The 72,089-nt window shown below is 41.1% G+C and overlaps 3 protein-coding genes and 1 pseudogene across 5 annotated transcripts in view; 1 reads left to right on the top strand and 3 right to left on the bottom strand.

Moving 5' to 3' along the window:
* Positions 1-11,294, bottom strand: part of zswim8 (zinc finger, SWIM-type containing 8) — a gene marked incomplete at its 5' end in the record, with an annotated part of 106,181 nt that extends 94,887 nt beyond the window's left edge. Inside the window, one exon of the mRNA XM_084075959.1 lies at positions 11,117-11,294. Within this exon, the coding sequence (XP_083932085.1) occupies positions 11,117-11,294 (178 nt within the window). The remainder of the gene's footprint in view (positions 1-11,116) is intronic.
* A 10,992-nt stretch (positions 11,295-22,286) lies between these two features.
* LOC311058494 (glucose-6-phosphate isomerase-like) lies at positions 22,287-23,366 on the bottom strand (annotated as a pseudogene). The gene has a single exon. The product of its transcript is annotated as a glucose-6-phosphate isomerase-like (transcript).
* Positions 23,367-34,329: 10,963 nt separating this feature from the next.
* On the bottom strand, positions 34,330-35,881 carry LOC311058802 (uncharacterized protein). The gene is made up of 4 exons (XM_084076312.1): positions 35,843-35,881; positions 35,410-35,523; positions 34,770-34,895; positions 34,330-34,435 (listed from the first exon to the last, which is right to left on the bottom strand). Exons 1-4 carry the CDS (start codon positions 35,875-35,877, stop codon positions 34,381-34,383), a joined length of 330 nt encoding a protein of 109 aa, XP_083932438.1. The 5' UTR covers positions 35,878-35,881; the 3' UTR covers positions 34,330-34,380.
* A 3,488-nt stretch (positions 35,882-39,369) lies between these two features.
* LOC311059308 (uncharacterized protein) lies at positions 39,370-61,778 on the top strand. Of its 2 annotated transcripts, XM_084077110.1 has the most exons (13): positions 39,370-39,493; positions 44,503-44,847; positions 46,142-46,417; positions 47,457-47,579; positions 48,144-48,167; positions 48,876-48,920; positions 49,582-50,202; positions 53,542-54,033; positions 54,158-54,297; positions 55,865-56,079; positions 56,228-56,351; positions 56,553-56,650; positions 57,510-61,778. In XM_084077110.1, the coding sequence occupies exons 1-13, from the start codon at positions 39,376-39,378 to the stop codon at positions 57,658-57,660; spliced, it is 2,772 nt and encodes a 923-aa protein (XP_083933236.1). In that variant the 5' UTR covers positions 39,370-39,375; the 3' UTR covers positions 57,661-61,778. The 2 variants fall into 2 exon arrangements, with proteins under 2 accessions (XP_083933236.1, XP_083933237.1); XM_084077111.1 differs by lacking the exon at positions 44,503-44,847 and having other exon boundaries at positions 39,414-39,493.
* Positions 61,779-72,089: the final 10,311 nt, after the last annotated feature.

Below are 72,089 nucleotides of genomic sequence, written 5' to 3'. Positions count from 1 at the left end.
TGTTTGGTGACGACAACCACACCTTTTTTTTTGTTCTGGGCTATGATCCCATAGCATGGGAGGACGGCCGTCGTTCAGAGTATGGGGAAGTCTCGGGGAAGTCTCCCCATTGGCTTAAAGGATTGAAGGACGGCCAATGACGAAAAGGTTGCTAGAAAGTGTTTAGAAAGTGTTTAGAAAGTGTTTAGTAGTTCAGTCAGTCTCTTCCTAGACCAGGCTGCAAGAAGCAACCTGGTAAGAACGTAACGGTTCTCACTTTACAGCCCGGTTCCCTGGCCCACTACTTCTGCTGCCATATGTCCACCATATATGGAGGAAAGCCTTCGACCGTATGTGGAGGAACTTGAAGCAGTCATCATCAGCTGTGTGACTGAGTGAACCCTGGTAAAGCCATATGCACGCACGTGCGCGCGCACACATTCTGCTGTGTGATGCTAAGGAACTCGCTTTATATACAGAAAAAAATACCGGTAAGTGTCATTTTTAGATTTGAGCTAAAAAGCATTATTTTACACTTTGGCTATTCTAAAATAGCAGATATACAAGCTCGTAGCTTGTAGATCTGCTATTTTTGAAAAATCTAGAACATTTGTGCAAATCGTTGAATATAGTTTTTTTTTAAGCGAACATTTGTAACTCAAATCTTTGCTTCTGGGGGGTCCCTGGAACTTTTGAGATGGGGGGTCCGTGGCCAAATACATAAACATTTTGGGGGTCCTTGGCATGTAAAAGTTTGACCACTGACATAGCAAGTTAGGATTTAGAAGACATATTGTGGAATCGGAACCTCAGGCCTTAATGGGTTAAGTGGAAATACTTGTTTATATTTTCCCACGTGACAGTTTGACAGAGTTGTGCCCGTGTAGTCCTCAGAGCCCATGCCTGAAGACCTGAAGGCCTAATATCTCCCCTGGGGGCAAGGGGGTATTATTCCCTCTTAGGCTAGCGGGTAAGATATTTGGCTTTAGTGTCCTTTCTGCTCCTTCTCTCGCTTGGTAGAGCCGGGTTCAAACCCTAAGGCGTTATACAGTCACTTGTCCCTCTGCCTATCACATTGCTTGGGCCTCCCTACCTGCCCGCTCGCCTCTCACTGGAAAACAAATTACTAGGGTGCCGTCAATCCCTCCCTGACGAGTCAAAAGAACCTTTAGGCGTAAGTCTACTTTCAGCAAAGAAGGGGGAAAAAGGCATCAGTCCTGGGACCTGAGCACAAGACAGAGCCCAGATAATCTGCACATCACATTAACTTACATGGGTTTTATTTTATATTACATTCTCAGGAGGAATAGGGCCATATTATTACGTCTTGTCCTTGTGGCCACTGGCCAGGTTAATGTATGTTACAGCTGCACATACACAGAAGAAAAATCACGTTTAAAATGTTGGTTTTCACATGTGTTTGGGGGCGTAGGTACTAGGCCTTGGTGTAATTGTGGGAATAAAAAGTTCACAAGGTGCGTTTTGAGCGTTGTGGCATTCCGCTGTGGCATCATCAATACTCACGCCCAATATCAAGGTGATTGGTTGGACGGTTCTCGAGATACGCAGAAAAAATAGGTGCTAGGGGGGTGAGGTGGTCTTCAGACTACAGCGGAAACACGGTTCATGTTGAGAGAGATTAAAGGCGCTCGGAAGCGGCGCAGTGTTAAAAGTATCTGCCCACCACCACGGAGGTTGTGGGTTCAAATCCACCGTGGTGCATCCGGCTTTGTCGGGCGTCTGTGCGAACACAATTGGCCCGTGTTCGGGGGAGGGGAACCGGGCGGGGAAGAGTTTGTCACTGCATGTATTCCTATGGGCTGGGGCGGCACCTGTCAGCAGGGAGTGTTGGGCGGGAGGAGTAGGACGAAGGCTCTTCTACGTCCTCCCGGTGGGGACTCCTCACTGGCAGGTGACAACAGCAGTGATAACACAGAAATGTGTGTGGGAAGGAATTAATTGGCATACGAGATTAACATAATATGTCACAAAAAAGAAACAGAGCAATGACAGAGAGAGGAGATGAGAGAGAAAGAGAGACAGGAAGACAGAAAGGAAGAGAGCGAGAGGAGAGAAAGAGAGAGGAAGACAGAAAGGAAGAGAGAAAGAGAGGAGAGAGAAAGAGAGAGGAAGACAGAAAGGAAGAGAGAAAGATAGGAGAGAGAAAGAGAGAGGAAGACAGAAAGGAAGAGAGCGAGAGAGAGGAGAGAGAAAGAGAGAGGAAGACAGAAAGGAAGAGAGCGAGAGAGAGGAGAGAGGAAGAGAGAGGAAGACAGAAAGGAAGAGAGCAAGAGAGAGGAGAGAAGACAGAAAGGAAGAAAGCGAGAGAGTGAGAGAGAGAGAGAGCGTGAGAGAGAGAGAGCGAGAGAGAGAGAGAGAGAAAGAGAGAGAGAGAAGACGACAAAGTCTTTCGAGATTTAAAAGAGAAAGAGGGAGGGGGAGAGACGGCAATGTAAACGTATGTTTTCTCATGCCAATAAAGCTCCTTTGAATTGAGAGAGAGAGAGAGAGAGAGTGAGAGAGACAGATAAGAGATATTGGGTGGGGGTGGGTAGAGACAGGGTGCTGCAGAGTTCATGTTGCCAGCCAGTCACTGGCAGTTGCCCGGTGACTAACTGCTCGTCGTCCACCAATCAGGACGCAGCACAGAGGGGGGACACGACACACACACACACACACACTCAAACAGCTGTTCCATTGTAGAGCCTGCCCTGCATGGGCAGTGAAAAGGTACAACCTCACTCACTCACTCGCTCGCTGTGCTGTTGTCAGGCAGAAACCTCATATCTCCATATTTAATTTTTTTTTTATGTTTATGTTTCGTTTTAGTAAATGAACGCCCTACGTCGTCATACAGCGCTACAAAGAAACAGCAAAAATAGTCGATCTGCAAGCTCACACAACGCGCTGTGACCTTGTAGATCTGCTATTTTAGCATTTATTTTTTAAGTGAAAGTAAAAGCGGTTATGCGTGTCTGTGGGTTTTAAAAATATTAAACCAATGAAAAGTACCTGGAACGTGTCTGTGTCAATTTTGATTTGAGCTAAAAAAAAGCATTATTTTACACTTTGGCTATTCAAAAATAGCAGATCTACAAGCTCGTAGCGCGGCACTCGGTGCCGCGCTACGAGCTTGTAGATCTGCTATTTTTGAAAAATCAAGAAAATGTGTGCAAATCTTTGAATATACATATCTTTTAAAGCGAATAATCTTTGCTTCTGGGGGTCTCTGGACCAAAATATTTTGAGATGGGGGTCCGCAGCCAAATACATATACATTGGGGTCCTTGACATGAAGAAGTTTGAGAACCATTGACATAGCAACTCAAGTTTTTTTTTTTAAACTGTTTAGGATTTAGAAGACATTTTGTAGAATCGGAACCTCAGGCCTTAATGGATTAACTAAGAGCCAGCTTTTGTCTAAAATAATAACTACTCTGGATCCATTAGAACACTTTCCTGGAAAGTAACATCTTCACACATACAAGGTTTTCCGCCCGCCAACAGTAGATTAGCTCACTCACTCACTCACTCCCTTGTTCCCTTCACTGTTTCCTCCCTTAGGGCCTCTCTCTCTCTCTCTCACCACCTACTCCCTTCCCCTCACACATGCTGAGTGCTAGCGGGGTTTGTGGCTTCTCTCTGTGGCCTTTGTAAAGCCATGAAAGAAAGGCACGCTACGAGAAAGACAATCGCCACAAACCTCGTCTTTGTCTTAAGAGATAGACGGCAGCTTAGAACACGGCGCAAGATACAGAAGAAAAGTGGATAAAGCTACGGCTAGCGACAAGATAACTAAAAAAACAATAACAATATCAATACACACTATCAACAATATACAACAAGATCAGGTATCTGGGGAAATATATTGATAACATTATCTGCACAGTCTTGTCGCCATTTAAAAGCATGTTAGGACAATGCATGCATCAATACATACATATTTTGTTCCTATGTAGATTTACCATGCAGATTATCATGTACCTATGGATTCTACCTCAGACAGACACAGTTTTTACTTGACAGCAGTGTTGATTTCGTCGATTAAACCAGGGGTTCTCAACCTTTTCAGCCCGTGACCCCCAAAATAATGATATTATTTCCCGCGACCCCCCGCATGCACGCGTGCGGTCCCGTTCGCGCGTGCGAGCGGTCCCGTTCGCGCGCGAAGGTTATTTAATTATAATAGGTTATTTGATAATTGTTTATTATCAAAACATTTTTGCAAAAAGTGGGTAAATTGAGTAAATTAACTGATAAAACATGAATTAATGATAACATAAAAACATTTTGTTAAAAAAAAAAAAAAAAAAAAATTTTTTTTTTTTCAAATTCACCAAAAAATCTGGCGACCCCCCCAAATTATTTGGCGACCCCCCTGGGGGTCGCGACCCCCAGGTTGAGAACCACTGGATTAAACTATGGCGAAAAATATTTGTCGACTACCTTTTTTCATTGACGAAAACTAAATAAAAACTAAGCTATGATGGCTAAAACTATGACTAAATATATTGACAATTCCGTCAACAAATAAAAACTAGGTTAAAATGTTAGCGAGGGACTTTAGTGGAGAAGAGATCCAGTAGAACAACTAAAAGTCAAGTCATTTTATGTTTGGTTGCGCTCGGGTGTTGCGCTCTGAAAATAGGAGATCTACAAGCTCACAACGCGTCGCGTTGTGAGCTTGTAGATCGGCTATTTTCAGCATGCAAACAAGTGTAAAATCAGGCATTACGACGCCATCAAGGCACCGGCAAAATACATTATGGTCAACTAAATCAACTGTAGATTTAGTCGACTAAAATGTTATGACATTTAGTCGACTAAAACTAGACAAAAACGAAATAATTTCAGATGTCCAAAATATGACTAAAACTAGATGGAATTTTAATTAAAAGACTATGACTAAAACTAAATACAAATTTGGTGTCAAAATCAACACTACTAAACAGACTCTTTTTCCTGTTTGCAGACTACATTTCTATGTGGAGTACCAATGCGCTGCTACTTTCTTTGCACCTTTCGTACAGGACATACCTGCTACTTTCCGTATATAAATGTGTATCATGTTGAACTGTTTCTTCCTGTGTTCTTCTCGCTGTCCCTTTCTATGCCCCCACGTATGACGGAGCTTGCTTGCACAAAAAAATAACTTCACCCACTTCACACTACCCGTTTTGCGACAATAAAGTCTGATGATTCTGACACACACACACAAAAAAGGAAAACAGCCCCAAAGACCAAAAGCAGACAACCCACCGACACAGGAGCAACAATATCAATCTTCATCTAGCAGCACTGAACAGCGTTCTATTTTTAACAACACTGCCTTTGCTGCAGGGCTATTTTACGCAAAAGGTTCCATTTAATTGCGATGAGGCGGTTCTGTAGTGTGTTTTGTTGAGGCTTTCGTGAAGTCAGCAGCAACGTGCTGATTGATAACTGGGCTTCTCCACGGATTATGAATGCTTAGGAGAAAAGAAATAAATAAAAATTGCCAGTTTTTTGTGGGTTTGAGGTTGATGGCTGACCGTACGGTCCATTTTGGTTCCGTTTGCACCCTCTTCTGAGTTAAATGAACACTGAGGATTCTACTGTGTAGATGGTCCACATAGGACCGCTTTCAAGGCAAAGGCAGTACTGAAAGTCAAGTTATAGATTATGTTTCTTTGATTTCATGACATTTGGGGAGTTTAAATGTCAAGGTGGTCAGTAAAAAAAAGCACCTTTTAGGTTTGCCTAAGGCTCTCAAAGTCCGGGGTCCTTGGGGGGGGGGGTTCTAGAGGGTCCTGATGCAGCAAAACAGTTTAAACACTATTTTGAAATAGCAGCGCTACAGGCTCAAAATGCAACACGTTGTAGAGACGCTGTTTCGGTAGAATGACCCACAGAAAATGCCAAATCTTCTCTTGCGCACAAATAGTTTCAAATGGGGGTCCGAGGCCACAAATAAACATCAATTTGGGGGTCCTTGACATGAACAATGTTTGAGAATCACTGGCCTATATATGTCGTCAGTACTCATGGCCACTCATGGCCGTCAAACCATGGCCAAGATAACGTGGTGGGTTGTGTAAGTGAACAAACAACACAATCCCCCAGGCAGGGCAGGCAGGCCGCAACTGACCTTCAGTCACGTGTGAGACAAAGACTTCTATACAGGTCCCAGGCCATCTGACTCCACACACATACATCACTACCCCAATCACTACCAGTGGTGGAAAAAGTACTCACATTTTTTTACTGAAGTAAAAGTATCAATACGGCAATATAGAAATACTCCGTTACAAGTGAAAGTCCGGAATTCAAAATGTACTTGAGTAAAAGTACAAAGGTATTAGCATCAAAATGTACGTCAAGTACCAAAAGTAAAAGTACTCATCGTGCAGAATGTCCCATTTCAAGTTTTCAAATGCTTTTGAAAATAGCCGATCTACAAGCTCACAATGCGTCGCATCACGAAGCATTGTGAGCTTGTAGATCGGCTATTTTCAAATGGCCGAAATGTATATACTGTAGGGCTGAAGTGGTTAAAGGGGAAATCCACCCATTTTCAATATTTAACTATGTCATTAATATAGCATAAAGGAGTTGTGTGGAAATAAGAAAAAAGTTCCCCCCTTTCTTAACATTGCAAATTACAACATGATGAGTCATTATGTTGTAATTTGCAATGTTAAACCCAAAATCAATCCTCCAGTTCAAGGCAACACAGAAAGGGGGGAACTTTTTTCTTATTTCCACACAACTCCTTTATGCTATATTAATGACATAGTTAAATATTGAAAATGGGTGGATTTCCCCTTTAATGCATGTTTTGTAATAATAATCAAAATCTAAAAAGTAACTAGTGACTAAAGTTTTAAAATAATTGTACTGGAGTAAAAGCACAATATTTGCCTCTGAGATGTAGTGGAGTACAAGTAAAAGTAAAAGTAGATCTGCTTTATTTTTCGTCCAATGCTTGCCCCCAGCATAGGGAAGCTAAGGTTCAACAAGTGGCTAAGCTCCCTGTCTGGCTCATAATAAATTCTAAGTTACTCCTTCCTCACCAGTAGCCCCCACAAGGTTCTCTACTGACACAGGCCAACCCTATGCTTACAGTGCAGGGCTTCATGGACTGCCATAGGCCTACGGAGCAGGATTTATGTACTCCCATAGGCCAACAGGTTCGTATTACTGATCAATCGAGCACAATGGACCACAATGGGATTTTTGTGTTATCCTTTTAGCAGTGGTTCTCAACCAGGGGTCCGGGGACCACCAGTGATCCTTGAGGGGGTTCCAGGGGGTCCTCAGTTAAATGATAGATATTTAGGAACCAAATGGACCGTATGTGTTTCGTGTCTGTAACTCAGAGAGTGTACAAATGGAACCAAATGGACCCTAACGGGTCCATTTGGTTCCATTTGTAGACTATCTGAGTTAAACTAACATTGATTTTACAATATAAATTAGGGTCCCAGAGATAGAAATGCCATTAAATGGGGGTCCGTGGTCTAATGCATGTCAAACTGGGGGTCCTTGAAATTAAAATGGTTGAGAATCACTGCTAGAGCTGTAAAAGTCTTCTCTTATGGGGGTCCCTGGTATATCTTTTCAAATGGGGGTCCGCAGGCTAATAAGTATCAATTTGGGGGGGTCCTTGACATGAAAAGGGTTGAAAATCACTGCTTTTAGCTTAACCTTTGACTGTACTACTACATGTACTGTTAACAAACCTGCTAATAAAGTATTCAATCAATCAGTCAAACAGGCCTACATACAGTAGCAGGGTGTCAGGGACTCCCATAGGCCTTCAGGCCTGCATAGCAGGGTTGTGTATTTTCAGTACAGGGTCATAGAGATAAGAACATGATGTGACATACCGGGAGGTTCCAATTAAGTGCCTATTAAACTCTATAGTCTTTTTTTCCTTCCAACCTAAAAGATAATGTGAAATGTCGAAGGCTATAACTTGTGCAGCTTTTTGCCTCATAAAATGGATTTTAATGAATTTCACCAAGTACCTCGCACCAAAGTCTCTTTCCTGCCTTAAGGCTCCTCCTGAAATGATTCCCATTAGCCTTTGGTTTCTTGTTAAACCGTGTTGGGTTTCTCTCAGGTAAAAACCCTGATCAAACTCAAATTGAACTCATCCCACATGACCACCTGTTCTCCTTTCTAAAACACATGGGACACTGCCATGCCCTGCACACTACTAGTGTACCACAAAACTCTCAAAACGTTGACTAAATGATAGATATTTAGCCAGTAAATCAATGGGAATCATATTAATCAAACGATACAATCAGGGTTAAATCATAAGAGGTAATCAATGTCAATCACCAGCACTGGATGATCTCCACACATCACGCACAGCGCTGTCTGGTTGCTGTTAAGTTTAAAACGACAACGTAAGGCTAGGTTGATATGCCTTCAAATCAATATCACAAGTATTAAGAAATATCTCTTACAGCACGTTTAACCACTCATATTATATAGTATATAAACTGACATTCACTGGTCATTAAAGGTGTGTATGAAATGAACAAAACTCCTTCCGAGCATCACACAACAACACGGCGAGATAAATGATTCATTCCTGCTGAACTTTTGTGAATATCATTGATATTTGTGACAGAGGGCGAGAAGACAGAGACAGCAGGGTTGATTTAGTGAGTTTGCCATAATACGTCACATAATAAAAACGACCGGACTCTCTGCCAGAATAGTTGTTGTTGGATGCCAGGCAACTTCCACACTTTCTACCAGCCAAACTAACACTTAAGAACCAAACCAGAAACCTGCCAAAGTAGTTAGAAAAAAACCCGGAACACTCTTCTCTACCAGTAAGGCTGAGCAATATGATTTCAAATCAGTATCTCGATTACAATTAATTAACGATTATTTACAAAAACGAATCAAATCTGATCTACAAGTTCGCAATGCGTCATCGTGGCACGTTGTGAGCTTGTAGATCTGCTATTTTCACTATTTCTGTGCCACCATTGTACAACGAAGCCCAGCCAAGCCCTACTTTCCAGCCACTCTTTGCTGAAAATAGCCGATTGTGAGCTTGTAGATCGGCTATTTTGGCAGAATGCTCGCCCCCCTGAATAGGGAGGCTAGGGTTCACGTGATTAAACAGGTTCATGGCTGGCAAGCTTTAGCTTACCTACAAGTTGGTTTCAGTGTCACTCTGTACTCTTATGGTTCAATTTAGGTTCCATGTGTACACTCTCTCAGTTCAATTAAAAAGTGATATTTTTGGGTTAAAACTAAAGATTGTTGTAAAAAGATAAATCTCTATATAGTAATAGAGTGTTTGTTCAGTAACAGGGGTCTCCGCGTCTCTCCAGCACTTAAATAGAACAGACATTTTCAGGTTGGGTTAACTTGCCAATTTCATCCAATAAGGAGACAGTTCCAATATTGTCAGCTCCTTTTTTTTTGTTTTATCACTTCCAATTTCACTTACTTATCCTTTATGAGATAGCTTTCCTGATTGGATAACATTTGTATCTAAAGAGCTGGAGAGATGGGGAGACACCTTGTAATGATTATCATCTGATTTTAACAAAAAATATATTACTTCCAGTACCTTTAAATGTCAGACCGAGCTACGGTATTCTATTTCCAAAATCATAAACTGCACCAAGACCTACAGTACATTCTAAGATAATTCCATGACACTTGTTTTAACAAAAGGAATATCACATACGCCCTCTTTAAATGTTTTTGTTAAATTTCTCTGTACAGAGCTGTGTGTTGTGTTGTAGTATACACAGGAAAATCATCATCAAATGTTATTTCAGCCTGACTCAGAGTGTCAATGTACAAATGGAACCAAATGGACAAACAATATATACATTTTTACCCGTCATTTCCCTCTATACCACCAGTCATCAGCCACTGGATATTTGGCTGTTTTCACTGTTTGTTTTTGGTCACCCAAAAACATCCCCGTCTACCAAAACAAACAGTCAAAATACAGTGAGAGGACAATGTGTTTCTGAAGGTAAACACACGACTCCAGTGGCTGATCACTGCTAGTATAGAGAGAAATGATCGGTTAAAAACATTATATATTGTTTTGTGTAGAAAGTGTAATCTTTGGAGCATAATCCAGTGTGTGGACTGGATTCTGAACTCTGGATTCTGACTGGATGTGCGGGCTTTATTGTTTGTTTTAAAAGTTACACACTATGCCTTTAACGCTGAGGATTTGACAGTGGAGTTGTAACTTGTAACAGGTTCCATTTACAGTACCCATGTTGTTTCACATTGCACTCCACATTAGCACTCAAAGATACACAATGGAAATAAGCTCACAAGCCGTTTGGTGTTTTATCCTTTTGACAGATATGTACGAACAATATGGTCATGTATATGCAAATATATGGTCATGACATGACATTTTTTGGTCAATAAAAGATCAATTAATCAATAAAAAAGACAGTGCATGTGCCTTTGATCTTGACAGTAGAGTGCACAAATAGACCCCAATATTGCCTTTATGGGCCTGTGACTGAGAGTGTACACAATTGGAACCAAATGGACCCTTACAGGTCTGTAACGCAGACAGCGTACACATGGAACCAAATGGACCCTTACGGGTCTGTTACTCAAACAGTGTACAAATGGAACCAAATGGACCCTTACAGGTCTGTAACGCAGACAGTGTACAAATGGAACCAAATGGACCCTTACAGATCTGTAACTCAGACAGTGTACAAATGGAACCAAATGGACCCTTACAGGTCTGTAACTCAGACAGTGTACAAATGGAACCAAATGGACCCTTACAGGTCTGTAACTCAGACAGTGTACAAATGGAACCAAATGGACCCTTACAGGTCTGTAACGCAGACAGTGTACAAATGGAACCAAATGGACCCTTACAGGTCTGTAACTCAGACAGTGTACAAATGGAACCAAATGGACCCTTACAGATCTGTAACTCAGACAGTGTACAAATGGAACCAAATGGACCCTTACAGGTCTGCAACTCAGACAGCGTACAAATGGAACCAAATGGACCCTTACCGGGGCCAATTTGGTTCCACGTGTACACTGTCTAGAGTTCAAATGCATACAGTAAGCACTGAGTGTTTTGTTCCAGTGTATAGTACAGTATGTGTGTGTGTCAGACTACCTTTGATTTTGACAGTAGGGGAGTTGGGTCCGGCCGACTGCTTCCTCCAGCCCCTCCAGTTCTGACACAGGCTCTCCGCCTCCGAGATGAAGCTGCACAGGGAGTCTTCCTCGAACCGGTCCGAATCCTCGAAGGAGAACCTCTCCCCGTCCTCCCACTCTGCGAACATCAGCTCCATGGCATCCACCAACACTCCACTCTTCCTTCTTTTCTTATTTTTTGTTTTCTCCCCCTTTTAATTAAACAGTGGAGTCTAAAAAAAGAAAAGGGGGGGGGTGATGATCAACAAGGAGGCACCACACACAACACAGTCTTTCTTTTCCTCAAAGTATTAAGACTGTCCAGAAGAAAAACTGACAAGAATATACAAGTGGTCTAACTGGGGGAGGGGCAGCCACACACACACACCAAAACCAACCAAAACAAAACAAAAAACTCCTAGATACTTTTAAACTCCACTAGCTACAGAAGAAATACATTCTATCCTGTATGATCTAAAAAAAAAGGAGAGCAATGTTACCTTTTGTAGCAAAATAAAGTGTAGACACTTTTAAACTCCACTACAGAATAAATACATTGTATCCCGTTTGATCCAAAAAAGGAAAGCTTAACTTTTGCAGCAAAAAGAAAAAGTGTCGCTTTTTTGTTGTACTTTATTCTGGTTCCTCCTAGGCGGAAAATACGGTTATGAATGACACCCTGGTATAGTTATGTTTTAAAGAAGCAAAACTTTAAAAAGAGTTTCAGAGTGCTGGGGGGGCTAACTTTGCTTCTTATCTTTCGCAACCAAGAGCCTTGCCATTTAGGGCGATATATACTTATCTGAAACTGAATCCATTACTGCCTGAACCCTGGCCAAACTAAAAGGATCACATTTACGAGACCATTTGTCTGAACTAAAAGAAGTTTAACTGTGTGTGTGGACCCCGGGTACTGGTCTATAGTTCAGACCCTACTGGTTTAAGTTTTTAGGACCGATCTGGGTCCAGAAAACGACCCCCACCCCGACTAACTAAAAGTCAGGGACGAGTGTCAACAAATGTCCGACGAGTTCTAAATGAAATGCAAAGAAAACGGGAAACTTAAACGATTCACACAGACTACAGTCTTGTCAACCACACCACGTTATACTTCCTTACTGACTGCTGGCTTATAGAAGTAATCAATCCGTTAAATGGATTCATACATGAACATATAAGATCGTTTTCCCCTTTCTTGTTGTCGGCTCAAATCAGCTGGTCAAAACACCGCTAGAAGCACCAGATCTCCACACATTTATTTCTTTACAATACAAAAAACCGACTAGTTTATTACCAATGACCTCGATCTGTCAGAGTCAAGTTATTCATCCTTTTTTGCCCCAACGGAGGTCATCGTAAAGTTCACATTCACACAGACTGACTTCTCTTTTAATTCATATTATCTCCCCTTTGTTCGGCTCTCTCAAGTCAATTCGGTCCCTTCCTTCCTTTGGCTAGGTTTTCAGTGGCTTAAAGCATAGCATGTTAGCATGCTAACGTGCTAGCACCGTTAAGCTGGCTGGCTGGGCTGGCTGTGAAGGAGAAGCTAAAAGGGAAGGAAGCAGATGCTAACTGTTAGCATGCTAACCTGCTAGCATGCTAACATGCTAGCACCGTTAAGCCGCTGCCTGCTGGCTGTGAAGGAGAAGCTAAAAAGGAAGGAAGGAGATGCTAACTTTTAGCATTAGCATGCTAACATGCTAGTAGCACCGTTAAGCCGCTGCTGGCTGGCTGGCTGGCTGTGAAGGGAGAAGCTAAAAGGCAAGGGTAAGAAGATGCTAACTGAAGCTAACGCTAAGCTAACAAGCTAAAACAGCCAGCCCGGGGCCGGCGGTGGTGACACCAGAAATCAAACATGCCCGATAGTGACAGCTGTCGGGGGGAGGACGGTGACAACCAGCCTCGAATGCTCTGGTTAAGGTTCTCATTTTATCTTCACCTCCTCCTTCTCCTGCCACCTCCTCCTCCTCTTGTCTGTGGAGCCGAGGAGGTGCTAGCTAGGCTAGGCTAGCTGTTAGCCCCAGCAGGCTAACTGTGCTGTATAGGTGCTGATAGCCTGTTTGTTTACATTGAAGTAACTTCTTCTTCTTGGGGGAGCCCAGGCTACATTCTTGTTGTGAGCCAAGGCTACATTCTCTCTCCTCCTGGCTTCTTTAGAGTCTTTATATGTTTATGTCTTCCCTGCAGAAGTCTTCTGAGGTGGTCCCAAAGTTCCCCCAAAAAAAGAAAAAGGATGTTTCTGTTCTGCTTTGTAAAATCCCCACTTCACATGTCTTTATTTGTCCTTTTTTCTTTGTATGTTTCAAAGAAGCCCTTTTTTTCTTCTTCCTCCTCCTCCTCCTCTTCGCAAAAAAAGCCCCCCCGCTGGGTTTTCCTCTGTGTGTGTGTGTGTGTGTGTGTGTGTGTGTGTGTGTGAAGAAGACCCCCTTCCTCTCTGATGACACCGGTGGTCCTTTAAAAAAAAAATCTAATAAAATGCTCTTTTCTTTTTAGGGTCTCCTATGTCTTCATCAGGGTCCTCCCTTCTTCTTCTTCTTCTTCTCCCCCACGGTCTCCCCCACACACAACCTCCTTCCTCCTCTCTCCTCCCTGCCACCAGACAGAGTGTACTACCGGCTCCTGTTGGGGTGAAGATGGCTCTCCCTCTCCTCCTCTTCCTCACTGGGGCTTGAGGATGATGATGATGTCGCCTCCTCCTCCTCCTCTGACTGTCAGCTGATTACTACTTCCGCCTGGCGTCAGCCGGCAGCTTGGTGACAGTGACGTGGTGACAGAAGGGACCTTATTAACCTAAGACCGGGAACTCATCTGTGTCATTTTGAGATTTCTTTGGCTATTCAAAAATAGCAGATCTACAAGCACAGAGTGCCGCGCTATGAGCTTGTAGATCTGCTATTTGTTTTTTTTTAATCATGAATATTTGTGCAAATCTTTAAAAAAAATCACACCCAGTGTGAAGTGGGCGGTGTGTGGTCATCACAACATGACTCACTTTAAAAAAAGGATTAATGACTTTTTTTAAAGTCCATACTGCTATTCATAGGGCTGCACATGTGTCATGTGTTTCGCTAGCCAATCACAGTCCTGAATTTGCAAAGTCAGCCAATCACATTACAGTTAGTGGTGATGACACTAGCTGTAATGTGATTGGCTGACTTTGCAAAAGTATCGATTTGCATTAACAATGGAAGGGTTAGGGGGTATACAATTTTTTTGGTCGGTGTCCAAAACTCACTTATAGGGGGCGGCTACACCGCCCCAAAAATCACACCCAGTGTGAAGTGGGCGGTGTGGTCACAGTGGTCATCACATTGGGTGATTCACTTAAAAAAAAACATAAATGCACAGTCCTATTTATAGGACCGCACATGTGTCATGTGTTTCACTAGCCAATCACGGTCCTGAATAGAGTCAACCAGTGTACAATGGTGGCCAATCACGGTGCAGGGTTAGGGGGTACAATGGTGGCCAATCACAGCGCAGGGTTGGGGGGGTACAATGGGTGGGGTCCAAACCTCACATATAGGGGCGGTTGCACCGCCCAAAAATATATATATACTAATTTTTAACTCAAATCTTTGCTTCATGGCGGTCCCTGTAACTAAATATTTTGAGATGGGGGTCCGCGGCCAAATACATATAATTTTGGGTGGTCCTTGACATGAAAAAGGTTTGAGAACCACTGATATTATAGCAACAACATAAGTGTTTCAGAAAAGTGTTGTAGAATCCCACAGAAGCAAAGATTTGAGTTAGAAATATTCACTTTAAAAATAATATATATAAATATAAATGAAAAGATTTGCACAGCTTTTCACGATTCTTCAAAAATAGCAGATCTACAAGCTCATAGCGCGGCACTCGGTGCCGCGCTATGAGCTTGTATATCTGCTATTTTTCAATAGCCAAAGAAATCTTAAAATGACACATGCGTTCCCGGTCTTAATGGGTTAAGTGTATACTATAAAATGACAGCCAGGGTAACTGGGCAAGGCAAGGCTATAGGTTTAGTATTTGTAAAAAAAAAACACACACATTTCAACAACAAGGCAATTAAATGTGCTTTACACCAAAACATCAAGCAATGGAAACGCATTATAAAATGACATCAGGAGGATACAATAAAACAAAAGAAGTAAAAACAAGTAAAATGTAATAAAATTACACTGGAACAGTGGGCACCAGTTTTTAAATATTTATTATTTTGATATTTGATTTCATATTTACATTTGCATAAATGGGGGCCAACTACATACTGTACACCCCTTTTTTAATGGCATTTAAGGCCTGATATTTCTCCAATTGTCACAAATTGCTACAAAACCTGTGGCTATAGCCAGTCATTAAAGGGATAGTTCACCCCCAAAATGACTTTCTATCGATTAGTCACCCCATGGAGACTTCAATTCATGGATATTTTTTTGTTTTTGTCGCATTCCTAAGCCAATAATTTTATGACCAGCGGACCGGTAAGCAGCGGTTCCGGTAGCCTACTTTACATTACATTATTTCGCATCATTTTCCACAGCATACATTTATTTTATTTTATTTTATTTTATTTTGTGTGGTCTAACATTGAGGTGCCCACTTTATTGCTGTATCCGATTAAAACCATGGTGGTGGAAGAAGGATTCCGATTTCTTTACTTACTACGATCTACAAGCTCACAACACGTCGCATCGGTTATTTCCGAATAGCCGAGGTATTAATTAGGGCCTAAGGGTACGGTCACACCAAAGTTTAATTCTACCTATGAGTAGTGCCTATGCTTTTCAATGGGAATGGAGCGGTTTGTTGCCATTGGCGGATTTCTGCAAAAAAAACGATCTGTTCCCATTGAAAAGCATTGTCAGAATCCGTCCTCATAGGTAGAATTAAACTTTAATGTGACCGTTCAGTTCAGTGCCTTGCTCAAGGGCACTTCAGCGGTGTTGGGAAGGGGTGAGTGGTGGCCATTCACCTCCCCACCCAGAGTTTGCCTGCCGGTCCAGGGAATTGAACTGGGAACCTTCTGGCAACAAGTGCGCTCCTCTAACCTGCAGGTCACTGCTGCCCCTGACGCGGTCTTTACACCAATTTTATACACAATTAAAAAATTCCTGATGAAGATCCAGCAGGATCGAAACGTTGAAGCAATAAACAAGTGGAGCTGAGAACTAACCAATATTGCAGACTTTATTTCTTTCCTCTTGCATCAATGTTTGTCCAGCAACTGGGTGTGATTGGATGTGCCTTTCTTTGTCAGTATCATGTCTGTATGACCACAGATTGAAGTCTAATCTGTATAAAAGTATAGATTGCGGCCCGGACTGCTGGCGTAGCGGTCCAGTCACCTAGGCTCTAAAGTAGCCTGACAGCGTGTCGTGGGTTCAAGTCCCGATCCAGACGGCCTTTGCTGCATGTCACCCCCCATCTCTCTCCACATTTTCTGTCAGCCTACTATCCTATCATATCAATAAAGGCATAAAAGCCAAAAAATCAATCTTTTAAAAAAAAGTATGGATTGCTTAAGTATGAGGTTTTTGATTAAATAATTACAATGTATGAAAAGTTTATTTTTGCTCTCCTGTAAAAAAAAATCTATCTGATTGTAAGTTAATAAATAGGCTAAGCTATAGATGGGCCAAACAAATGTACTATTTGTATTAATCATTGCTTCTCTTATTAGGTTGATGAGACTATAATAATAATTAATAATAGTAATAATAATTGCTCCATTATTACTAGATACAACATTAAGTGGCACAATAACATTCTTTGAACACCTCTGCTATAGACCTAGAAAAAAATAATAAAGGACTGCTGCATTTTAAAAAAAAAGTCACTCACCTGTAAACCTGTGATGTGACAGGTAAGGCTGTATCGTGATCCTGAAGTGCTTTTGAAACAGTGGTTCTCAAAGTGAGGTTCGGGTTCTTGAGGGTGTTCCAGGGGGTCCCTAGCAGAATTAGTTAATATAGCATACCAATCAGTTTAACCAATATTCAAAAATAACCCTAACCCTAAGCCTACAACGCATCGGCTATTTTTGAAAAGTCTTGAACAATTCTAAAAGATGTGGAATAATTTCGAAAAAATGTATAGTAATCTCTTTCGGGGGCCCCTGGCATAATATCTTTTCAGATGGGGGTCTATGGCCAATTACAGATCAATTTGGGGGTCCTTGACATGGAAATGTTTGAGAACCACAGCATTGAAAGCAGAATTGTTCAGCTCTCATTATTAGATCTGGTGGTGTGCATGTCTGTGGCCTGGTCCAGGTCCACCCAGCCTCTTAGAACAATACACACAAAAATGTACTTCCCTATGAAAGAATGGTGTCACATCCTGAGTTCCACACATGTTTTTGGAGTGTGTGCTGAAGGCTGACTGAAACAGAGCCTACACAGTGGAAGGTGGCTCTACACCTTATTAAGTAAACTTTATACTGACTTTATTTTGTCAGGTAACAACTATAAAACCCAGTTTAAAGATTAGTTCCAATATGAATAAATATTACGTATGTGTTAAGTGAACCACTCACAGTAAACCCTATATACCTAAGGATGGACCTTCCATAAGGAACAGAGATGGACAACTAACTACTGCATTTACTGACTTATTAGCATGACGTGTTTTGGGGCTATACAACAGGTGTGAGTGTGCCATACATATATAGTGTCATTTATAAAACAGTTCCACCCCTCCAGGCGTGCTATAAATCATTCAATTAATTAAATACAGGGAAGGGCAGGCAAAGATGCTTTGTACACAAACACCATGAAACAAACAGATCAAATAACAAGACCAGGAGACCTGCTGGTTCTGCCAAACCCAGACTTCACATGACGTGTCAGCCTGTGTCTATGCCCATGTATGGACGAAAGGGGGACAGACTTTTATGGCTGGGGCCTAAGGACAAAGGGGGCAAAACCTGTTTTTTGCCCATGTATGGGGGTGCAATGGCATATTCCATGTTACCGTTTCTGATCCCCGCTTTGTGTTCAGCTATTCGTATTTTCAGATTGCGTTTAGTTTACCAATATAGACCATCCCACATGGACACTTCAGCATTGTTAACAACATGAGTTGTGTTGCATTTGATAAAACCCTTTATTTTGTGTTCGCGTTCGGTCTGTGGATGATAGAAGACTTTAGTAGACGCCGATTTATGCTCGTGCTCACGGGTGCTAAAACCCAACCCAGCCCAGCCTAACTAACGAATAGGAGCAGATAAATATCACCTCGTAACTAATTAAATAGACCACACATTCACTTTAGGAGCCTGAACCAGTATGAAAAAAAAAACATGAACGCACACGAAGTCATTCATTAATGCCATTGCACCGACTTTATGAAAAAAGGCATTTAGTGATGATCTTCCAAAGGATAAGTGCTTGGTGGATATAGTGGACCTACTACACCATATACCAGGAAAACATACCTATTGTGAAGTGTGTTTTCTTACCAGACTTAAGTAGTAGTAGTAGTAGTAGTATTAAGTAAGTTATATAATGTTTTGTTTATATAATGTGTAATGAAAGCACTGACTCTACTGACCCAATAATTGAAATGCCAGTCTCCAGGTTTCCTTCAGAATAGTTAGGACACTGATTTAATTCATGTAGGCCTAGAAATACTACAATTTCATTGGCATAGACCAGTGTGGACCCCCAAAGTGGGGTCCGGGGACCCATTAAGAGGGTTCCAGGGGGGCGGCAAATTGACTTAATATAGCATCAGTTTAACCACTTTAACCATACATATGGAAATAGCAGATCTGCAAGCTCGCAACGTGTCACAATGCTGTCACGATCTGTGCCTTGTTCTGTCTCCCTGTTGTGTTTTCTTGTGTTCATTGTCCATTTATTAATGAAGTAATATATCCTTCTTGTTTCTTAATTTTGTGTACCTTTTGTTTTGTAGTAAGGTTCTAGTGTCTCCAGGGCCCTATTTCACGAAAGGTGATGAATCGGTTTCATGAAAGCTGAATTATCTTGCCAGATTAGTTTAGCCAGTTCACCCTGGCTAAGTTTATCCATGACTAGATTTCACGAAAGAGAATTGAAGCAAGCCTACCTTAGTTACCATGGCAATTTAGCTGTGAAGTTAGCCTGGTCAGGAGCAGGCTAACAGCCAAGCTTACTTAATCCAGTGCCTTGTTCTTCACGTTGTTCCACAGTTAATTCAACACATGTGTTTGTATATGGACTAATTTTAATGACCCTGCATTCAAATAAAATGAAATCAATACAATAAGATATAATCAAATTCATTATATTACTGAAATAGTGTGTGACCATGAATCATAATTGTTTCACAATGACTCATGTGATATGTCATTGTCACTCTGTTAACACTATAGTCAGTTTAGTCAGTTTAGTTGACCTGTGTCTAGTTAATCCTTATGTATGTATACCCCCCTGTTCTTACTGTTTTGTTGTAAGTAAGTTCTCATATCTTACATGGGTTCCCTTCCCCTGGTGTCCAGTTGTTGTTGTTCCTTGCTTATCTCCTAGTCTGTGTATCTTCTTAGTGTTCCTATGCATGTTCTGTTATTTTTTGGTTATCTAACCTTTGGTACGTAACTGGCCCAGCCTCTGCTCTGTGTTTAGGCCCTACACCTCTTGCCTCACATGTGACACAATGTGACCCATTTTGAGCTTGTGGATCTGCTATTTTCAAATATGTTTTCAACATTTTTGAAACAATATTTGAATATTAATACGCAAATCTTGTATGGGGGGCCCTTGGCCCAAAATGTTTCCAGATGGGAGTCCGCGACCAAAAACAAATGTGTGGGTTCTGTGTGGGAACCACTTAGTGAATATTAGTGCCAAATTAATAGGATTCTTTGTACACATTATGTTGTATTAATTTGTCCTTTCTCTTCAGTAACCACAACTCAAAATAAAAGACATTTAGCCTATACAATTTAATGCAACATGGCTACTTTTAAAAAGCTGTAGTAGGAAACAGCTCATGCCTGGTTTACAATGTACATGTGTAAAGGATATATAACAGAGAGGACCTTTCTGTTACAGTTGGGCAAGAAACAAGCTTCAGCTTGTATACTGTCAATTTAAAAAATCTCTCACTATGGTTAATTATGTAAACAACAAGAAAGTTGCTTTTTACTCTAAGCATCTTGATCTTAGCATAGTATGTAAAAAAGCAACTAGATTAACAGATGAGATTGGACGTGATGAAACCGAAATGGGAACTGAACACTATAAAATTGAAGCTGATAAATTTGACTCTCTTTCCAGATTGGCTCACACACAACAACAACCATGATCCAGCTTTGCAAATTGATGGCTTTTCACTCTATCTAAATACTATCGGACCTGGCAGTGTCTACAAAAGCAAAGGAAATACAGCCTAGATCCAGAATTTGACATAGTTAATAAACCCACTTAAAACAACTCTGGTCTGCGGTGACTTCAATGCTTTGCTGAAAACCGCAACAATCACGTTTCACAATATTTTCAGCAACTAGGCTTCACTCAACTCATACAAGAAGCAACCCACTTTGAGGGAGGACACATAGACAACGCCTACTTCCGAACACATCACTGCACATCCCTCTATGCGCAGAGGAATACTCTAGGTATGGCTTACAAAAGGTATGAATTATTTCATAACACATACATTGGTATATCTTTCACTTTAAGGATCCTGCAACACTGAGGTTGAGAATTACTTCATACTCAAGCTATGTATATGCATACTCTAACATAATATCATACCGTCTCATTGAACTGCTCCCGGCCTCCACCAGGCCTCACACTAACAGCACCAGTGTTGCCAGATTCTGTGAGAGAAACAAGCAGCCAGGCCTAGGAAAACCAGCCCAAAATAAGCGACTATGGGCCACATATGAGCACTTTAACATACATCAGCTATTTGAAAATAGCAGATCTACAAGCTTACAACGCGTCGCGTTGTGAGCTTGTAGATCGGCTATTTTCAAATAAATATTGCGGAGAAATTATAATAAGCAGATCTGGCAACCCTTAACAGCACCCAAATATTTATTAAAGAAAACCATTGTTTTCCATGACTTCCCTGTCTCTATGTCTGCTTTTGGGTACCCTGCCAGCTATGACAGATCACTTTAAACTTAAACTTACCTTGGATTGCATCTGGCCCACTGCTATACCTGACCACTTTACTTTAACACCTGGGTGTGACTTGCTTCGAGTGGTGCTGTTCAGCAGTCTTGAAATTAACTTACAGGGTGCGTTTGGAAATACAGCACTGAGTGCACTGGCCAATACAAACTAGCACTCCGGTGCGCAATTTCCGAACGCACCCATTGTTTCTCTAGCTCATATATAGCTTAATTAAATAACCTCAACAAAGGCGCCGCTTACTTCACACTGGGTGTGATTATATCTATGTTTTGACAAATACATTTCTTTTGCAAGTCAGTGCTGACAAAATTATAAGTGGGGGGGTGCATTGTCAGCCTACAGTAATATGTACACATTAATATGAATGATTGATTGAATACTTTATTGGTCAGAAATGTAAACAGCATGAGGAACAGTCAGACGTTAAGGCTAAAAGGATAACACAAAAAAGTCCTGGGGACTTGTTTCCATTGTGGTCCATATGTGAACCTAAATGCAGGCAACAGAAGGCAGAGCTAGTTCCATGAAGATCTGAAGTCAGAGGTCTTAGAATCCAAAACACTGCCAGTTCACTTCGTAAAAAGACAAGTTCAGTCAGACAACTCTTGGATTGGATTAGATTATATATTTATTGAGCATACTTGAGCATAGATATACGAAGCATATGTGAAGCATAGTTTGGCGTCAGGGCTCTGAATCTATTCACTCCCTGTGAGCATGAACATTTTAACAAATGTTACATGCCAAATAGCATTTACAGGCAATGAATAAAGACCCCCATGGGGGATCTAGAAACAGAGCCTACAGGTGGATGCCGGGGAGGCGGTGGGCAGGTAGGCGAGACTGACACGGAACTGCATATTTGGACGACATGGTACAATGATGACGTAACCAGGAGATTGGAGAGACAGTACACATATAAAGGCTATATGGTAGTCAAGGGGTAAGATGAAGTAATTTAGCCAATGGAAGAGACAATACTGTGGAATTATTCAGCCAATGGGATTCAGTTACAAATTGCTCGAGGCAGGTTATCTAGGCAAAGTTTTTCTTTAGGAAATTGATAAGTCCGTTTGTGGAGGAATCGTGGGAGGTGATGTCAGAGTTGTCTTTAAGCTCAGGTTCGATTTTCTTGGCCAGCTGCTTGCCCAGCTCGACCCCCCACTGGTCATAGCTGTTGATGTCCCACACGACACCCTGCACAAAGATCTTGTGCTCGTACATGGCAACCAGAGCTCCAAGAGTAAAGGGAGTCAGTTTCTTGAAAACGATAGAGTTGCTTGGTTTGTTCCCTTGGAAAACTTTGTGAGGCAGCAGGTTCTCCAAGGCCTGTCCCCCCAGGCCACTGGCCTGCAGTTCTTTGCAGGCCTCGTCTGGTGTCTTCCCCTTCATCAGCGCTTCTGTCTGGGCCAGAAAGTTGGCCACCAGGATCTTGTGATGAACGTTGTCCCTGATTGGGTTCTGAGACTGAGACTCTCTTGGGTGGTGAATGTCTTTGAAGCAATGATGAAGAGTGCGGTCTCTGCATTGAGCTGGGCCAGGGTCTTGGCCATGTGAGTGCCATCAATGTTGGACACAAACCACACATTAGGTCCACCTGCTGAGTAGAGCTTCAGAGCCTCTGTCACCATCAGTGGACCTAGGTCAGAGCCACCGATATTGACCACATCAGTGATAGTCTTTCCAGTAAATCCCTTCCATTCTCCACTGCGTACTCTGTGACAGAAGGCCTTCATCTTGTTGAGCACCATATTAACCTTTGGCATGACATCATTGCCATCGACATGGATGGGCGTGTTGGAGCGGTTACGTAGCAACATGGAGCACGGCACGACCTTCTGTGAAGTTGATCTTTTCTCCAGAGAACATCTTCTCTCTGGCATCCTCAACTCCTCTGGACTTGGCCACGGCCAACAGCATGGTCAGGACTTCCTCATTAATGAGATTCTTAGAGTAGTCCAACAGGATGTCTCCATCATCTGTCTCAAGGGTTGTGCTGAATTTGCTGAATCTTTCCTTGTCTGCATCAAACATGGCTCTCATGTTGAGACTTCCAGCATTGGCATTGTACCATTGTTCAAGTTTCTGATAGTTTGGATCACTTGTAAGTCCCATGGTGAAGGTTGCCTCGGTATCTGGTCGATGGTCGATATACCTTGTATACCTCAAGGTGTGATGGCCAGCCTTTATACAGTGCTTGGCTGGATGCTTGTGACATCGGGCAGGAAGGCTGATTATTTGAGCTACTGGGCGCATGTAGCCTATGTCCGGTCTCCAACTTTAACTTATACCGTTCTAACCCTGTTGTCGGCACCTGGAATGGTCTAGGAAATACTTCCAGTAGGCCAGAGTGCTCGAGGTAATTGTGGGTCCACAGTCATAACCGGGACGCTGATCTGGATATTAGATGTCTCTGTCTGCCATTTTAGGCGTACCTGAAGGTTAGGCAGAGAGTACCTCAAGAAATATTTCCAGATATGATCAGCGAGTAATTGACTGTTTTTCCATCTTCTAACCAACATGTCTGACTGACCATACCTTACTTGCGGTAGTGGCGTGTCTCGCTCGCAAATCAGTATTGTTAGGCACTGTCACATACCTACATATGGAGATCCTTGATATCAGCGCAAAACCACCACAATGTTTGTTTCTGTTGTAACGTCAGACCAGAGCTCGATCAACAAGAGAGACAGAGGGAGAGATGAAGAGGGAGATGGAGTGGGGAACGGAGAGGGAAAGAGAGACAGAGAGAGTACTACCTATCTCCTTTGGTTCTGTTAAAAAGGTGTTCACACACTGGTAAATATTCTGTCTGCAACTGCAAAGCTGGCTATCTGGCTGAGCCGTAGGAATCATGCTCTGGAGGTGGGCTGTGGGTGTGGACCATCTTCTCATACTGACTGAACTATTAAAGGTACGACTCAGCGTAAAACATTCCTACTACAAGATGGTGGACAGATGGGGGACTATTGTGTTCAGTGGGAGACAATAAACTGGGTTTTGAGGCTGGTTGTGTTTATTCTTTTTTCGACCCTAACCCTAACGGTTAGGGACAGAATTCTGTCTTTAGGGTTAGGGCCTATAACCCTAAAGACAGAATTCTGTCTTTGGTTTTTGCAGGTCAGGCGTGTAGTTGAGGTCCTGGTTATGGTCTGTATTACCAAGGCAGTGTGTAATAAAGGACTTTTCAAAATCAAATCTCTCTCTCTCCATGAATAATGAATTAATGAATTAATAGTATACTATTTAGTATACATAAAGGATAAATGCAGGAACATAGCAAAACAGACCAATTTGGCAGAACAACGCCTATTTATCTGTTTAAACTCGACTCCTATCTCAGCCCTTACGAACCCTTGGTCCACCACCTCCATACCAGGCGCTCCTCCCATGCCTCTCCTTCCGACCCATTGTTTACCACAGACACCGGTTCCGTTGCGACCCGTCACTGGTTCCTCTACCATCTCCGGCAAGTTCTGACTAAGGCCGGATACCCTGCAGGTAACTTCTCTGGCCATCAGGAAAAGAGGGGAAGTAAGCTCAACCGTTTAAGCTCCCAGTAGACAAGTTTTATTTAAGGTTAGGCAACTTTTGACCGAAACATTGCCTAACCTTAAATAAACGTTTCTACTGGGAGCTTAAACGGTGTGCGGACTTCCCCTCTTTTCCTGATGTACGTATTGTTGTCCAGCACCCGATTAATTGTTTTAGGATGTGCGTGCGTGCTTACCCCTCGTTCCAACTTCTCTGGCCATTCATTTCGAATCGGTGCTGCTTCTACTGCCTCTAGAAGAGGCATCACCGATCACACTGTCCAACTCCTAGGGCGACGGACATCACAAGCATACCACCACACTTACATTAGAACTAATGTCCAAGACCTAAGAAACGCCCACAGATCTATGGTCCAGTAACTGTTCTATTTATGCATACCTTTTTGAGGTCTCAGACGACTGCCAAGATGGATGCCTCTCTCTCCAGACCCCAGGCCAAATACTCAGGTTCTCCTACCCCCCGTGGAGCCCACACGGTTATGCCCTTCTTTCCCACCTCCTCTCCTCTTCCTCCCCCTCAGGGCTACGCCCTTCGCCCCTCTCACTCATTCGCCCCCCCCCTCATCCTCACCTCCCCATCCCGCCATCCTCATCGCCCCTTCATCCTCACACCCTCATCCTCACTCCTCCCTCCTTCACCTCCCCCTCCTCACTTAATCATCCGTGCTCCTCGTCATCACTCACTCCCTCACTACACCATCGCCCCTTCATCCTCACCACTACATCCCCACCCACCCCTCCCTCATCCCCCTCACCCCCATCCCTTCCTCCCCACCCCTCTTCCCCCCTTCCTCTCCATCCATCCATAACCAATTCCTTATCCTTAAAGATGTTAATCTCTGTCTTTTCTAAATATAAAATCTTAAACAATGTATGGTTTGAAGGCGTGGTCTGTACTAGTGAACTAAGGTTCCTTACCTACTAACAATGTCACAACAGGAGAAACAAACAAACGATCAAAGGGCATTTCTGAGCATGCATTTTCTCAATCAACCTACTGTAATTACATCCTGCTCTCTGGAGTTGTCATGTGACCACCCCACAGCAACAGAGAACAGTGTTTGAATAAAGGAATGGTAGAACCCACATGCTCATAAAGTAATTCAGAAAAGTGTGCCTGTGTTCATACAGATGTCTTTTTTGCAACATTAGTTGATTTTTGATTGAACATAAAAGTTCTTACAGTGCTCAGGTAGCTCACCTGGTAGAGTTCATGCCGTAGCAGGCCCAGTCTTTTTTTCGCAGCCCGCCAGGGCTCGAATCTGACCAGAGGCTCTTTGCCTCATTTCCATGTACTCTCTCCTGGCATTCCGTTCTCTCCACTCACTGTCACTGGCAATTGAAGAAGACTGGCTCTAATCTCTCAATGAAGAGCACCACGACAATGAACAACCAACACAGCCTTCACTGTGGTAGAATGGTACGGTATATGTACTTCTTACAGCAGAGGTTGAGAGTTCAAAACCTCAGACTATGTGTGTGAACCAGCATTAGGGTTAAATTCTTACCCCCTGGTAGCAGGTTGTGGTGTTAGGGTGGTAGCAGGGTGTGGTCTAGAGAAGGTGGAGTTCTGCATCAGGATCCTGACAAAGAGATTCCAGAACAAGAGACGACACTCAATTGGTCGTCCCATACAACAACCAGCGCCCAGTAGCAGAGCTCTGCCTCCGCCATGTTGGTGTGATAGTGACTTCCGGCTGCTTAATAAAACATTAAAAAGTCAAGCATTACAAACAAAAACTTTTACGAATTACGTTTTTTTCTGTTCTACTATCATATATTTAATCCTTCTACAGAAGTGGTCTGTGTTAAACAGAGAAAAAGTATTATAAATATGCATACTACTATATTATTTACTCATTTATTTATCATATTTATGAATGGATCAAAGCAGAAATGTGTAACATTCATTCAGAATTTCAGGTTGCATGTGTGCGCATGCATGTGTGCGCACACGACCACGCATGTTCATGTGTGTGTATGAGGTGCTACATACATTAACATTAATTCAGAATGTTAGTATGTGCACGTGCGTGGCTTGTGTGCGCGTGCACATGCGTCTCATGTGCACATGTAACATTCATTCAGATTTTAATTAATGAAAAAACTAATCTTGAAACTCATGGTTTCATAATTACAAATAATGTACCAAATAGAAATAAATGGCATTAATGTCCATGTTGATGATGATGGTTTCTGTATTTGTAGCCTACTGATCCTGCTCTGTACAGCACTTTGCATGTGCTTTCTAAATATATTTGACTTGACAACAATGACAAACCACCAACTGTTACAAAGGACTCAGCGACTGCACCAATATAAATCTACACGTGAGACTGCATATCAGACAATGCTGTAAGCCACAGTATGCCAACTGACAGGCAGACTACAGTTTGAGATACTTTCATTGAGTTTGATTTGATTTGATGTAATGTTTAAGAAAATCAACAACTTGAACAATATAACAGGTTTATTTTCACATCACACGTGTAAAGGAATCCTGCCCAACTTCTCAACTTTTTGTAGTTACAAAATAGTCATAAGAAAGAGGAGCAGGAATATCAAATAGGCCTATCCATAAGGTGTGTGTTCAAAGGGCATTAAGGCTAAAAGGATAACACAAAAAGGCCTGGGGACTTGTTTCCATTGTGGACCTATTATATAATAATATCCATGTTTGGAACAAACTTTTTCAACAGCAGTAATTTTAACTTGAAATAAGGAAAACACAGGTGCCATCAATGGCACTAATGGTACTTGATCTATCAGTTGATCAGATCGGGCTATCAATATTGTTGATCAATACAATTCCAGTAAACATTAGTGTTTGTAACAGCACTGGTGGTTTCCACTGTCTGGCACTTATTTTGATGATCAAGTGATCATGTGCCCGAAAACGTTGCTCACGCCCAATTAAATTGTTTTGATTCATTTAGAACAGAGCCTATCAGATAGACCCTTAAATTATTTTTTTCAAGGGACAAACATCTTGTTTTATTTGATGGCCTTCCTGCCCTGGCATTTGCGCCCTCAAAAAATAGACAACACCAAAGACCAAGTGACGAAATTCCAGGGCTGCTTTCCAGTTATATGCAGCTATGTGCAGAAAAGAAGGGTCCTGACGGCGATTACACTCCAAGATGGCGGCAGCGCTGCCCCAGAGCTACCCCTGACTCCCTCAACAATGGAACCACACAGAGGTCAAACACAAAGGTCACAAACCGATGGACATAGTTTAACAAGCACAGTAAAAACTACAACTCGCTCATGTGTATGAGGTGTGTAGCGTGCGTGCTTGATGTACTTTATTTAGTAAGACATAAGAACAGTACATGGAAGTACAAATTCACAATACAAGGTCTAAACTGAAAGACTCATAGAGCACTAAGCTTGTTTAAAATGAGATCTCCACGCACACAAATCATGATGACATATTGCAGACAGATATACACACACTATACAGAACGTCATACAATCAGCTTACTGCTATGAAAAGTAAAAAATATGTACAAGAGAAGAAAAGTTTGGGGGGGGGGGGGGGGGTTAGGTTAAGACTTTGACAGGGGCCATTTTTGAATTGCAGCCTCCTGAAGGCGTTTCTTTAGGGCAGTTTTGAAAGTGAGTAGGGTTTTATACTCCTTTACGTAGGGCATTCCACATTTTTGTTGAATAGCATGAGAACGAGTTCATTCCACGCGTGTGTGTGTGTGTGTGTCACACCCCAGGTTGGGTGAAGGTAGTATGTAACCCTAGTACTTTCAAGTACTATCAGACATGTTCAATAAGGATGGCGAAGCACGCAGAAGTGCAAGTTTATTTCCCACAAAGTGTCAAGTTTACAATGAATTGGCAAAACAAGGAGACCAGTCGTCTGTAACATAGAAAATAAAGAAATATTCAAAAACATATAACTGCAAATAATCCAAATATAAACCAAAGTAAATTCAATTCCAGTATTATTATAATAATAAAATACAATAAATGATCTAATTAATTATATAATAATTATATATAAGAACAAATAACAAATAAACAACAAATGCATTTAAACACAAAAATAACACACCTCCTTAGACACAGCTGACCACCTATCTCCGTAGACAGCAGACTGCCAGAAAACAACCAGCTCACCACTATATAGCCCCATGGCCCCTCCCACCAGAACAAACCAAATAGTCAGGGGGATTTCTGATACTGTCACCAGTGTTCCTCTTCAACACCTCTTTTACAAAACCTTGTCCTCAGACAAGATGGTTTGGCCAAAAGTGGCATGATCAGTGGTTACAGGTGTGTTTCCTGACAACCCTATAAATTGGCTTGAACCCCACCCTGACACTTTTAGGATCCAGTGAAGAGCCACAGTGAGAGAGAGAATGATTTGTTTGTGTTTGAATAAAGAACCTTAAACTCTGCTTTTGGTGGTTTCTGTTTGTCCATAAGACCTTACAATTGTGTGTGTGTGTGTGTGTGTGTGTGTGTGTGTGTGTGTGTGTGTGTGTGTGTGTGTGTGTGTGTGTGTGTGTGTGTGTGTGTGTGTGTGTGTGTGTGTGTGTGTGTGTGTGTGTGTGTGTGTGTGTGTGTGTGTGTGTGTGTGTGTGTGTGTGTGTGTGTGTGTGTGTGTGTGTGTGTGTGTGTGTGTGTGTGTGTGTTTGTTTCCCACCACCTCAAAATGCTGAACAACGACGACAAGGATGTTACGGCGCTGGCTCGATCCTCCCTTTTTCTGGACCTAAGGAGGGGTAAGGTCCCACTGGCCAGGGAGTCAGAGCCACACTTTCTTGGATTTAGGAGGAAACCCAGTGGGAAACTTGACACCCGTTCTGCTGGTTTTGGGGTCTGGTCAGATTGGCCAGATCTGAACGACCTCTGTACCCGCACTGGAGTGTCCTTAAATTGGGTGAGGTCTGACTCTGGGACTGTGAGGGTCTCAGAGGACATTATAACTGACCCCCTCCTCATTGCATGCACCACACCACAGAACAGATCACTGAAACACTGTCGCACATCTTGAATGGCTGTTATGCATACAAAGGGATGTACTGTAGCACGTCACGATAGAATAGTGAAGGACATATCAAAATATCATGCATCTACAGTGAGAATGTACAAACATTCCTGTGTCATTTCATCCATGTTCCATCTCTGTGATAACCCAGACATCTTTACATCTTTGACAGCTAATACACCAGATGTTGTGGTGAATGAAGAGTCCAGGGAAGTGTCTGTGTTAGAGATAGCATGCACCTTTGACCTTAGCCTAGAGGAGGCCTTTTTGACCAAGGTCATTAAATACCAACCACTCCTACATACCATCTCAGAGCTAGGTTATAGGTGCAGACTATTTGTTTTCATATTCGGCAGCCTGGGACATACCCACAGACTAGTTGTTAGAGGGCTTCAACAACTTGCCCAAAAAGGCTGGCAAAGTATTGTGCTATCTCTGCTATAATTGGCAGTCGCCATATATGGCGGAGACGCTTTTACTTATACCTAAGTAAATACTGAGTGACATGCCTATTGTAGCTATCATGAAAACATATGCCATGATTTTGTGAATGTAACCCTACTGTACCGATAATATTTGTGTCCCTGTATGTATTATCCTTTATGTGGACATAAATAAATGGTTTGTGTGTGTGTGTGTGTGTGTGTGTGTGTGTGTGTGTGTGTGTGTGTGTGTGTGTGTGTGTGTGTGTGTGTGTGTGTGTGTGTGTGTGTGTGTGTGTGTGTGTGTGTGTGTGTGTGTGTGTGTGTGTGTGTGTGTGTGTGTGTGTGTGTGCACACAGTGAACTCAGTGATAGCCAGACTCTCCACAGAAGTGGCAAGGAGCTCCTGGTCAGGCAGCTCCCTCTGCAGGCTTATGGATGCAGCGCATGCTTGAGCACACAGGAAGAAAACATTGTACAGATCCATTTAAACATACTGTACACAGTTACATTTCTACAAGCAGTTGGACATTGGTTGTGAACATCTCTCACCTCTCAGCAGTGCACATGCCCCAGCCTACACATCGTGGAAATGTTTTACCCTGGTAGTAGGCTACTAGCCCTAGCCAAGTCAAAACCCTTGGCATAGTCATGGACTCAGAGCTGCATTTAAACAGCCACATTAATACAAGTCAGCCTACTATAACCTCAGAAATATATCACAGATTAATGTCTCAGCAGGATTTAGTACTGTAATGGTGTCTTTACATACGTATATCACATTCATCTTTCGGTAGACTGGACTACAGTAACAGTGTATTTATATATCTATACATTCATCTTCAGTAGACTTGACTACTGTAACGGTGTCTTTACATACGTCTTTACGGGTCTCCCCCCAAAAATAGGGGAAAAAAATCTCTTAAGTATTGAAAATAGCATATCTACAAGCTCAACGCGGTGTTAGCTTGTAGATCGGCTATTTTCACTAGTTTGGGTCCCGGAGAGACATCAAATTTCTCTTTTGGGTCTTGAGCTAAAAAGTTTGGATCCAACGTGATGGAGAACCCAGTACTGTCTGTCTGTCTGTGTGCTGGAGAACCCAGCACCCCACCTGTCTGTCTGTGTGCTAGAAAACACAGCACCCCACCTGTCTGTCTGTGTGCTAGAAAACCCAGCACCCCACCTGTTTGTCTGTGTGCTGAAGCATAATATCCAAAACACCACAACACTATTAAACATTCTATCCTTCAACTATAAATGTCTGTCATTACAGTTCTCTGATAGCTTCCATACTCACTCAGAAACTTGTTGAAATGTCTCACACACTCTCTTCTACTCCAGGCTAGTGTGTTAGTTGACCAGCAGCCACAGCCCACCTTGTAGTTATTAATGTCAGCTGTTTATGGTAGAAATACTGAGTGAAAAACCGCCCAGCTCCAAACACACCAACTGTCCTGTTTTTAACAGGACAGTTAGTTTGTTTGGAGCTTATATATTCTCACTGATCACTGGCTCTTAATTTGGTGACATTTGCCAGATTATAACAAACACTTAAAAAAACTCACCCGTTTCTCTGACTCAGACTGTTTTCCTTCCTCCTTTTTTAGTCCCACCCCTCACAGAACCTGGTAGGTAGACTAGAATTGATAGACACCTGGCTCCCCAACAGGGACGGAGTAAGACTCACAGGGGTCCCTGGGCCAATTATCTTTGAGGGCCCCCCACTATACCCAGAATGAGCAGTCAGTTGCCCCAAGGCTCCAAGAACAGACAGAATACAGGAATGCAAGTTTTGTACATTTATTTACCTCCAAAAATCACAAACAAATGAACCGTAATTGCCATGAATTAATTCAAACAAGGTTAACTACGACCCATGAATTATCTACACAATTACCATGCTTAATAAACAGTTCCAAGTTAAAATTCCAGAGATCCATTCCTTCACAAAACCCATCAATGTAAGACAAACATGATACATAAGAACAAACACCCCTCCTCCTCTACAGTTACAGCACCTTACTCCCAATTAACAGGATTGCGAGCACTGCAGAGGAGACAGGTGACCACAATCAACAGATAAAAACAGATGTTTGGAAAACCATTTAGTCCCTTGTTATTTTACAATGCATTGAGGTACAGGTACAGATTATGAAACCCTAAACGGACACTTCCATAACGGCCGGTGACGTTAATTGATTAAAGGAAGCAGCTAAGTAGATCGTAGATGTAGTCCATGTCCCTGTTAATGTCTATAGGGCACGGGCTGCCTCGTGACAGTATACATTTGTGGTTGAATTTGTTCTGAGCCCCTGGGCTTTGTCTAAAAAACCTAATAAAAAGATTTTGAAAAAAGAAAATGTGTTCTGAGAGTCAATCAGAGGCGGAGTAGAAGTGACATCTCACATTGTGTTTTTACAGTTTAAACCTTCATGTGTAAATGTTTAAAATGTGTACATTTGAGAATTAAATTAAATTAAAACAAATGTATGTATGTTATATACTAAAAATGTTGAAAATACAAGATCTGAAAATATCTTGATACAAATTATACAGGGTACAGCTAATATTTTCTGTCTCAGCCAAACACAAATGACAAAATACGAAAAATATTTGAAATATGTATTTCATATATTCAATATTATTTATTTTTAGTATGTTGAAATACTGCCCATCTCCGGCAATACAATTAGGCTACTAATGCGCAGGTGCCAATGGGTTTCAGCTCGCTCTCATTGATGAGAGAGAGAACGAGCATGTGTGTGTGTGCTTGTGTGTGTGCCTGTGTCTGTGTGTGTGTGCGTGTGTGTGTGTGTGTGTGTGTGTGTGTGTGCGTGTGTATGTGTGTGTGCATGCGTGCACACACACATACAGCACACACACATACAACACACACACAGCACATGATGAGAGAACCATCGGTAGAAAGGCCGCTTGGGAAACAGAAGGTCTCAGGTTCTATTCCCGGCCCTGGCAATGTGTTGAGGTGTCCGTCCCTGAGCTGAGTGGGCTCGTATCCTAACGCCAAACTGCAAGAACTTGTGCCTGTTCTTGAAAAAACTGCCAGAACTAAAGGCATAGCACAGCATAACACACATATCATTTTCACCCACATTTTCAGTGTGTCTAGTGTGTGAGTGTTGGTCAGGTCGTAGGATGCCATCGTGTGGTCCCTGATGGCACTGTAGACATCCCAGTCCACAGCAGGAGGTTCGATCATCTCATCCTTTTCAACAGCCATCTTCTTCCTCCTCTTCTTCCTCCTCTTACCAGCAATTTCCTGATGCTCTTCAGACTCACTGTCCACAATCGGTTCCTTTTAAGAATGATCACAAGTTTATTTAGTTTGATGACATTTGATCTAAACTTGACAGACATGATTATGATAAAAAAAAAAAAAGATAGACTAAGAGCACATATCCATAGTTTAGTGTTATTTCAATGGAAAACATAAAAGCTATTTCACAGCAGACATTAATGCCCCAATAGCCACAGATCTGCACAAACATTGCTCTCACCTCTTTGATCTCCTCCATTCCGTTCCAGAGTCTTGTGTCTTCATTGACCTGGACCAGGGTATGTTTCTGCATTGCTGGGACAGTGTAATGGTGCCCAAGATGATTCTCACAGTAGGACACATTACAGGTGCGACAGGTCTTCATGGCTGGTCGTGTGATGCTGAAGCAAATATCACAAGCTACATCTACTGGACTAAAGCCTGTCTGATGATGAGCCTGTAGCATCCCGTTCAATGCTACGTTAACAGAGAGTTCAGGACGGACTGGGTAGCTCATCTCACACAGGAGACACACATAGTCTCCTGTAGGGCCTGGCTGGGACCAGAATGTATTGATGCAGAGCTTGCAGTAACTGTGTCCACAGGGGATGGACACAGGGTCCCTCAGGATGGAAGAACACACAGAGCATCTGACATGGTCTGCAGTCAGAACACTGGAGCTGAACTCATTGGGGAGAGGAGGGTGAAGAGAGATAGTGTTAGAGTGAGAACAAGAGATGGGGTTAGAGGGAAAGACAGAAACATTACAGTCTACAATAACATTCTAAACTCTGATGATCAAGCTTCCTCACCTCAGCTCAGGAGACCTAGTCTGTCTTTTGAAGTTGAAGAGTCGATCCATGGACTTGTCACTCTTCATGGACAGACAGCTGGGAGAGGGACAGTCTGCTCTCCTTCTGGATCCTGAAAACCATGGAGCTGCACGTTAACATATCTGGTCTCAATACAGTGCAATCTACAAATCCGATCAACATCATACAGTATTTTGTTGTGCTTGCTCGCTACCAGCAGGCTAAAGGCCTCAATTCCTGTATATCTTTCAAATCGGTCAATGACAATTGACTAAGGGTTCCTGAGCCTGAAAAAGACCCCTTCCTTATACAAATACATTATAGGACAAAAATACAATCATCAACAATAATGAACTACTATTATTATCAATATTGTCATTATTCATTGTTGAAATCACATCAACCGTCTAGTTTGTACAACCTGAGGTACTTCTTTATTTTCTCACCATGATGAGTGTGGATAAGGGACATCTCCTTTGAAGTTGTAAGGTTGACCCATGGACCGTTCACTTTTCATGGACACGTAGCTATGTGCAGGAGACCTGTGCATAGCTGAACCACTCTGATGCAAACTGAAACCAAACACAGATTTATACTGACAACCAAAGCATCACCATCATCATCATCAATAACAACAACAACAACAATGTACATACCTGCTGCTATGTGGACCTATACCGAAGTGTTACCACCTTTGTGTCTAACCTTATGTATACTGTACCAGCTGGATTATGCTATATGTATGTGTACATATATCTTAGATTTTTGCCTCTCATACACATGTTATTCTTTACTGTTTGATTTCTTTCCTCCTAGCTCTCCCCACCCCTTTTATTTTATTTTCTCTTCCTGAAAATAACAAAAAATTATGGAGCTTTCCCAAAAACAAACTTCAACCACTTATTGTCGTTATTGATACCTGTAAACCTGCGATACAATGTTATTATTAGTACTAATAATGTATTATGACTTATATGATTATTATGATCATGATTACTATTATTATTATGTGATTAACATATGAATATGTAATAGTGTAAGTAACTGTCGAGTTTCTACAACCTGAGGCATTTTTTGTATTCTTACCATGTTGAGTGTGGATAAGGGACATCTTTAAAGTTATGAGGCAGTTCCATGGACCAGTCACTTTTCATGGACTCACAGCTAGGTGCAGGAGACACCACTCTATCCTGCTCCTCCCTGTAAACCACACAGAAGTCAAATGCAACTCAGAGGTCAAATTCCATACTTTTATTGCACCGACCGAACTGCTTTGATACTATCAAGTACCAAAAATGCCTTGTCATTCGATACAATAAATAAAATACTATAAAGTACGCTAAAAAAACAGCAACACGCTGAGTTTGAGCAAATAATAGAATGCTATAACAGTCATATAAGTTCAATTTACTCTAATGCAGCTCATTTAAAACCAGGAAAAGACAACACAATTCACAATATTACAATATCAAAAATCACAATAGTATTGGTTTCCCATGCACCCCTAATTGTGACCAACCTGCCATTGTTGAGGTGAGAGTTACCAGGATCCATGTCTTCCTATAGCCTATTACAGACTGTCTTTGTCTTGAATCCTTCAACCAATGAGGAATATGACCTGCTGTTTTTGCACACACACACACACACACACACACACACACACACGCACACACGCACACACGCACACACGCACACAAGCACACACGCACACACACACACACACACACACACACACACACACACACACACACACACACACAGTTAACCAGACTAATCAATCTGATTAATTATTTGAAGTTGTCTTTCTGAATGCATCAGTCTACTAAAGTGTGTCATCTCAATAGTAAAGTAGCCTATTGGCCTAAATCCAACTAGTCGGGTATACGCGTGTGCTTCAAATATATGTGCAAAAATAACATTATAAAACAGGTGCTTGATTCTGACAGGCCAGAGGGTCAAAGTCGTTGTAAAATAAATCAAATGTTCATGTATCAGTAATTCAATATGTATCAATATGTATCTGGCTTTCCAAGCCAGGTGATTTGAGGTCACCAAAACATTACATAATCCTAAATCACTGTTCTTCCTGATTGCTGAGATCCCACAGACCGTCCGCTGATTGGTTGACAACAATAAAACTGCGACATAGCCGCTCCGGGCTATGGGACCATGACTACAAATTTATAAATCAACTTTATACGCCGCTGGTTATGCCAAAGTTCAGTTCAGACTGATTGCTGCAACCCAACAGCAGAAAATGGATGCAGACAGACAGACGGCATGCATTCTGCTTTATGTATTCAATTAAATTCTGCTTATAAACATCAGATGTAGTCGCTGGAATATAAATACAAGTTTAAATTACTGTATGAAACGGTCTCCCTTTTTTAGGGCCTTGTGTCGTCATTGGGTTTAACACATTTCCTGTTGTCCCGGCCGGATTGGGTCATAATATATATATATATATATATATATATATATATATATATATATATATTTAAAAGGAGTTATGCCTTTAAAACACTAGAATGTATAGGGTTCTGTAGTCAAAAGGTTTCAGAAATTAACTCACAAAATCAATATATAAATAGAATATGCACTACCATGGGCATGGGCATGGGCATGCACAATGCATGCCCATGGGCATGCATTGTGAAATACATTCTACTGCGCAGTAGAATAACTTATAATAAGTCAGATTTTACCTTGGTTATAGCATCTGCTACCACCACTACTACTACTACTACTATTATTATTATTATTATTATTATTATTATTATTGTTATTATTATTATTATTATTATTATTATTATTATTATTATTATTATTATTATTATTATTATTATTATTACCCTTATTATTATTATTGTTATTATTATTATTATTATTATGAACATTGACATAGTACACTGACATGTCATGTAGTTTTCAGCCAGCAGAGGGCATCAGAGGACAGTGTGAATGTGACTGATCACTAAACACACTGAGGATGATGATGGTGATAAACATCAGGATGAAGGTTATTCATAACAGAGACACATTTAGAATCATGGAGGTTCTGGACCTGCTGGAGTTTATTTAGTTTACTTTAGTTTAGTAGTTCAGTTTAGATTAGTGTATTGTATTGTATTATATTTTATTATATTTTAGTTTAGTTTATTTTATTAACAGTGAGGAAGTTCAAAAGCTCCATAATGTTATAATGTTGATGTATTTATATTTTATAACAGACACGTTCAGACTCATGGAGGTTCCTGGAACACTTCCTGTCCCTGAGCCCTATAGACTGTGATCACGTCGCGTCACCAAAAGTTAGCCACGCCCCCTTTTCCGACGGTCCAGCCCCTTGGGAGGAAAACTGTACATAGAGACGCGCTTAAGACTAGAGAGTGACGGTGGTTTGTGTTTGTAAACATTAACTTCTTTGCCGACTACATAGTGATCAGTACACACTGTACATGTGTGGCTGGTCTATGAGAAAGCTGTTCACATGTCGCAGCTCTCCTCTTCAAGATTGAATACAGTGTGAGGCTAACAATGTATTCAAGAGAAGAGACTAGTATGGCTTGGATCTCAGCTGTACCACACAAAGATTTAACGTTCAACAACCTGCCCAAATACAGCCGTGTTTGTTCACGTAATTTTCTCAAAGATACATTTTTACCAAAAACATGAAACTGCTATTTTGTCTCTGCTAACTAAAAGTAACTAGGTAATGTAACTAGACTAGGATAGCCTGTGGCGGTCCAGAGTGTTAGTGACTTTTTTCTCTCTCTAACGTTCTGACAGGCGCGCTGCTACTACCGTGTGAGGTCTCCAACTTTAATAAAAAAAAGAAACAAAACTAATTCACTATTCACCGAAACAAAGGCAGTTTTGTGTTATTGAAAGTTGTGGTGAGTAGCAAAATAGCTTTGTTTATTTTTATTAAAGTTGGAGACCTCGCACGGTAGTGGAATGTTCGGTCTGTGAGCAGAGCAGCGCTCCTGTCAGTGCTTAACATCGTAGTTACATTATTACCTAGTTACTTTCAGTTAGCAGAGACAAAATAGCAGTTTCATATTTTTGGTAAAAAAACAAAACCTTTGAGAAAGTGAAGTGAACAAACACGGCTGTACTTGGGCAGGTTGTTGAACGTTAATTCTGTGCGTCGTACAGCTGAGATCCAATACTACATCTATTTGAGCTCCGTGATGTTCCATGCTGGAAAGCTGACAAATTGTACTGCTTTATCTACCACGCGTTACCTCGACCCGACCTGCTATGGCACTTATGAACTGAGCAAGTCCTCACCATAGTGAATGTGAGTTTAAAAAACAAACACGGTCGGGTCACTGTTTACAAGCTGTTCATGTACCCTCAACCCTAAGACCAATCATCCCAACATGGCCGCCGCTACCAAAAGACACTTGTTGACGCCCCCTTCAGGATTTTTGGGTACTCTCTATAGGGTTATTATGGGTTATGTGTTCCCCATGGTTCACATGACGGGGCCGTCATGGTCATGGATGAACTTCAACCTGGTGTTTGCACTTTTGCCATTTACATCTCTACATCTACATAAACGTTCACGTTTAAAATATAAAGTGCTGACCTTATGGCCACAGATGTTACAATCTTACTCGGTCCCACAGAAGTACCCGTATCTTTTGTATTGTTGAATAAAAAGCATTTTAATCCGATTGGTGGCCATTTTCTCATAGAGTTATGAAGTATCAGAGTGCTATACTCCTCCCAACCAATAGGGTCATGTCGTTGAAAAAACTGAAAAAATGGCCAGCGATCGAATTAAAATGCTTTTTATTCAACATTACGGAAGATACGGGTATTTCTGCGGGGCCGAGTAGTATTATAATATCCATGGCCATGAGGTAAGAACTTTATATTGTTATATCTGAAGGTTTATGTAGATGTACGGACTGTAAATGGAGAAAGTAAAAACACCAGGTTGATGTTAATCCATGACTCAGTTCAGGGCTGCTGTGACACAAACTCAGATGAAACCGAAAGTAATAAGAACTTCATATGATTCTTTGTGAAGGAGCAGAAAACATGGCGGATCATTCCGTCTCACATTTATCTGTAAAAGTCAGTGTTTTAACAGTAAAACCATGTATTTATTTCTACACGTTGCTGATGTGGAGCAGCTGTTACAACACAGCTGTCACAGGTATGTTAATACTTATTTATAGTATTTATAGTGGAGTTATCATGGACAATATTTATACACTGTACTGACTGTACACACACACACACACACACACACACACACACACACACACACACACACACACACACACACACACACACACACACACACACACACACACACCCCATCAAACATGTCTCATATAACTACTACTATACATCCTGACATCATGGCCAGACTAACATTGTCTTGTTTCCAGGTAGCTCCATAAAGAACCTCTCACTCCGCTATACAGCTCCGAGATGAGCTTCTATGTGGTTCTCATCCGGGATCGGTCGAACGTCCGCCAAGCTCCGCTGTTTACCCTTTTGTATACATCGTATCCCAAAACTAATGGTAGATTCCAAACCTCATGGATGTTTAAGGTTTGGACCGGAGCATAATATTTTAGGTCTGGAGCGAAACTACCCGTTTAAATCGCTTATTTAGTCCGCCGGTGGCCATGTTTCCCATTGTAGCCAAACCAGGAGCAGTACTGGCAGCGGACGTAGGGGGGTTTTCCGGGTTGAATGGGAAACATGGCCACAGGCTGACTAAATAAGCGATTTAAACGGGTAGTTTTGCTCCAGACCTAAAATATTATGCTCCGGTCCAAACCTTAAACATCCGTGAGGTTTGGAATCTACCATTAGTTTTGGGATACGATGTATACAAAAGGGTAAACAGCGGAGCCTTGGCGGACGTTCGACCGATCCCGGATGAGAACCACATAGAGCCTCATCTCGGAGCTGTATAGCGGAGTGAGAGGTTCTTTATGGAGCTAGTTTCCAGGTTAAAACTAAACTAACTATATAGTTTTAGTGGAGTTTCAGCCTGTTTGATGTTTGTGTCTGACTGACTCTCTAGACCAGCTTTACCGTTACGTTTACTAGGCTATTGTTGTGCACGCCCGAACCGGTCGCACGCACGAAGGAATGCACGCGCAGGAGAACTGTCATGTTGAATAATGTGGTTTATTAGCTTGTTGTTGCTTCCAGAATAGCTTTGATCCAGAGCGTTTAGTGAGTTCTCTCTAATTAACGCTCTGGATCAGGGCTACCAGACTAGCTCAGGTCTGTAGAATATAACTCTCATAGACGTATTTGTGATTCTGATGTTTTCAATCTACGAGAGTTGTAGGGTAGATCCCCCATGGACACAGGGACTTTCTGCACTATACCCCGTAGACACTCCAAACATGTACACAATGAAAATAAAGGTGCTTACCCCCACACCCCAAATGTTAACTGTCTCTACGCGGTAGTAGTTTAATGTAATAATCCATATCTTTCAATAAAGAAGTGTTTTAATGCCGTCTGTGGCCGAACGGCATTTTTTCACCCTCGTTTACCTACTGTTTACATTTAGTGTAATTCCGGGTTTCACCAGATGCGCCCCGTCACTACCAGTCACTGCCGCCCATTGGGAACTTCCGACAGAATCGGCCACAGACGGCATTAAAACACTTATTTATTGAAAGATATGGATTGTTAGGGTTAATTAGAGTTAACATTAGGGGCGTGGGGGTAAGCACTTTTTTGTTGCATTTGTACATGTTTGGAGATCTACGGGCTAGGCGATGAAAGTCCCTGTGTCCATGGGGGGTGAACCCTACAACTCTCGTAGATTGAAAACGTCAGAATCATAAATACGTCTACGAGAGTTGTATTCTACAGCTAGCAGCGTCTAGGTCCTTTAGTAAAAAGATAAAATACACTTTTGCTACTGAACAAAACAAAGACCGTTTTAAGATGTTTAAAGCCTACTTTCCTCACTGGGAACACTCTGAGCCCCCCACCTCATCTCTAAAATACACTTTTGGGCCAGAAAGAAAATATTCCACCGGATGGAAAACATTTTTAGTTACTTACTTTAGTTACACTGCATGCGCCCCCTACAGACCTTGTGTGTGTGTGTGTGTGTGTGTGTGTGTGTGTGTGTGTGTGTGTGTGTGTGTGTGTGGTAACAGCCCAACTCACTCCAAAACCAACTCACTCCAAATCGAGCCCAACTCACTCCACACACTTGGCCAACTCCCTCCACAGCAGAGCCCAACTCCCTCCACACACTTGGCCAACTCCCTCCACAGCAGAGGACAACTCACTCCACAAATTTAATTTGCACAACTCACTCCAAAAATTATTATTGAGGAAGACATTTGTGCTTAAGTACAATATTGAGGAATTAAGTACAATATTGAGGAATTTGTTACTTGAGGAATTTGTTACTTGTGGAAGACATTTGTACTCACTCTAACTCTATTCTGTTTTAGGCTTCACTCTAACTCTATTCTGTTTTAGGCTTGGTTAAAGTTTTAAATACTGTCTCTACTCGCTGGCCCCCGTCTTGTTAGGCTATTATTGAGCCTTAACAGTATGGCCCTGGACTGTTAACACTTTGGCACTTGGAGTCCAGTGTTTGTTAGATGTCTTATTCTATTGTTGGTCAAATCAAGAGGTGTTGTTATATTCCTCGTTAAAGTTTTGTTTTTTGACCTAAACCACCATGTTTAGTCCCAGTGGATAAAGTTATACCTAAATAATTAGATGTTATTTTACAAGGTGAGGCACATTGCTCTACACAACTTTTGTTTTTTACTTTAACCTCCCGGTGTTCAAAATGTCCCTCATTTTATTCATTTTTTAAATAAAATGAGACATACATTTTGAAAGTAGCCGATCTACAAGCTCACTTTATAGGAAGATGAGCACTTACTCCTATGCAATGAAACATCCATTACAATGACGTGTTGATTAATGGGTCATGTGCCTGCATTATGCAATGACCAGGTGATAGGCTATATGCAGATAAGGTGTTGATGTGAATGGGTCATTTGTATGAAGTCAATGAATTATTCCAAGAATAATGTAAATGGCATGAAATGGGGGAAAAACACACACACACACACACACACACACACACACACACACACACACACACACACACACACACACACACACACACACACACACACACACACACACTATAATATTATAATTTATAGCTGCAAAGTAACTAGTAAAACAAATACATTTAGTGGAGTAAAAAAACCAATATTTGGATCCAATATGTAGTGGAGTAGAGGTAAAAGCATTGGAAGTTGGGAATACTCAAATAACGCACAAATACCCAACATTGTACTTATAAGTACAGTCAGTGGTGAGCTGTGGATTTTTGAACTATGGGTACTCTATTTTATGACGTCACGTGCGCGCGCACACGCGCGGGCACGTGCGTGCGCAAGCATGTGCACATAGCCACTCAGCTCAGTGCTAGTTGAAATACTGTATACACCATGTGACTATTAATGTATTTATATTTCTTATTATTTTGTTGCATTGTTAATTTGTTGTTTTTATTTTTGTTTCAATTAATTAATTATTTTATTTTCCTTTTAGTTTTATATAAATGCCCTTTACATAGATTCACCCACACATAAGTGCTTAAAATAATCAGTCAACTTGTCTTTACTTGAATTACTTTTTTTTAAGACTTACATTGCTTTCAAAACAGTGTTTTTTAAAACAAGTTAAAAAAAATAAAAACATACCCTTTTGCTACTCACCAAAACAAAGACGGTTTTATGGAGTTGAAAGCCTACTTTACTAAATGGGAACACTGTGAGCCCCCACCTCACGTCTAAAATACACTTTTTGGACAGAAAAGAAAATATTTCACCGGAATTAAAACCTGTTTTTGGTTACTCCACAGTGCCCTCTACAGATCTGGTCAATGGAATTTTCCTATTGACCAGATTCTTCCTTCCGGTGAAATATTTTCTTTTCTGGCCAAAAAGTGTATTTTATACGTGAGGTGGGGGCTCAGAGTGTTCCCACTTAATAGAATAGGCTTTCAACTCCATTAAACCGTCTTTGTTTTGGTGAGTACCAAAAGCGTTTTTTTAAATTTTACTACAGACGAGAGGCTGCGCTACCGCGGTACGAGGGGAAAGAATCTAAAGTACCATAGCGTTAAGGAGAACTCCTTCTAACGCTATGGACCAGAGCTAGATAAGGATACATTTGTGAGTGGCTGGTAGGCTACCAGCTCTTGTTATGCAAAGCAGCCAGGTTGAGGCCATTGTTTAAGGTGTTAAAAACGGCTCGCAACAAGCTCTGCAATTTGGTAGCTAGCTTCCAGAGCTCTGTCATTAACCTTGGTGCTGGTGGTACTGCGCAACAATGCAGTTGTCTGTTTTGCGTTCTGTCTCGCCTTAGTAGATTTCAAACTCACAAAATAGTCTTTGTCCTTTGTGGCGATTTCTCCATGGTGGGTCTCAAGGTGACGTTTCATCTTACTGGGAACCATAGCACTGTTTGCGAGCTTGTCTCCACACACGATGCACAGTGGAATAGCATTAGATGGGTCCCCCATAAAAGTGAAGCCAAACTTCATGTAGTCATCACGGTACAGTCTGGCTTTAGTCGTCTTGCTTGTCGCCGTTGTTGTTCCCGGCGGCACGGCGAGGACGCTGGCGGCGGCGTGTGTGCTGCTGTTGCTGCCCTGTGTGGCCAGCTCGTCGGCAGGTCGAGGTGGCCCGGCGCTGCTTGCAGGAGGATCTGGCGGCGGCAATGTCTTGCTGATGACGGCGAAATTTAGCGTCTTCTGGCCCTGGGTGCATCTCTTCGTTGCTGGTGGAGCTCTCATCATCTTGTAGTAATAATACTGAGTGCCAAAGCATGTAACCTGTGCCCCTTTATACAGTACCAGGTAGGACAACATATTTGCATTCCTATGGGTGATGGTCGTTACACTGATCAATCGCTACACTGATCAATGGACTCGGGCGTGGCTGGGTGTGAAACGGATGATTGACGGACGCGCTATTGTTCTCGAGGGGGGCTGGATTCACACTTTCTTCAAACGCCACGGCACACCTCAGCATTACTGGCAGACCAAAATTGGGACGATTGCCAGGGTTGATAAACACTGGCTTAGGCTACAGTGTGCGTCATGAACTAACACCATGCTTCATTTGGTTTTGTTTTAAGGACAACATCAGGTGATCGGGTCTTCTCAGGACATCCTGGTCAAAGAGGGAGATGATGTGATCCTTCCATGTCATATTGAACCACCGGTCAACATGAGGACGCAATCAGTGGAGTGGTCCAGACCTGACCTGAAGTCGGTTTACGTGTTTCTCCTCAAAAATGGACATTACAATAATGACGTAGACCTGAACCCGTTGTATAGACAGAGGACGTCTCTGTTTCCTGAGAAGCTTCCTGGTGGTAACATGTCACTGAAACTGTCCAGGGTGAAGCTCTCAGACGAGGGGAAGTTCAGATGTTCTGCTCCACTACAGAACAACTTCACTTTCATCCAGCTCCTTGTTGGTAAGTTGTATTGTTCTAGTGATGCTGTGACCAAAGATCCAACAGGCCTGAGTCACACTTCAACACAACATTGAACACTTAACATCAAACACAACACAGCACTCCATAGAGCAAGGAAACCTCCCTCTCACAACACTGTGGCCTGTGTGGTGTTATGAGGACCCAAACATTGGTAACTTCCTACCTGCCTGTTAAGAAAACCCTTAAAGGGATATCAGAGATAAACAAACACCGCCCCTCCAGCAGTTTGTTTACCCGACCACCAGGGGGTGACGCAGGGGGGAGTTCCATAGAGTTAAGGGGACTTCTGAATGGGCCATGCCGAAAATAAGTTGCTTTATTCGGATACAATGCGTGTCACTGCCCGCCCCTGCTGGTTCTCTGAATTTTTATTTTTAAATAGGCTCTTTCATGATAAATTGACCACATATATGAAGTTTAGTACAACTAAATTCTATCCAAACGCTATCTTAAAAGTAAATTCTGTGCCTCAAAAAATAAGTTTGAGAGCGTTTAAAAACCGAAAGTAAAAAGTTCACACGGACACGGGCGCGCACGGACGCGCACATGCGTGCGTTAATTTTCCGGATACCCGGATGTCAAAACATAAATAGTAGGGAAAATACGGATTTCAGAAAGAGGACTGTTTCAATGCAGGGAAACACCCCAGCATCATTATATAGTGGCTGATAGAGGGGAAAAAATGCAAAAAAATATATATAAATATTTTTTAAATTTAGGCTTAATGTTGCCTACTATACCTTTAAATACCTGTATCACTCATAGCATCGCTTTATCTCTCTTCCTCTAGGGGCGACAGGCAGGCAGGCAGGCAGGCAGACAGACAGACAGACAGACAGACAATTTCCCAATCTTCCTTTAAAAACCTAGAAGCGTGAAGCATCCATAGGCCTACTGATAGCACAAAATAGTATAACTTTAGTTTGTAAAGACATGAGACAGAGCTGTCTTCCATCATTAAGAAATAATAATAATAAAACTTTATATACAAATTAAGGAGGAGGGCTATCAAACCTTGTAGCTTCACCTGCCGCTGTTACATGCATTTAGGGGAAACACTGTTGTTAATTAAGTATTCAATCAATCATTCAATTAATAGATGTAATTACAGTAGAAGTCGAGCTGTGTCTTTAAATAATGTTTTACATGTTCTCACTTGTTGTAGCATCCATAGCTTTAGATTTTAGATTTGTAAATATTGTCAGATGGATGGATGGATGGATGGATGGATATATTGATTGATTATCATATTTATATGTTTATGTTTTTACAGGGTCAGTGTCTCATCCAGTGATCACTTCAAATGGACCAACAGATGGTGGTGTATCTTTGTCATGTGACTCTGGGTGCTGGTATCCACAACCTGAGATGTCTTGGCTGGACGGTAATGAAAACAACATCTCTGCTGAACCCTCAGTGATACACAGACCTTCTCCACACTGTTATGATGTCCAGAGGAATGTGACAGTGAGGGGAGCAAATAACGTGACCTGTAGAGTTCACCTGCCACACATCAATTACACCGTCAACGAACAACGTTACATCTCAGGTAATGTTTATGTTTATGTTTATTAAAGGATCCCCATTAGAGATTCATGAATGAGCCTCCAGCCAGTTAAAAGCTAACCAGTTGTATTCTGAATGTAGGACACATGTTAATATAGAACACAGTGTTAGTGTAACATGTAGGACACATGTTAATATAGACCACAGTGTTAGTGTAACATGTAGGACACATGTTAATATAGACCACAGTGTTAGTGTAACATGTAGGACACATGTTAATATAGACCACAGTGTTAGTGTAACATGTAGGACACATGTTAATATAGACCACAGTGTTAGTGTAACATGTAGGACACATGTTAATATAGACCACAGTGTTAGTGTAACATGTAGGACACATGTTAATATAGACCACAGTGTTAGTGTAACATGTAGGACACATGTTAATATAGACCACAGTGTTAGTGTAACATGTAGGACACATGTTAATATAGACCACAGTGTTAGTGTAACATGTAGGACACATGTTAATATAGACCACAGTGTTAGTGTAACATGTAGGACACATGTTAATGTAGACCACAGTGTTAGTGTAACATGTATAGGACACATGTTAATATAGACCACAGTGTTAGTGTAACATGTATAGGACACATGTTAATATAGACCACAGTGTTAGTGTAACATGTAGGACACATGTTAATATAGACCACAGTGTTAGTGTAACATGTATAGGACACATGTTAATATAGACCACAGTGTTAGTGTAACATGTAGGACACATGGATGTTAATGGAGACCAGTCAGGCAGGAATCAAACCTGTGAGCTTTGGACCACAGGACAGTGGATAGAACCAATTAACACACATATTGATTTGATGAATTGAATTGTATAATGTTGTAACAGTTTTGTCATGACTCACATAAACCACAATGGAAACAAGGCTTTTCTGTCTTTTAACATTTATTGTGTCATTGTAGTTCTGTACTGTTTGCAACTTGTTAATAAATTAATCAATCAATCAATCAATCAATCAATCAATCAATCAATCAATCAATCAATCAATCTCACTGTGTTTCAGAGAGGGACATTCACACAGAGAAAGGATCAGCTGGATCAGTGATTGCAGGGATTTTTACACTGATCATCATCTTAGTGGCAGCAGGACTGGGATATTTATACTGGAAGAAGAAGAAGCATCCTGGTAAGTCTTGAACTGATTATTTATTTTAAATCTATATGTGATAAAACCATCCATCTATGTATCTATAATGATAACAATGATAAATACATGTATGTATCTATAATGATAACAATGATAATACATCTATGTATCTATAATGATAACAATGATAAATACATGTATGTATCTATAATGATAACAATGATAAATACATCTATGTATCTATAATGATAACAATGATAATACATATATGTATCTATAATGATAACAATGATAAATACATGTATGTATCTATAATGATAACAATGATAAATACATGTATGTATCTATAATGATAACAATGATAAATACATGTATGTATCTATAATGATAACAACGTGAACATGTAAGTGATTAATGTCTCCACACTGACTGATCACTCTCTCACATCATCTCTACTTGTACAGATCATATCAAACCTTCATCTATATATTGATTATATTGATGAAACATGTGTTCATGTAGTAGGCTAAATGTATATATATAGTTTGTAAGAGCATTACATAACATTATGTCCAACATACCTCTAATCTTTCTCCCCTGTAGATGTGAAAAGGACTAGGGATGAAGGTAAGATCAAATCCATGATGTACTGAGTTCCACTGCATGCAATCAACTGCTGTACTGCATCTGTCATTTTATTATGGTTAAAGTCGTAGTACAGTAGGCAGGTAAAAACGATTTTTAACAATCTCTGCTGGTCACTACCATCATTGCAGGCCTTTAGTGGATGCTTGCATTACCCAGAATTCCATTTGTTTTCACTGGAAGGCGGGAGCGTTTCAAAAACGTTCTTTTAATTGTTTTATACTATCTGTGGATCGTTTCTCTTTTCGCTTTAGTTACCGTGAGCTGTGCTTTCTTTTGCTGTTGTTTTTCCATCTTCAAATCCTAATGCCATAAAAACATCGCAAAATTCCTTTTTGTGCATACTTGGTAGTTCCGGGCCAAACAGCAAACCGGTGCTTTTCCGTTTCCATCCAGATGACGTCATTTTCGTGGGAAAGACGCCCCTGTCCACTTTCATTAGAAAATATGTTTATAAAAGGCTTTCGGGGGTGGAATTCATGGAGTGGGTGTTGTGAAACATTTGCCACTCACAAAATATATACAATTTAACTTTGAAAAAGTTACCTAGTATAACTTTAAATAAAATGAAGTATGAATAATGATTAAATATATATTCATTTGCTCTATCCCTTAATCAACATTTTAATTAAATGTAATATTCATTCAAGAACAGATCAACAAACAGGATTTTACTCTAATGTGTTTCAGAGATGGCTCCATTGAATCCAGCAGACCAGCCTATAACATATCCAGGTAGGTCTTCTGTTTTATTATCACTCTGTATTCTGAGGTCCTCTGACTCAGTTCTCCTGGTTGTCTCCACCAGGCAGGCATGACCGAGACTATGTTCTGCACCCTGTGTGTGTGTGTGTGTGTGTGTGTGTGTGTGTGTGTGTGTGTGTGTGTGTGTGCGTGCGTGCGTGCGTGCGTGCGTGCGTGCGTGCGTGCGCGCGCGCGCGCCCGCCCGCTTGTCTGTGAACAGCTAATCTCCGGCACCGTTGGCCCGATCACAGTGAAACTGTGCACACACACTCCCTGGATGCCAGAGCAGAACCTCTGGCCCAAATATTTCACATCGGTCATAGCGCCACCAGGAGGCCAAATTTTGTAACACATTATTTTGTATTACTCCTACTGATTTTGTCCAAATATCACGCAAATCGGTACAGATTATCTCTATAGTCATTAAAGGAGTAGTTCACCCAAAAACAATACTTATTTTCTATCAATTACACACCCCATAAAGCATTGAATTCATGGAGATTCTTTTGTTTTTGTCACATTCCTGAGACATTCAGTTATGCAATACTTAAACTGTCATCTGTTGCTATATAATGATAACACATTTTAAATGATTAATTCATACATTACGGATGCCGTCATTGATGTCTATCTTTCTTCATTCATTCATCAGATATCATAACAAATGATGAAGAAATTCGTATTGTTCTGGTTGGGAAGACTGGAGCCGGAAAGAGTGCCACAGGAAACACCATCCTGGGTCCTGAAGTATTTAAATCCACGTTTTCACCTGATTCTGTGACACAGACCTGTAACAAGGCCAGTGGTGTAGTGGATGGAAGAAAGGTTTCGGTTATTGACACTCCAGGCTTGTTTGACACTGGATTCAGTAATACTGAAACCATTAAAGAGGTCAGAAATTGTATTACTTGTGCTGCTCCTGGTCCTCATGTGTTCCTGGCTGTGATCAAACTAGGGAGATTCACAGACGAGGAGAGGAACGTTGTGGCAAAGATTCAGGAAGCATTTGGACAAAGTTCAGATAAATACACCATGATTCTCTTCACTCATGGTGACAAGCTTAAAGATCAACCATTCGATGAATTTGTGAATGATTCTCCAGAACTACAAGAATTAATCAGCAAATATAGTGGTTTTTATCATGTCTTTAACAATGAAAGCAAGGATCCCTTTCAGGTCACTGAGCTGCTGGGGAAAATCAACCAGATGGTGAAGGAGAACGGTGGAAGCCACTACACCAACCAGATGTTCCAGGAAGAAGCAAGAAGACAAGGTGAGAGAAACAAGTCATTACTCATTAAGGTGAGCTGATACTGGAGGAGTAACTGGTGGAAGAGTTTTGTCACGCAGGGGCTTCGTGGCTATAGACACCAATGTTTTATCCAAAGCCACCAATTAAAAAAAAAAAACATTTTTTATTTCATTTTGTATTAATTTTAAATTATATATCTATATAAAGAACATTAGAGGAGCAACAAAAAGTAAGCATATTACAAATTCAATAGTGTATATTACACTAGCCCCAAGGTTTCAGTGAATTCAGTCTGTCTGCAGCATGGTCTGCATCTCAATCCATCCAGTCCATCATCTCAATTGAAAAGGAACATCTGGATGTTATAAAACCTGACCAAGTTATTAACAGATTTGCTGACTTGAAACCGCGTCGGCACAGCCTTGTGTTGCCACCACAAAACAGAAAGACAGTCCCTGACCCAAACAACAATCTTTAAGGGCAAAGAGTAAAGCAGAAAGAAATCCTTTTCACCCCTCCTTCTTCTTCTTTCGTGTATCGTCGTCATATGTCCAGCTCAGTGTCACAAAGCCATGCTCTCGTCTCTGTTCCCACTTGGAAGAGGCCAGCCTCTGAAGGAGGTCTGTACAGAGGACAGGTGGTGATTATGTGGTCGGCAGTCTGCCGAAGCGTCCTTCATGGACGCTTTGAAGCGACCAACCCCAGTACGGAGGCGGTTCAGCAGGGTCCAATGCCGGTGTGGTAGATGTTCTCCTTCGACTCCATCTCTTGGATGTGATGTTGCAGACGTGTGGGTTCAGCCGACTCCCATTCCTACTTCCAGGAAGTTGCTAGCCATGCCCTTGTAGACAGGTCCTCAGGGATGGAACCAAGCATCTCTTGTGCTGTCCTGTCCTTGTACGGGTGACGGGACTTGAGTCTGCTTGGGGACGCTGCCTTAGTTGTTGTATTGTGCAGGATATGCCAGTCATGTTCTTGGGCTTTCCTTGCAAGTGCGAGGGTAGCGGCGGCCTCTCGTCGGAGACCGGCCGGGGCAATTCCCGCTAGGACTGGCAGGTAGGACACGGGGTGGGCTTCAAGCAGCCAGTTATGATCCGGAGGGCATTGTTGATGATAGGATCAACCTTCTTCACATGTGGGCTTCTACTCCAGACTGGGGCGCAGTATTGGGCAGCAAAGAACACCAGGGCTTGTGTGGAGATTCGCAGAGTCCTGGCGGAGGCACCCCAGAGGTTGTACCAGCGAGGCGGTGGATAAGCGAGACCCTTGCTGTCACATTGGCTGGGCTATAAACTCACAAAATGAGTTTATAGCCCAGTTAGACTCTTCACATACCAGAGTATGTCTGACAGAAATCTCAGAGCTTAAATTGACATAAATGGACTTAAATATGAAATAAATGCATAAACATGTATGAAAATATAAGGTTAGAGCTAGCATTTGCTAACCAAATCCTCACTTTCCATCCAAACATTGCGAAATCGCGGTAAAATCCGCTATTTCTACCCGATCGTTTTGAAAGGTATCACTAGACTGTTGGCTTGTGTCTAATGTAAATGTCAAATAAAGATGTATAAACAATCATATTTTGTTAAAACTGTTGTGAAAAGGTATCTTTGTTAAGTCCTCCTGGTCACTGGAACCAGCCGGTTCCAGCAGGGGGCAGTGGCAAACACTTGGTCTCAGAGAGCATACAGAACAAAGAGAACCGCACTGAGGGGATTTAACATGGGACACACACACCCAATGTTTTGTCTAAGCTTGCCTTTCAGTAAAACCACATTTGATAGACATAAATATCACCTACATATTACTGATTAGAGAGAATTTTATATTTTTGTAATCAGTTAATTATTTCCTGCATAATCGATGAATAAAACTGACGTGTAAAGTGGAGCATTGCATTGCGGATGCACAAATTGTCTTCTTTAAATAGACTATCATCTTACATCATCATACAATTGACACAAGGAATTGACACCCTTCCTTCTGCTGATTATAGTAAAATTAGAATCACAGAGATTTGTTGACAATAATAGCCTAGTAGAGAGAGGTGCGCGTTGTGCGTCCTGGCCGTCTCCACCAAGCCATTGCAGTGTCTGTGTGCCCTTTGTGGGTGGTTTTAGAATCCGCTGTGCGATTTCCCAAAGCCGCACCCGTGTGTGTGAGCAGAATATCAATTTTGTGGATATAGCAACAACATGCCCACGGGCACGCCTCCACCCGCAAATAACGGTGTCGGCATAATGGGTGACGGGTATAGCAGGTGCAGAATAGTGTTTAGGGACAGCGCCAGCTCCCTTATCCGTATTTAACAGGTTTAGGGTAACGTTTAGGGGTTTGGCCTGCCTGAGAATAAGGCCCTAAAAGCCTCAGGGAGCTTGTTTCCATTGTGGTCCGTTGTACTCAATTAATCCGTAATGCATAACTATGCTGTCGGGCACCAACTATGTCCAACATATAAACTTTTCAGGAAATGAAAAAAACACACTACTGCCTGATCAAAGTTGGTATGGTGACTTTATACATTGTCAGATACTTGAATTCAATTCAAACTTTATTCCAGACACTCAGGAGGTCCATAGAGTACATACACATAATAATAGACAACACATTAAATAAATTAAACAGTTAAAAAAACACACGTTTATAAATATAGGCGGACTCTCCAGTGTTTATGCAGCCTGGACGAGGACTAGAGACAGCTCCTCCTAGGATTAACTATATCCTCAATAATACTGTTCATATATTGTACAATTATTATTCCAAAGCTGTCAAAAAATAAGCAATTGACCAGGTAGAGCAACCACTGTGTGCCTGGTTTTAGATCTTCATGGCAACCAGCACAAAGGACTGGATAAGTCTATTTAACGTCCTCCTGGGGTAAATGGATATCATTATTACCCCTCCTGCTCAGTTACCCTACAATCTCCCTGTGGAAGGGGTGGAACGGGTCATGATAGCATCCAGCTTTATCACACTTTAGCCTTTTACTCCACCCATCCAGAGCAGCCCCACCGATGGATCAATATATCTAGTCTCATATTATTTTATCCTCAATACAAGAATATTGTATTGTGGCGATGACATAAAAAAAAACAAATCAGCAAAGATAGCTGATATACAAGCTCACATCAGCGTCACTTCATATCAGCCCTAGCCAATTAGAAATCAATGTTTTCAAAGAGCAAAGTCAGCTCCCAGGTTTTAACGTGTGTGTGTGTGTGTGTGTGTGTGTGTGTGTGTGTGTGTGTGTGTGTGTGTGTGTGTGTGTGTGTGTGTGTGGGTGTGTGTGTGTGTGTGTGTGTGTGTGTGTGTGTGTGTGTGTGTGTGTGTGTGTGTGTGTGTGTGTGTGTGCAGGGAATCAGAAGAGTCCAAGATGGAGGCAACAGTTGGAGAGGCTTGAAAACATTGATGACAGTGAAGTTATCAAAGTTGGGAGTTTTGTGATTGGGAAAAGCAAGGAATTCCTCATTGGACAGGGGAATAATGGAACGGAGGTCTTCTTGGGGTTAACAGTTGATGGCATTGGAGTCGCAGTGAAGAAAATGACATATAGATACGCTAAAGCTCTGGAGGATGAGACAATATTTTCATTTCTTCCAAAGCTTGTCGATCATTCAATCGTACAGTATGTTGATTTTGCAAAGGATGATAACTTTGGTTACCTTGCTCTTCAGTTATTTGAATACAACCTGAAAGAATACATCAAAGAACACATGGATAAACCCATCCTCTCTAAACTGCAGAGGAAACAGCTGGCACATCAGGTTCTTCAGAGCTTAAGATTTCTTCATTTTCATAATCCTCCAATTCTCCATGGGGATCTCAAGCCCCAAAATGTCTTGATTGGTAAGATACAAACCAACCAAGAAAACAAGCACTTAATATCAGAAATATAAACAACATTTGCTGGATTTAGTTTGTCCCAGTCTAAAAATATGTATTATATGGATCTACCCTATTTTCCTTGCAGATACTGATGGCAATGCGAGGTTAGCAGATTTTGGAATGATCCAGCGACCAAACAATCACAGTTCAGAAAGTGGAAAGAGATGTTGGATGGCGACGGAGATGCTGCTGGGAGAAGCCTATACAATACACTCTGATATCCAGGTTGTTCTTTATTCTGCATGATAATTGAATCAATGAGAACAACATAAATATGTTCTTACATACATTTATGTTCATTCTTAAAGCTGCAATATGCAACTTTCCTCTTCTACCCCGGATTTGAACCTGGTTTCCTGTGCAAGCACATTTTTACCATTGAACTAATGGAGCCTGTCTGCTTGCTCAGGGGAGACATTTTATCTTGACCTTCAGGTCATAATTGGTGACAGATCCTGTGTCTAGGTGAGACATGACACCATCTAAATGTCTCGATAGAAGAGCAGGGAGACAAAATACAACCACCTCAATCATTAAAGAAAGTTACATAATGCTGTTTTAATGTGAAGACTTTATTGATAGGATAGTAGTCTGACAGGAAATGGGGAGGGCATGCAGCAAAGGCCATCGGGATCGGGACTCGAACCCGCGACGCGCTGTCAGGCTACTTTGGTACCTGGACCGCTACGCCAGCGATCCAGGACACGTTTGTGTGACTTGACACGTGATAAGCTTTGACCGTTCACTAAAAAACATCAGGTACTGCTGTTTTGAATCTGACATAAGGAAGGCTTTTTAACCCATTAAGACCGGGAACGCATCTGTGTCATTTTAAGATTTCTTTGGCTATTCAAAAATAGCAGATCTACAAGCAAAATATATATTTTTTTAAAGTGAATATTTTTCAACTCAAATCTTTGCTTCTGGGGGATTCTACAAATGTCTTCTAAATCCTAACAGTTAAAAAAATAAAATAAACGTGTTACTTTATCAGTAGCCTCGGAAACCCAGCCTTTTTTTTTGTTTCAAAAGAAAAAAAGTCTGGGCGAACGGTGCAGTTAACTCCTAACCAACCAGAGTGCAGAGGGGCGTCGCTCTAAATTTGGTGAGGGGGGGGGGGGGGGGGAGGGGAGGCGGGGACATAGATTGGTGAAGCAATCGGAGGACGCGCCTGCTCCGGGCGCCTGGGTTTGGATCCGCCCTTCGAGACCATGGATTGCTCTCGTTCTCTCAGTCTACTTTATCAGTGGTTCTCAAAGTTGTCAAGGACCTCCAAAATGATATGTATTTGGCCACGGACCCCCATCTGAAAATATGTTGTTCCAGGGACCCCCAGAAGCAAAGATTTTAGTTAAAAATGTTCGCTTAAAAATAATAATATATTCATCTGTTTCCTAGGCTGTGTGTTTTCCACTTCCTGAAAGTGGAAAACACAAAAACTCCCTAAACTTAAAGAAGTTTAGGGATAATGGGTAAGACGGCGCCCAGAATAGGGCCGAGCGTGCTCTGGCCACGTTCATGTGTTTAGACAGATATCTGGTGTTGTGTTTATAGTTAACTAAAGATGGTTGCATCCTCACTCAGACGTGCACTTGCCCCGCCGGGAAACCCGAAAGCAAACTCCACCTGCCCCAAAAGTTGTATTTACCTGCCCCGGGGCAGCTGTTGTCAACCCCTGGGTTGTATCCCCTATAAAAGAAGCAGAAGCTTGTTTATTTTATTCTGTAAGAACAATTTAATTAATGACAACATAAAATATATATTGTTAATTGTTTTCTTGCTTATTCTTAAGGTGGCTGGGATGTTGATATATTACATCCTGTCTGGAAGAGGGCATCCTTTTGGTGAAAACTATATAACCAACATTGGGTATGGAAACTACAACCTGGATCGTGTTCAGGATGTGAAGGCTAAGCATCTCATTGAGTGGATGATCAATGCAGACCCAGAGAAAAGACCTACAGTGGAGGAATGCTTGGATCATCCATTCTTCTGGTCAAACCAGGGGTATGATAGAAACAGTCAAACATTTTACTTTCCTCATTCATTACTCATTAATTCATTCACTGATATCTAAACATTATTTCAGCTCATCATCAAGTTTGATCCAGTGGTTTATTCTAGCTTAATGTTTTTGCTTTTATTCATTGTCCAGGAGAGTAGAGTACTTGAGAACGATTGGAAATCAACAGGAAGTAGTGAACCCTCCAGATGATGACCTCATCAGAGCGTTGGACCAGTTTGCTGAGCAGGGACAGTTCAACACATGGAAACACAAGGTGACTTTATTACTGATAGTGTGAGAACAATATAAAACCACAATGTTACATTTCTATACTTTATTTATCTTTAGATACTTTTTAATGCCTTGAATTATGAGATGTGCTGTACAAATACATTATACAAATACATGTGTTTTGCCAAGGTCACTAAAGCATAATTCCAGGCTCATTTGATCTATAAGTCTTATGTTTTTCCAGTTCCCACCTGAGTTGGTCCAAAAGATGGATGGGCTGAAGTCCTACCCTGAGAACTCATTTGGACTGCTGCACTTCATAAACAACCTCCATGATCAATAGTAAGTGAATTATATTAAAAACACAGAAAAGTCATTCTTGTGGGGCGTTTCCAGACGGCGGCTTTTGGTTGGAAGTGGAGGATGTGTAGAACATATGATATCTAAAACGGCTGATAACAAACCCTATGTAAGATCAGCCGGCAGGCTAAGCCTGGGAGATTTAAAAACTGTATGATGCGCATTAAAATACTCCAAACAAATGCTCAAGTTTAAAATGTTTACTGTGCAGTGTCACCAATTATTACAATTTACAATAAATTAATCAGTAATAAATCTGTGCAAAAGATAAGTTAAACAGTGAGCAATTAACAATAATACAAAATGCGGTCAACAAAAATATAGCTCTCCCAGCTCACCCTACCTCCAACGCAAACAAACCAATCTAGGTGAGCAGGTGAGAGCCACACATATAGTCACCGGAGGCCACCCACAAAGGCACACCCACCAACAAGGTGCCAATGAGGTGCCTCCAATAATCCAATCTAGTGCACAAATGCAATCCTCATTTGGCTCCTACAATATTCAACAGTCTGCGTCGAGTCTTTAACGGATCTCAGAACTAATCCGATCTCGGAACAAATTTCACAGGTCCAATTAGGGTTCGGGTCCGTAAAAAGAAAAGTGGGAACGGCTCGGAATCTGACCAAATTGTCATGAGTCCATCTGGGTTTGGTTCTGTTTTTGAGAAAAAACTTGGAACCAGGGACTAATTGATTGTGTGTGTGTGTGTGTGTGTGTGTGTGTGTGTGTGTGTGTGTGTGTGTGTGTGTGTGTGTGTGTGTGTGTGTGTGTGTGTGTGTGTGTGTGTGTGTGTGTGCGCGCGCGTGCGTGCGTGCGTGTCACTGCTTTGTGTTCACAGTGCTGAGGATGCAGCTCACATTGACCTGATGGAGATGTTTCCTGGTCTGGTTGGAGGAGTTTACAAGTTTGCCCAAAAACAAGACTGGAACTCCAGGCCTGCACTGCAGGAACTCATTCAAAGAGAAGAGGTCAGCACCAGTTCAGTTTGAAAGTCCTTAAATTAGAGAATTGAGAGAAAGACCTTTCAGTTACCAGTGTAAGACTGAGGGCTCTCAATATGAATTTGGATTTGGGTTAGATTGGACATTATTTCTTCATTCAACACAACAGGCCCCTCCCGCACATTTTGGAAGCCAACCATAGACAAGGATTTCTCCTTACCGGACTGGGAATGTGCATGGCAAGGTTTCACGCCGATCAGTCCAGCAATGTCCGAGGTCAGCTGTACATGGGCAGACGTACAGACGGATGAACAGGGGAGAAAACATACATCTCTGCCTCCTGGCCTTTTGACCTGCTGGAGATAATTACTGTAAAATAGTGCTTTCATGTCTGTTGTGTTTTTTATTTTCTATTCACATTCCATGCACGTTTCCTGATTAATTTGTTGTAATAACATTTTACTTTACAGTTGTGTTCCTTTTATTTGAAGGAAATGATATAGGGCCTTTTTAATTAGTCCATGAGCCAGAGCCCCAAAATTGAGCCATGATTATCAAATGGCTGGTCAAATCCAGGTTTGATTTTTTGACTAGCTGTACATCTCTAGTTTACAGTTTGGCATGATAACCATTGCAGACTAGCAGCTTGGTGGTAGTTATCATGCGTTGAATATGTGGACCCCTATATTGTCACATGCAAATTGGATGAACAACTTTTGAACCTTATTTTGTGTAGAGACCTATGAGCACACTTTCCTGCATAATTCAAGGATGGGGAATTGATTGGAATGGTTATTTTATTTCTTCAAAACTCCCATATATGCTTAAATGGCCTTTTAATGCAAGATGTAGCACACACATATAATAATTCTAAAATAAGGCTAGTAAATATCCCCATTTTGAAAGTGTGTGCTGAGAACCAACATGTTCCTAATGGCTATAGAAAACTGCTCACCATTCTAAGCTTTATTTTGAGTGGTAACATGTGGTTGTAACTAGAGATATAGTCAGAAACACTATTATGTTAATGTGATAACATGAGTCAGGGCCCTAAAATTGAGCCATGGTTATCACATGGGTGGCAAAGCTAGGTGTGATTTGTTTTTAAATTGCTGTACATCTCTACTTCACAGTTTGTCATGATAACCATTGCAGACTAGTAGCTTTGTGGTAGTTATCATGCATTGAATGTGGGCCGCTGTATTATCACACACAAATTGTTACAACAAATATATGAACTTGTGAGCCATGATTGTGTAGAGACCTATGAGTAAACTTTTCTGCACAATTCAAGTATGGGGAATTGATTGGAAAGGTTAGTTTACTCACGAAATACTTTCATATATGCTTCAATGTCTTTTTAAAGGGTCTACACCAAGAATTTAAAAAATAATAATAATATTTAATATCATATTGTTTATGTCCCTCAAACGTTTTTCAAAAGGTTTGAGTCTAAATCAAGCCTCAGATATACTCATTCCAACTAACTTCTATCTGGCTTATTCAATTCAATCTTTATTTCAGACTCAGGGTCCATACAACAATACATTATGACAGTTACTCATTGCTAAAACTCAAATAAAAGCAACGTATAAAACAGAACAAAACAAAACATAAAAACACATAAAACAAGAAGACAGTCCTTCTACAGCTGCTCACAGTCTGTAGAGGCTGTTACGCCAATGTTTCCATATCATGGACGAGAACCTAGTGGAGCTCATGATAGGATTAATTAAAATCTTAATAACATGATTGTCAGACTCTTCAAGACGACGTATGAATTTGTACATTAAGTTTCTTAACAGGGCTTGACAGGTAGGTACCCCCAAGTTCACAAACAGCTGACTGGCACTGTGCCATCTTGGTACCCTCACCAGCAATCGTAGAGCATCATTATATGCTACTTTGAGTTTTTGCATGCTGCTGGCCTTGTAATTACTCCATAGGTGAGCCGTATACAAAGGTGTACAGAAAGCTTTAAAAAGTGATACCTTGACATGTGCAGAACATTTGTGAAATTTCCTCATTAGTATGTTTGCCTGAGCATACAGTTCGGATCTTTGTCTATTGATGTCTTTGTCATCTGTGAGATCATCAGAGATATAGTGACCTAGATACTTAATCTCACTGCACACAGATAGTATGTTGCTACTGAGAATAAAATTAGGGAATACAGCCCTTCTATCCTCCTTACTTCGTACAATCATGATGCTACTCTTTTTGGCATTATACTTAATATTACATTCAATGCCATACTGAGAACACACCATCAGAAGCTGTTGTAAGCCTGCACTGTACGGAGAAAAGATAATTTAATCATCCGCATACATAAGGTGGTTGACAACAGAATCCCCTATGACACAACCAGTATTACACAGGTTCAGATTCCTTGACAGGTCGTCCATGTATAAATTAAACAATAGAGGAGATAAAATCCCCCCTTGCTTAACCCCATTACTTACATAGAAATGTTCAGACACAGTACTACCCCACTTCACCTGCATAGTCTGATGAGCATACCAAAAGGCAAGTATCCTTATAATGTACATGGGTACCCCTCTTTGGCACAGTTTATCAAATAATTTGAAGTGATTCAATCTGTCAAATGCTCTAGAAGCATCTATAAAACACAAAAACATGGAGGAATTGTGACTTCTATAGCTTGCTAAAATGTCTTTCAAAGCATATATACACATATCAGTACCATGTTTCCTTTTAAAACCAAACTGGTTGTCTGCTGTGGTAATAAACCCATCCAATCTGTCCAGCAGGATTTTCTCCAGGACTTTGGAGAGAATACTAGCAAGAGCAATCGGTCTATAATTATCAATACTATTTATTTCCCCAACTTTGTCCTTGATAACTGGCACTAGCAGCACAGACAACATTGAATCTGGTAAGACACCATGATTAAGGAAACCTGTAATACATAGAGCAAGTATAGGAGCAAGCTTTAGACTGGCATGTTTTAAGTGTTCAGCTGAGATGTAATCCAGGCCACAAGCTTTGTTATTTTCTAGCTTCATTATAGTGTTGTAAACTTCCTCAGCCCTAACTGTCACATTGTCAGTGGGGTCAACTTTTTCCACCACAAAAGAGTCACTCTTAACACAGTTACAACAACTCATAGTAGTGTTTCCGCCACAATTCAGCAATGTTGCCTGACCCACACACTCCTTCAATGGAAGAAGGTAATGGAGTTTTACTGCTGTTTATGGTTTTGACCTCTTGCCAGAAGTCAAAACAACTGTTGTTTTGCAGATTTCTGGCAAGTGAGTCTGCCCTCATTGTGTCCTCATTCTTTTTAATGAATCGGACAGCATACTTATATTTGGCATTAGTGGCCTGTTTCTGTTCAAACACAGACCCCTGTCTTGGCCTACCTGATTCTGCCCAATCTTTAAATGCAGCTCTAGCAGCAGTGTGTAGCTCAGTCACATGTTCATTCCAAGTTTTATACTAAACACTTTTTTCTTACCCTTGTAAAGACCCTTACTTGAGTCATTTAAAACGTTTATAATAAGATCATAAGTAGCACATAATAAATAAAAGCACTTTCACCTGCAATACCACATTGTCCTGTTTGGCACGGGGCGCTATTGAGCCAGTTTGTATGCATGTTATCTCCTGGTTCTGTGTGGAAAAAGTAAAAAAAAAAAAAAAAAAAAAAAAAAAAAAAACTTTTATTTTTTAAATATTTTTTTTATTTTTTATTTTTTGGTTGGAACTGAAAAACGGGAGGAATTGTTCCCTGACGTGACGTAGGCAGGGGGAACAAATCTGACGGACTGTTCTCAGACCAATTTACATAAAAAACACAGATAGCCTATGAAAGCCTGCATGCTCGAAGTCGGGTATTTGTTGGAACAGAAGAGAGGTGGGGGAGACCAAAAACACACAAAAATGAAGAAAAAGTAAAAATTCATGGTGTAGACCCTTTAACCGAAATAGAGTTACAAAACACCCCAAAAAAGTACAATATCCATCCAATAACCAAAAAAAATCGTTCTGCCTAATTACTACTTTTACTTCTGGTACTTTAAGTATATTTTGATGCCGATACTTTTGTACTTTTACTCAAGTAAATTTTCATTACCAGACTTGTAACAGAGTGTTTCTACAATTGCAGTATTGATATCATTGATTAATTGATATTCATTGTTAAATAAATATTACTATGTATGTCTATTATTATTATTATGTAATATTATTATTATTTATTATTATTATTATTATTATTGATATTGTTTTTATTATAATAATTATTGTCATCTCTATTATTGTTGTTGTTATTATAATTATTATTGTTTTTGTTATAGAATATTCCCCATATTTTCATCGACACCTTAGTTCCTAAGCTTTAAAGATTTCCATTTTTTCCCCGACAAATCATGTTTTTTCATTTTGTTTTCTGTTTTTTCATTTTGTTTTATCATGTTTTAAATGTATGTGCAAATAAACTGAACTAAACTAAACTAAACCAAACCAAACCGCGAGTTTGGGTGAATTCACAACACAAGTCAGGTCACGAGACACTACCATACTGGTTCAAAGTTTACTGTAAAAAGAAGATGCACTTACTTCTATATTCCCACACATGACAGAACACTTCAAAAAGTAAGACAGCACTCAGAAGGACAAAAGAAGATGAAGAAAAGAAAAATAAGTGTATTGTTTAGTTGAGGAGTTCAGGAGAATGAAGGTGTTCTTGCTTGGCTCACCTCCGACAGGCAGACCACACCTAGAGGACCCTTACCTTTGTACCAAAGTGCCAAGGTAAAATAAGGGGCAGGCCATTTACCTCACACATATAGGAAGTCAAGCCAAGTTTTCTATTGTCATCTAGCCCTGTCTGTAACCCCCTGTGCGCTCGCACGTGCGCGAGCGCGTGTGTGGGTAACCGGAGGGCTTGCCCCAAATCATGCTCAGAGATGGGCAGTATTTGAAATACATGTATTTGAAATATGTATTTGAAATACTTTTTTGTATTTTGTAATTTGTATTTGGCCGGGATGGAAAAAATGAAATGTAATTTGTATCAAAATACTTTCAAATATTTTTCAAATAGTATTTTCTGTATTTGAAATACATAAAATACTTTTTTTTATTTTATGGGCAGTATTTGAAATAGATGTATTTGAAATACGTATTTGAAATACTTTTTTGTATTTTGTAATTTGTATTTGGCTGGGATGGAAAAAATGAAATACTTTCAAATGTAGTATTTTGTATTTTCAAAATACAAAAATACGTATTTTGTATTTTCAAAATACATTTCTCTGACCTGTATTTATATTTTGTATTTTGATACTTTGTTTGAACCAGTATTTGTATTTTGTATCAAAATACATTTCTCTGACCTGTATTTATATTTTGTATTTTGATACTTTGTTTGACCCAGTATTTGTATTTTGTATCAAAATACTTTTCAATGTATTTTCGCCCATCTCTGATCATGCTCACCCCCATTTTCCAAGCAGACCTCTTGCCCCAGTGTCGGTCCAGTCGCCTCGCTCGAGCAGAACCCTCGCCCCCCACAACGATGGTCCACTCGCCACGCCGGTGCAGAACGCTCTCCCACAATTCATATCATAGGGTCCATGGTTGTGCACACAACATCATTTTAAACTAAAATGTGTCTTACCCCAGAACAATACCAATAGAGAGAATATTAACACAACAATGCAAATGGGACCATCACCATTTGAATGCTTTCCACCTGGAATGTTCAGATGCCAGCTGATTAGGCCTATTTTGTGCCAGGAACCTCTGTGGAATGCTGTCTGATTGGTGTTGTTTACCATACCTTAGCTCTGGTCCATATCGTTAGAAGGAGTTCTCCTTAACGCTTTGTTACTTTTCAGCCGTTGCCTGCACACCCCCAGTAGCGCAGCCTCTCGTCTCTAGTAAAAATAAAAAATACACTTTCGCTACTCACCAAAACAAAGACGTTTTAAGATGTTGAAAGCCTACTTTCCTTAGTGGGAACACTCTAAAATGCAAATTTTTGCTAGAAAAGAAAATAGTGGTAAGATATTTTTTCCCCTTGATGTACTATTCCGTGTTCCATTCCGCTACTATAATCTTCTATTATTGAAGTAGTAGTACAGTTCAGATACATGGTGTCTGTTGCAAGACCCGAGACACCCAGTGACTCCAGGAAACAACATTGATGATGTGTCCAAGTTTGTTTGTGCATCAGTAGATGTATTGTATTAACTAATAACTGTGTTGACCTTTTTTCTTTTACACGGCCCTCTTTCGTCAAATAAACTGTTACATACATTTGACCTCTTGTGTTGTGTTTGGGGTAGTGCTTTCATATGGATCACATGTGAGTGAGTCATTAACCACTTGAACCCCAACACCCCATTCGATTTGAATAGCACAATGTAATATAAAATAGAAACAATACATATCAAAAGAAAATAAGTTATTGTGCAAGAAAAGGAAGAAGCCAATAGGCATTTGGAACCCTTTCCTTAATGGAAGGGGTCAAATAGTATAAGTTCAATAAGGACAATACAAAATAATACAAGCTTACAAGGGGACCAGCAGTGCAATAAAGAAATAAAAACACAAAAACTGTGCAGAAGAAGAAAAAGACAGAAAAACTAATTATAAAGAACAAGTAAATGTCTTGTTTGCATTTTTCTTTTATTAGGTAAATATTAAGAGTATATGAAAGCCATTTAAAAAGTTTATACCATTGTAATCGGACACAGGTGCTTCTAAATAATTAATTACACAGGCCAGTGCGCTGCACAAAAGTGGGTCATTCAGTTATGCTGTCATTCCAATGTCGGAGCTGGTCAGAAGCACATGGGGCTTAAACCATTACATGACATGTAGTAGTAGGCCTATTGGATGTTCAGCCAAACAGTTAACTTATGATTGAAACTTTGCTCTCCCCCATACAACCTTGTCTGTTAGGCCTAGGTTGACTCACTGCACTGGAATGTGAACGATGCCAGCAGCCAGGCTGCAGGTGACCAGCAATGCGCAAATCAGTGTGACAGACAGGCCCCGCAAAATCACTCTTGTTAATAGTTAATCTGCATGTATTTGCTTATTTTGCTTGTTAAAAGCAACATTTTATTGAGACAAGACAGTAATATGGGTGCAAAATATAAATGTGTAAATATCTCAATAAAAATATATTAATAGAATAAATGGATATTATTATGTTGCAGGATTACCCTGCTGTGCAGAAATACATGGAACGGTCCGACCGTACCGGCCCAGCAGTCTGTGGTAATCATTCTATTCAATGGGTTACACTTTTGGTGTGACACACGGCTGACAGTATTACTGGTCTCGTTTTTATTACATTAATTTGTCACACCTGTGCGACATGGCAGAGATTGAGAGAAGACAGAGAGTTTACCCTTTGGTACGGTCACACATGCATGCTTTTACCACCAGGCACCTCTCCCCCACTGCTGAATACATGACACCTTTAATCCCTATCAGATTGGATCAGATTAGAATTTTTATATTATTTGATTAATCAATCATATTTCTTATTGACATCATGTTCTCTGAGATAATTCTATGACCACAGATCGCTATCAAAGTGATCCCAATGCAGTTTTCTGGTTTGGAAACTACCCAAAATCCAAATCTCCTGCTCATTGGGAGCAGGTAGGGGTTCAGTGTCTTGCTCAAAGACAGGAGGAGCCAGGGATGGAACCTGGAATCTTTAGATTCCAAGACACTGTGACCCCCGCATGATGACAGACTTATATCGCACTTCCAGTCACTCAAATGGTTTATGCATGTCATGACATAGAGCTCGAGGTCCAGTGTGGGGCTCATACTTAATGGCAAAGCTCTTCAGTGATTTCTCAAGGTGTACAAGGGTTGTGAGCACAGGATCCGGGTGAGAAGGTGGATAATCGATACATGGACATGAATCCAGATAAATTGCTTTTTTTTTGGCGAGATTAATTTCTGGACATTCAAAAATAGTCTCTAGGAGCACCTTTCTAAATTGGCTACAAGCTAAAACAAGACTATTTCCTGGTCTTGGGCCTAATTATTACATACTTTATGCAAAGGTTGCATGACTTCACCATGATAATACATGAATTTCTGGACATCACAGACATGGACTTTGACTCTTTTTAAGAGGTGGTGCCATGGTTTTGCACTTTTTCTGTTTTTCATGTGTCTATGAGGTTGATAGAACTTCATTAAGCCCCCTGGTGGTGTTTTTATTGTGTTTTATGTCTTCTCTGACTATTTTGAGTTTCTTCCTGGAGGCTGATACCTTGAGGGTCAAACGTGCCAATAGAAAAACAGCACTTTAATGACACAGTAAAATGATACCCTCCCCCTCATTATCATAACACAACAGGTGTGGGCATGAGGAGGAGGAGGGACTAGGACAGGTGGGTGGTGCTAAGGTGGTGGAGGAGGTGCTAAGGTGAGGTAAGTCACCTTTCTAAGTTAACTGGACGCAAAATGTTAGCCATTTCTAGGTAATTTGCTCATTAAGCGATTCATTTGCTCAAATTGCCCAATATGCAACTTTTAGGAATCAAGCTTAAACTCATCTGCTAAGCCTATAGATGACATTTTAATCATAAAGGTTGTTACGACCCCTAGTCTAGGGTTAGGGGAAGCAACATAAAATGCAAGAGGACAAAGGGGATTGAGTCTCTGCTGCTGGTAAGCTGACAGTCCTCTGCAGCAATGATTTCACACTGGCTGCGTTTACATGGACAGGTTTATTCCACTTCAATTCGGAATGAATGCTCATTCAGAATAGAAATGCTCATGTAAACGCATCGGTATGGCCATACCGGTCTGATCCGAATGAAATTTCATTCGGGTTTGAAGGGCTGGTATATACCGATAGAATCGGGCTACATTGCCCATGTAAACGCACTGGTATCAGACTGGTATACATTTGTTCTTTTGCGCATGTGTCATTGGCTAGCGCGGTAAATCCCGCTATCTCCACTGCCTCTTCATCACTTGGTACACGTATGAGCTGTCTAACCGGCCCGGCCATCATGCCCTTACAGAACATGTATAGGAACTTTTTCACAGTCGACTTGTGGATCCCAAACTGGTTGGCCACAAGTCGGTACTCCCCGCAGCTCCCAAGTTTATACAGGACTATGGCCACGCGCATCATGAGGGGGATTGGGGCTCTGACTGTCGCGTCATCTGGGGCCATATACTGTAGCTCTCCATCAAGGCGCACAGTTTAACAAAGGACCGTCTGGTCATGCGAAAGTCCTGCTTACAGTCGGCGTCGGTGTACTCCGTGAGCACAATCCGCTCCCACCAGTCCTTACTGCGGACCATCATCCATTGCCCCCTGGTGCTTCTGGGTGGGGAGGGGAGAGGCGCAAGCCATGTGTAGTCTGGCGCTCCAAGCCCAAGTCGCAGACGCCCGTAGTTCTCCGCCGACCGGCTCCTCCTCCGGGTCAGCAGCAAATATAACAGGAGCTGATTTTGCTGCATTAAACTCATCAATAGCAGACCAATGGCCATAGCCAGGATGCGGTGTGCTTCCATTATCAAACCTTCTCTCTACCTTCTCTCTCTTAACTTGTTTTATTGTCTCTCTTCTCTTCTTCCTCATTTACCTATATAGCTGGCAGCTTTGATTGATTGTGAGCTGTGGCTTGTTATTATTTCTCTCTGGCAGCCGTGACTTAATTGTTATTATTCATTACCAAGGCTGCCAGAGGTAAATAATAAATATGTTTACCTGTCAAACACCCCCGCCCCCTCCCCCCGTCCCCCGCCCCCAACCTGGCCCGAAGCACTCTGCGCATGACCAGAGTTCTATTCCGAATGAATGCTTTGCGCATGTAAACGATTGAGGAACAGGAATACTTTTATTCAGGTGCCATGTAAACAGTTGGGTATACATTTCTATTCGGAATGAGTTCATTCTGAATGAATAAATATTGTGCATGTAAACGCACCCAATGAGTATTTATAGAGGAGCAGAAGTGGCCACGCCCAAACAGCAACCATGATCATTAGTGAACCAGCGAATGAGTGGCACGGACGATTCCCCACAGCTGTCCGACATTCAGCAGCAATCAGCAGCACTACCAATTCTCCACCTTAGAAACAGGAATGAAAGAATACAAAAGCAACACACAAATACTATAATATATCTAAAGAAATAACTAATACGAAATACGGTTGGCCGTTGAAGTAAACTTTCAAACATAAGCATGCTATTTCATATGTAAGACATTTGATTTAATATTGTGTCACGTACGGGGTAATTTTGAGTTCTGTAGTTAACAGTGTTTGAAGTTGGAAATAACTTGTGTCCTCTCCCATTTGTTGGGATGCGATCGTCAATTTGCATTCCCAAGCACTCCAAAAGTTCTGGCCATTGTTTAAGTTTAGAAGCCCAGGTTAGAGACAACACCTCAAATTGATTGACAAAAGAAGCTTGTATTTGCCTACAGGAAAGAAGCCTTTGTCATAGTGTATGCATTCCCTTTGAAGCCTGGCTCCATGGGGTCAGAGAGGTACCCAGGTGTTGACACCCTCAGTTGAGAGTGGCCTTCTTTTGTTTGCATCTGAGTTAATCAGAATTCCATTGTTCCCCTTGTGAGAGCGGTGCCATGTCATTGTTCCGACGGCTTATTGTTCCGACGGCTCATTGTTCCGACGGTTACTATACTAACCCTATACCTAACCCTAACCCTAACCTTAACCGCACGCGGAAGCCACGTAGTCGGAGTCATGGGATGTCGGACTTATGTGCAGTCCCCGTGAGAGCAGAAGACAGGATGTCTACCAAGGACCTTTTAAGTGCAACTTTAACTATGTCAAGCCGAGTAAGACCATGTACATTATCACAATAAGAATCTTTTAAATGAGTAGTTAAAATGAACAAAGTCTTGATAACTAAAGTAAAAGCCAGGAGAGGTCAAAAGTGTTCACTCTGAATTGATTTCTGTGTCATTAAAAAGCCTCAGGGAGGTAACTATTGTTTACAGACAAATGTGGATGGGAGAAACCATGTGGTCGTTGTTCTAATCCTCTCTTTTTGTTTAACTAATTTCATACCAGAATAAGAATGATTAAAGTTGGATAACTATGACTTGTGCTGTTAACAAAGAGAAATGTCATTAAGGAAAAGATTCAGTCTGGAGTAAATGCTGCTTTTATTTATGTATTGTTTCGAACTACTGTTTGTAACCATGAATGTATAAAGTGTATGGGATCATTTTAAAGCTTGAGAGATGCTGAATAAGAATTAGCAAGCAGGTTATATTTTGAAATACTGTGTTTAAGTACAATTGAACTTGTATTCGACATACAGCTAATGTTTTAAGGGCGGGGACTCGGCCCACGACTTCCCTGTTAGAACCAAGATATATTTAAAGAAGGTAGGGTCATCTACGTCATTTTCGCTATCATGCAATTCCTTCCAGCAGATTCGTCGCACCATGGGAGCCAGACTGCAGCCGTGAGTTCAGTGGAACGCATTGGAGTTAATGAGAGCCCGGTGGATCAGCTCATGAACAAAATATATTTCTGAATGACTGAGAATTAATTGCTTCTGGAAAATAAAAGAAGACATATCACACATTGTTTTCTGCTGTGTTGCTTTTCGATGTGTCCACTGTATAAGTTTATTGAGCTGTCTAAAGAGCACAAAGTAGGCGATACTGCCGAGACAGAAACCAGTGTTGCCATGTCCACTTATTATAAGCGACTTTGGGCTTATTTTTCTGTGAAGTTGCTTGTAAATATTGGTAGTTGCGGGTTGCTGTTTTATGGGCTTTTTTCTAAAGTGTAGTTGATTATTTGGACTTGGGCTTCACAATTTTAAAATTATTTTAACCAGTGGTTCTTAATTATGTTTATGTCATGGACCCTCAAATTAATATGTATTTGTCCCTAACCCCCATCTGAAAGTACCAGATTTGTGTTGTTAGTGTTTCAAAAATCCTCAATATTTCACATTTTACTTCAAGATTTTGTTTAAAATAGCAGATCTACAAGCTCACAACGCGTTGTGAGCTTGTAGATCGGCTATTTTCAATGTATACAGTAAAGGTTTAAAGTGCTCATAATGGCCTAGTGCAAGTCTTCAACAGGGGTCCGCAACGCCTAGGGGGTCCACGAGGTACTGCAGGGGGTCCGCGAAATTGTTGCTTGATTAGACATTAAAAATAAAAATAAATTATATATACATATATATATATACAAATATTTGATATATATATATGTTTTTAAATATCCATTTGTCTTCATATATCTTTTTAAAACATTTTCCACATTTATGTATTAAATAAATGATGATATCTATAAATGATTCTGTCCATTTTGAATAGCTTGTATGATTATTGTGCAATTGACAGATTGTTGTTCTCGGTTAATAAGGTATGTTTATAAATGGCAGTGCGGCCACCCTACTCACTGTACCCTGTACATATATGTTAAATATAAAAGCATGAATATATTAATCTGTCTATTATTTTTAATAGTATTGATGCACAATAACATGTATGTTTATGAAACACAATTGTATACATAATTATACAATATATCCCCCCGCCCCTACGAAGTAGGGATCGAGATAGGGCCCCCGGTGCTTCTTTTGGGCTTGTTTTCCTAGACCTAGTTGCTTATTTCCCTCTCACAATCTGGCAACACTGCCAGAGAGGATTTTTGTACAGTCTATGGACGATACATTACACTGTTTAGATGCCTCAATAAAATTATACAGCGTGCTAAAAAAATCCGAATTGATTGGATAAAAACCTGTGATATGTCTTCTTTTATATTCCTGAGCCGATTATCTGACAAAGGACATAATCGTTCAGAAATAGTGTTTGTTCACAAGCTGGTCCAGCTGTCTGCCATAGACTTCATAGTATTTCACCAAACTTCCTGTTCCAGTTTTGCCTCCCATGAGCATCAATGGCGTCTGCTATGCGAGCAATGGCGTCGGCCCGCCCCCTAGGCTGTCCCTTCCTTGTTTTCTAATTTCCTTGGTTAGAACTATAGAAATTGGGGGCTGGGCTCGAACCACCTGGCCCCACCTCTTGGTGCAAGATTTGAACTGGTATAAGTAATGTGTTTTTGACTTGTGACGGGCGCGCTGCTTGATCGGACCCAACATGGCAGTCTGCCAGTCAGGCTGAATAAAAAGATGCTTGACTTGAAACCCTTGGACTTTGGACTTCTCTCTTTTTAAGCTTGCTTTTCCAGGAAACCGGTATTATAGCCCGCCCTTTGGATCGAAAATATACCACACCGTAACAAAGGTTTACAGGAAACAACATTTCTGGGTTTAACATGGGCCCTATGGGTTTCCAACATGGTTTGACAGCCCAAAATGTGTACAGCCTCTGACAAATCTCAGAGGTAAATTCAGAAATGCTTCCACGTCTGAAAACAAACTTCATGATATATAGAAACACTGTAGGAAGTTTCATGCTTCTTTCATAAAATGCACAATACCTTCCATATTATGAGCTTATCTTCCCCACTAGAACCCTGAACGCTCACCATATACTGCCCCCAAAACCAAAACCAACATGAGATGAATAGCATCTTTGAATAGCATTGTACCTATATTGCACTGTGAATGCATTAGCACGTTCTTACCAATGTTGTTATTCTTTATTTTACTGCTGCTCTCTCTCTCCTAGATGTTTTTAATGTCATAACAGAATTACCATAATAGTAATAATCACCATTACTGTAGAGTGACTATTAGGTTTCATTTTTCCTTTATTAGAAGAAAACTGTCATTTAAACAAGCATATATATTATCATAATGCAGAATAATGGGGCAAAAGGTGCCAAAAATGTTACTCTGAGGTCAATAACCACTCAAGGTCACCAGAGGTCAATCTGAAAGTGTTTCTACGTCTGAAATCAAACCTTGGGGTATGTAGATATGCTGAAAGCATGCTTCTTTCCTAAAATGCACAATATTACCAATTATTGGTTTGCTTAACTGCCTCACTATAAGTAGTACACTTGGGTGGCCATAGGGCGGCCATAGCTGAGTGGTTAGTGAGCCCGCCTGGGGAGCCAGACCCCTGGTTGTCCCAGGTACGATTCCAGGCCATTCCAGGCCACACAGCAATGTGTCGATGTGTATTTCCTTGAGCAAGACTCTTCACCCCTAATTGCTCCCCGGGCGCCAATGGAGGGAGAAGGCTGCCCACTGCTCCTAGTTGTTATAGGATGGGTTAAAAGCAGAGGACGAATTTCACGCTATGTGCATATATATACATATATACACATAATGTGACAAAATAACACCCCAAAGGAGTGGGGACTATTCTACTACACTTGGAGGACTTCTGACAAGTAGCTGTGCATTCAGCAGTGACTGACTGGCATTTGAGTTGTGTGTGTTCATGAGTAACACCTGATCTTGGTTGAGTTGATTGCTTTGCTTAGGACACTGGAAATTCAACCTCAAAATAAAAGCTCTCCTTTATAAACATCAGCCACTAGGGGGC

This window comes from Gymnoscopelus microlampas, assembly GCF_963454915.1.
Source record: "Gymnoscopelus microlampas genome assembly, chromosome: 13".
Taxonomy (NCBI): domain Eukaryota; kingdom Metazoa; phylum Chordata; class Actinopteri; order Myctophiformes; family Myctophidae; genus Gymnoscopelus; species Gymnoscopelus microlampas.
The sequence above is the reverse complement of the archived record's forward strand: the minus strand, read 5'-3'. Positions and strand labels throughout refer to the sequence as shown.

Coding starts and splice junctions, on each gene's coding strand:
- LOC311058802 (XM_084076312.1), bottom strand. CDS start 35,877: ATGGATCCTGGTAACTCTCACCTCAACAATGGCAG. Junction 35,524..35,842: donor TCTCACCTCAACAATGGCAG/GTTGGTCACAAT, acceptor TGTGGTTTACAG/GGAGGAGCAGGATAGAGTGG. Junction 34,896..35,409: donor CCTTATCCACACTCAACATG/GTAAGAATACAA, acceptor GTTTGGTTTCAG/TTTGCATCAGAGTGGTTCAG.
- LOC311059308 (XM_084077110.1), top strand. CDS start 39,376: ATGGCGGATCATTCCGTCTCACATTTATCTGTAAAAGTCAGTGTTTTA. Junction 39,494..44,502: donor TTACAACACAGCTGTCACAG/GTATGTTAATAC, acceptor TTTTGTTTTAAG/GACAACATCAGGTGATCGGG. Junction 54,298..55,864: donor CAATACACTCTGATATCCAG/GTTGTTCTTTAT, acceptor CTTATTCTTAAG/GTGGCTGGGATGTTGATATA.